At 38.7% G+C, this 61,613-nt stretch overlaps 2 protein-coding genes, 1 long non-coding RNA gene and 3 other non-coding genes across 9 annotated transcripts in view; 4 read left to right on the plus strand and 2 right to left on the minus strand.

Moving 5' to 3' along the window:
- The window catches only part of LOC109722818 (isopentenyl-diphosphate Delta-isomerase I), a 26,946-nt gene extending 26,136 nt beyond the window's left edge, over positions 1-810 (plus strand). Inside the window, exons 5-6 of the mRNA XM_020250967.1 lie at positions 1-28; positions 322-810. The exon at positions 1-28 is cut by the window's left edge and continues 110 nt beyond it. Coding sequence (XP_020106556.1) covers positions 1-28; positions 322-575 — 282 coding nt within the window. The 3' untranslated portion in view covers positions 576-810. The remainder of the gene's footprint in view (positions 29-321) is intronic.
- LOC109723101 (serine carboxypeptidase 1-like) lies at positions 16,148-60,685 on the minus strand. 2 transcript variants are annotated; one of them, XM_020251317.1, is made up of 14 exons: positions 60,387-60,684; positions 60,122-60,267; positions 59,217-59,293; positions 58,976-59,098; positions 58,780-58,882; positions 58,660-58,697; positions 57,547-57,648; positions 57,289-57,369; positions 56,943-57,182; positions 49,472-49,537; positions 49,245-49,366; positions 16,981-17,094; positions 16,633-16,678; positions 16,148-16,460 (listed from the first exon to the last, which is right to left on the minus strand). In XM_020251317.1, the coding sequence occupies exons 1-14, from the start codon at positions 60,527-60,529 to the stop codon at positions 16,377-16,379; spliced, it is 1,485 nt and encodes a 494-aa protein (XP_020106906.1). In that variant the 5' UTR covers positions 60,530-60,684; the 3' UTR covers positions 16,148-16,376. The 2 variants fall into 2 exon arrangements, with proteins under 2 accessions (XP_020106906.1, XP_020106907.1); XM_020251318.1 differs by lacking the exon at positions 16,981-17,094 and having other exon boundaries at positions 60,387-60,685.
- On the plus strand, positions 30,735-33,876 carry LOC109723102. 3 transcript variants are annotated; one of them, XR_002219617.1, is made up of 4 exons: positions 30,735-30,979; positions 31,767-32,115; positions 32,640-32,793; positions 33,566-33,876. It is a non-coding gene; the product is annotated as an uncharacterized LOC109723102 (long non-coding RNA). The 3 variants fall into 3 exon arrangements; XR_002219616.1 differs by having other exon boundaries at positions 33,573-33,876; XR_002219615.1 differs by having other exon boundaries at positions 30,736-30,979; positions 33,582-33,876.
- On the plus strand, positions 45,131-45,201 carry TRNAC-GCA. The gene has a single exon. It is a non-coding gene; the product is annotated as a tRNA-Cys (tRNA).
- TRNAS-GGA lies at positions 45,853-45,939 on the plus strand. Its single transcript has one exon. It is a non-coding gene; the product is annotated as a tRNA-Ser (tRNA).
- On the minus strand, positions 47,144-47,216 carry TRNAT-UGU. Its single transcript has one exon. It is a non-coding gene; the product is annotated as a tRNA-Thr (tRNA).

Here is a 61,613-nt window from a genome sequence, read left to right on the forward strand (position 1 = left end):
TCAGATGGAAAATGGGGGGAGCATGAGCGTATGTACTCAATTCTTTTGATCTGCTATTTTTAGGCCTATTTGGCTCGCTTGGAGGCCTATTGTTTGAGTAGAATTGTTTAAAGGAATGCCATTTTTTTTTTTTGTTGAAATCTCCTTGTAGAAGCTTCAGATTGGCAATTCTACTCTGGGGCTTAAAAAGCTAATTAGCTTTTCTGGCGTAGCGAAAAGTTCAACATATCAATAGGCCATTTTTCTTCCTTTTGAGTAGGGAATCCGTCAATCAAAGATTTCTGCTTGTAATTTTACTTCTGCCACTCTTTCTTGATTCAGTTGACTATCTGCTCTTCACCATCCGGGATGTGAAGCTGCTCCCAAATCCTGATGAAGTAGCTGACGTCAAGTATGTTAATCGGGATCAGCTGAAGGAGCTTCTGCGAAAGGCAGATGCTGGGGAAGATGGGGTGAAGTTATCCCCGTGGTTCAGGCTGGTTGTTGACAACTTCCTAATGAATTGGTGGGACCACGTTGAGAAAGGGACTCTCCGTGAGGCAGCAGACATGAAGACCATCTATAAGCTGAAATAGAACCTGTCGCCAGTCCTTATTATCTGGTTTTGCATGGAACAGAGTTTTGATTAATGTTTTCTCCAAATAAAGTACCTCTACCCGCTGGCAGGATATTTGAGCTTAAACTGTGATGCAAAGCTTTTCAATTGGCAATTTTGTTCTTGAATGAAACTTATATTGATTTGAACATGATCTTTTCTTTTTTCCCCTTGTGAAAGGCTTGTTTAGGAGAGAGAACTAGAAGCTTAATCAATCAGAGCATCTAGCAGAATAAATACAAGCTACTAATAAGACTTTTAGGCTCTGTTTGGCAATGGAATTATGTCACACAGGATAAATTTTTTTATTCTTGGTATATCTCAATATTCTAGAATAGAGAGGTATACCAATAATTTTTTGTTTGGATTTAATTTATACTAGGGTATAAGCAATATGATGTATGATTAATTTCTTGAAAGAAGAGAAGAATAGTGAAAAAAGTTAAATGAATATTTTTTTTAAATGCCAATTTTACCTTTATGAATGTCTCATATTCATAGTATATGTTATAGAATATATAGCACATGAAAAAATATAAATATATTTTCAATAATTGTACAAAGTAATTTATTAATTAATCAACATGATTAAGAAATAATCTTTATTATATATACACTATCAAGTATTATTACAGTAATTAAATTTATACTAATAATATATATATTAGTAAACAAAACTACTTGTTTATTGCCCCACCCTTGAATTCAAGTAGGGATCATAATAAATATATATACTACTTGTTTATTGCCCCACCCTTGAATTCATGCACCCTCTATTATTAGTATATATATTATATATATACTAATAATATATATAAAAATTAGGAAAAAAAACTACTTGTTTATTGCCCCACCCTTGAAATCATGAGGGATAAATTTTATTCTACGGATGGGGGAGAATATAATTAACGGGTTATTCCAAGATCAACTGGAATAACCCGCTTTGACTAGCATAAATTATCCATGGCAAATTTTATTTTGTTTGGAAGAATAATAAGGATAAAAAGTGTTATTCTGCAGATATTCCGTTACCAAACGAAGCCTTAGCACTCTCGATTGTTATGTTTTTTTTTTTTTTTTTTTTTTTTTTTTTTTTTTTTTTTTTTTTCAGAGAGAGAAAAAGGTAGTATGTTATCCGTTTTGTTTATTTCTTTTAGAAATAAACTTAGCTGGAAATGTAAATCAACTAGGATTCGAACTTGGGATCTCGGGTATCAACCACAAGTCCTTTGTCACTTGCGCTAGGGACAATCGGTTCTTGATTGTTATGTTCCTTGTGTAATTTTGTGGCAAGCAGTTGTTAACGCTGATAAAATGGTTTAAAACACACCAGTTTAAAACGACCTAATGTGTAGTTTGATTTGAGTAAGAGTTGCGATGCTTTTAAAAGCAAGGAGGTTTTCGTGCTTTCAAGTTCGTTAGATTTGATTTAGAATATTTAAAGTGTCTCGAAAATAAATTTGAAGATCGATATTATTTTTCTATTGATCGAAAAAACTCAAAATCAAGAGCTAAATATAAATTTTAGATCAAACATATTTTGTTTTAGATAGTATAATTTTTTTTATGAAAATTTATTTGATTTTGAGATTTTTACACGGATTTTTGATATTTTTACACTAGTGGGCCTAACAAATCTTAGGACGGAATTGAACTATAAATGAACTATAAAGACTAAAATCGTGAGTGATGGGGTCTTATATGACTAATGGCAAAATTAATATAATTGGGTCATGTCTAGGAGCTAGATCAAAGTGGTTGCTTCTTTAATTTCCTTAGAAGGTCAGGTTGGCGGCCGACAACGCGACATCAGAAAATGGTCGAACCACGCTTCACCTACTTTTGCATGATTGGGTTTTACTTTATGTTGATCAGAGATGTGCTTGAATTAGGTTGTAATATCCTAATGTTGTTGTTGCAAATTGTGATGTCAGCAACGCGCTGCATGATGCCGAGACGGCCCAGTCGGCGACATCTGCGTCCTTCAGATCCAACGAGGTCTGAGAGCTGAGGTTATAGTTGGCCTTGTTGGCCGGTGTGGTGGAGAGGTAGTTGTTAGCGACTTAGTTGTAGGCTGAGGCTTCGCGCCGATAGGATGAGAGAATGAAGGTGCTAAAGGAATTATTAATCAAGCAGGCTACAACATGGGTGAGTCAAGATCCTTCTTTCTACCATTGCAATAGCAAGTGCATGTGGCAAGAGCGACAATGGCACACCGGGCATCATTGCCTGAGTTTTCAACCATACTTTGAGCGTCGAGCACAGGGAGGAGATTAGAGGAACACTGTCGGTTCGTGCGCAAGTCTTATCCCCTTGATGCAAATTGCACAAGTCTCGTTCCATTTGTCGTTTGATACTTTGGGGAAAAGTAGGTTAACGACAAAAGCTCCTTAAACTTTATCCAAGACATTGCCGCCATATCGGTGTCGGGATCATCCCGAATGTTGATCCACCATTGGTAAGCCTCACATTCTAAATGGTGTGTTGCTAACCACACCTTATCTCGCTCCTCTACGAACATGTCGTGGAATAACTTTTCCATATGGAGGATCCACTTCTCTACTATCCAATGATTCGCCATCACACCAGCAAACATCCAAGGATTACACCTCCGGAATTTGTTCAGACAGTTCATTAGTCGCTCCCGTTCAGCTCCCATCACCATCGTCGACAAAACCGTCCTTATCGATGGTGCTTGAACCGGCGGTGGTGACACCACCTCCTCTCTACACTCAGTGCTCGGGGTCACACGAGAAGTGCCCGGCGCCTGGAGTTGAGCCTTCGTAGCTGCTTCTCCTGCTGGTACTGATGGTGAAGGGTTCTGACTCACCCTCGCGGAAGCCTGCTAGAGTAGTAAGTCCTTAAACTGCTTCATCCTCACATCCTGTCGGCATGCAGCATCTTTTTACTGTTGGGCCGCAGCTGACTATCGCTCAACCAAATCCGTTAAGAGAGTTAACTGCTCTCTCAACTCACGGACCTCATTGGATTTGGAAGTAGCGGAGGTCTCCACCTCTTCTGCATTAGCTGCTGCAGCCGCCTCGACTGTCTTGGAGCGAGTCGTCGGCATCACAAAACAACTGCAATAAAGATAAGATGGGTAGGTTAAGACACCCACGCCAACGTAACCCCGCTCATAAAACACAAACCCCCAATCATGCGAAAGTGTATGATGTGACCCCCAACTATTCTTCGATGTTACATTGTCGGCCGCCAACGTGACCTACAAGGAGATAGAAGTTGCACACTTGATCAAACTCCAACTTTCTGAAGCTAAAGACATGACCCAATTATGTTGCTTTTGCCAGAAGTCATAAAATACCCCGTCTTTGACGCTCCTAATCCTTATTGTCCCACCAACCTAAGGTTTATTAGGTCCAGTAAGACTCAACCCTAGGCTCTTATACCAATATAATCTGTCACGCTCGAGCCCTAGCGGAAGCCTACCCGGCATGTGCACAGACCCGTCATGTACACAAAGCACCCCAGGTAGACACAAGGTGTCTAGAACAGCATAGCGGAAAAGGAAAAAATACACTTTTTACACAAGGTATTCAGAGTACAATAGCTTAACAATAAAAATTAAGCTAACCACTACTATTAATACATCACAAGATACACTATATGTTATATACAAAAGGTACATCTCATGAATATAAGGTAGTCTCTATAAAAAAAATACACCTTTCACTACTAAAACCAAAAGAAAGGTGTCATGGTCCACCTATAGCAACACCAAGTGGCTCTAGCTAATTGCTAAACCTTTGCCGTGATCCCTAGTCTCACCCACTGTGGAAGGTTCTAAAATAAAAATAATTAACCAATGAGAATGAGAACTATTAAACAATAATTTTCAGTGGGTAAGCTGTCGAGAATAGCTTAAAATGATTCAATACACCACTAAGTCAACAGAAGCAAGTATAGTAAATAATTGAAAGAGAAACTACTATAATTGCTGAAATTAAAATGATTCAATACTATCATGTCTCTATGCAACAATACCATAATGACAACTAACATGAAGGTAGTTCTACTATTACTATCATATATATAAGTATGCAAGAGTTCACATATATGTCCATCTTCATGAATGCATCGAATTGTGATGTACAATGTCATGTTCAGTTAACTTATAACCCAATCATTGGGGACTTACATGAGGTAACGTCCTGTCTTGTACCATTCCTAATGGCCCCGTGGTAGTCAACATCCCTCTTCTAGGGATGAGCCTTTCCTACGGCAATCCACCTCGGCGCCCAATCCCGCACAGGCGAGCATGGTGTCACAAAGGCTAAACTCCGGAGTGCCGGCTTGTAGGGAGCGACCCTCACAAGAATGTGCAAATGAGCACAAGGGCAAAGAAGCATGGTAAAAAGCATATAGTACCGCATTCATTATGTCTAAAATATGAAATTCCAACTAACAACCCAGTCGAATACATTGCCATAAAGTCAAACCTTATCATTATACTAGGTTAAGCACAATATACTTAATTATTCCAACATGTCTCTAACATGCAAAGTTCCACTTTTCATCATAACTATAATAGTATGCATGATTTGCCATTCAAGTTTTTAACGAATAACTTGCTTCACTAGTCACGTATGGTTACTAATGAGTAACATCTCAATAATAATATGCACAAGGCTTAATTCAAACATGTTATTGACTACATCATATGTCTTTTATCAAGAATACCTCTACTACATAGAGAATAAAATTCTTCATATAAGATGTATCCAAACTATATGTCACACCTTGCAACCGCCAATTTGGTCGGTTCGGATACGTCGACAGATGCCGAATGGACAGAGTTTCCCCTGTCCGCCCAAGGCTCAACAAACATCAATCATGTAAATTTAGTTGCCCAGGTAAACATAGTCAACATACATGAATCATGCGAGTACGATACAAGCAAGAGCAAGAGAGAAAACTAGCTATTACATTCAACCATTTTATCATTTACATTCATCCACCAAGTACAAACATTTGGTTTACATGTTTGGTTTCATAATACATATACATCCATAAGTAACCTCCCCAAAATACATCAAGTCTCTCAAAAGGGTACATGATACTCTAATGCATAGGAGGCTACTATCTAGGGCGCTATGCCCTTACCGTGATCCTCGGCTGGTCCGCTCGGGCTAGGCCCTGCAACAAAGTGGGATGAGAACTAATAATAGTTCTCAGTGGGTTCGGCTCCGATCCCGCCGATTTTTCCACTAGGTCTAAGCAGGCATAAGTAGAAAGGGTTAGCAATATAATAAACATCTAACATGCTACTATGCCTTGGCAATACGAAACAATAAACAAGTACGATAAACAAGTACTAGCAACTACTATGCTCATGATGCATGCCATTCATCTTTCATAACCCAATCATTCCGGCTAACTCGAAGGTTAAGCCTCGACTCACAGCCGAATCCCGCAATGTGAGGAGACGTCCGCTACACTCACCCGGGACCGTCTGTAGGGTAGCTACGTTAACCTCTATCGTGAAGTACTTCGGAGACCACTGCTTGGGTAGAGCGACCACCGCCAAGCGAAACAGACGTATGTGAGCATGATCCAATCCTCTATCCCGAGGATACCTTACCAAATAGTGATAACAAAGTCAGGGAAGATACCAATCCTTATCCTCATATCATGAGTGTTCTCAATTTACTATCCAAATGCCACCTTTGATGCCACAATGTTTCTAAGTTCTCATTGTCATGTCCGAATGCCACTCTCGATGCCACAATGTTTTCTAAGTTCTCAATGTCTTAGCACTATAGAGTTCTCTGTTCACAACCCAATCCTCATGCACATAACCACTATGTCCCATCTCATATTTCTACAAGTACCATGAGAGCATGCAAGGAATGGAATAACCAACACAACTACTCTATAATGCATGATATCTATACATGTACATATATGGCCAATGAAGCAACATAGACATAAAGGAAATCCGATTGTTCCGGATAGCACCCTCCACCTCTAAATGATGTCGAGGTGTGAGAATCTTAGACTCGCGATTTAAGGACGTCGATTAGTCTCGACCCAACGCAAATGAACCAAAAACTATGTTTTTCTTCAACGATTCGCCGCACGCCCATAGGAACTTCAACTTGAGTTGCCCACCATGTCTATTTACCTTCAATTAGGTTTTCATAGGGTCAATTTACATCTAAACCCAAATCATGACAAAACCCTCTCTAGAAACCCTAAAATTCCATTATTGCAAGAATACACCAAATAACTCCTGATTCATGCAATAATCTAGTGTAACATCACCTAGGGTTTCATCTAGTTGAATTCTAAGGGATTTAAACTAAACCCTAACCATACACCACCAAAACTCATGAAGCTTTCCTCAACTCAAGCTTCCTTTCAAGCCAAGGAAGAAGAAGAAGGAAAAGCTTCACGTCCAAGCAATTTCTCCCCAACAACTCCTCCTTTTGGAGCAAACCCTATGAGAGAGAGAGAGAGAGAGAGAGAGAGAGAGAGAGATTTTTCTCTTATATTGGTTCAAGTGAGGGGAATGGGGGAATGAGCTTGAACCCTTCCTTTAAGCACTTCCTCTGCACATTTGCAAGTTGGCCCCTCACACAATTGGACAATTAGCTCAACCCTGAGCTTTTCGTGTATTGGGTTCGGACCCTATACAGGGTCCGGACCCCGAGAGCGTTTCAACTGCGAAAATTTTTGAAAATTTTCCAAAATGCTCTCCAAGGCCCTTTACACCCTTATAAGCCATTCCGAACTTTCGGAACGCTCAACAAACCTTTCCGAAGCATCCAACACCACACTTTGGTCAATTTCGACCGAAGTTCAGTTTACGCGTCGAGGATTCACTACCTTACATCCTCCCTTCCTTAAAAGGAGTTTCGTCCTCGAAACTTAATTCACTTAAACCAAAACCCATACCTCAATCATGGACCTACACATGTGTAGTCCGGCTTGCGCCGTGCCTAATGGCTCCGTAGTAGTCAACATTCCCATTTTAGGAATGAGCCTCCTCTACGGCATCCCATTTCGGCGCTCAATCCCACACGGGCGAGCTTGTGTCGCGTAGGCTATCTCCGGAGTGCCGGCTTGTGGGGAGCGACCTTCACAAGCATGTGCGAATGAGCACAATGGCAAGCAAGCATGATCAATAGTATCCAGCTCTCGGTCATCATGTCTAAAACATGGAATAAGTACCAATGACCCAAAGGTCAATATAGTATCCCACTGTCAAGGTGTAGTCATTTGCTAACTTAATTGCCACTACATGATGTTCATGTTTACTATGTCAGGTAGAAGTCACTAGTTTATAAGCACATAACTCTTGTCATTATCCTATCTAGGATAGTTCGCTACTGTTCAAGTCTCAAATGAGAGTTTACATTTATACTATTCGACTATAACTAAGGGAATCACTTTCTCATGCCTTATGCATAGGTATTACAAGATGTTTATAATGTTCATGATGCATATCATGCATATACTTTTCTACCAAGTCCCAACTATATGGAATAGAATTATTATCATACAAGTGAGTTCCACCAATTAATTTTACATGCACTTTTCCTTCTTATCATTCACCTATGGACATTAAAACCTCATTTCACATGTCCAACACATGGAATACAACTATCGATCCCTAGGTCGAATGCAATATCACAATGTCATATACTAGTTGTTCAACTAGATTAGAAGTACCAAACTTAGCTTCATGTTGACCCTAACATGCACTATGTCTCAATGTCACATTTACCTTGTCTACACAAGTATATTTGTTCATCATGTAAGATAACCACTTTTCTAACCCATCTGTTACTCTGTTAGATACCTTCCAAGGAATGTATCATCATTCATTCTCTAACATGCTTCCTAAGGTTACATAAAAAGGGAATTCATCATGAAGTGCTATTTAATGCACAAGTCCACATATATGACTCTACTACATAGAGCAAAAATTTTTCTACACATAATATATATGTATTATGTTTTCATAAATTCTAGCATGTCATATTAAGCATGAATATGCATTTAATTATATCTTAAAACCATAAGGAAGACATAGGGGGAGTTCACTCATTTCGGTGAGGTCAAGCCCAACGGATGCTCCTCGAACCCTTTCGTTCCTTCGAACGAAGTTGTCCACCAAACTTCTAGCACCCTAATAGAATTTCTAAGAGGGTTACAAGTTTCGAACGAACATCATAGAAAATGTCATGCCCCAATCCCCGCCAATTTGGTCGGGTTCGGGTCACGTCAATAGACGCTGAACGGACATCATTTTCCCTGTCCGCCTAAAGGCTCCAACATCAAGTATAATTAAACAATCAACAAAGAGATATGCAATTATACAAGGCTTGCACGAGGGCAAGCAACAACGGAAGCGAAAGCTCTAAGCTAAACATACAACTATACATGATATTTGATTAGATTTAAACCAAATACAAGTGAATTAAAACTATTACATCTTTGTAATATACCGAAAATTCGGAAAATAAATATCGAACTTTAGTCAAATAGACCAAAGTGCGAGGATGGTACACTTCGGAAAGCCCGAAGGTGTTAAAATGACTAAAAGTGAGTTTCGGAAGGTTTTCGAGAGCTAAAATTGTGAAATCTGCATTCTGCAGGTTTTCAGCTCTCGGGGACCGGTCCCTGGTGGGAGAGACCGGTTCCCGAACGCGTATGAAATGAGACAGCCGAAAAATCGGCTAAGTCCCGAAAAGTAGCTCTCGGGAACCGGTCCCTGTCCGAGAGACCGGTCCCCGAGAGACCGGTCCCCCTAAGAGAGACCGGTTGCCCTAAGCGCAGCAGCCCTGGCTGCGCGGGGAGACCCTTCGGGAGCCGGTCCCTGAAGGAGAGACCGGTCCCTGCCTGCGCGATCAGCCTAGTCCAGGCTGTGTGAAAGAGTAAAAGTTGAGGGGCCTAGCTGCATTTTGGCAACCCATTGAGTATAGTATTGGGGTAAATGAGATATTTCTCTCATTCTCACCCTTCCACACTCTCTTCTCTCCCTCTCTCTCTCTAGAAGGCAAAGAAGAAGAAGAAGAAAGGAAGAAAATAGGGAAAAGAAGGAAAAAAAGGTGGAGGAGAAGATCAAGGAGCAAAGAGGCTTCATCTTCTTCCTCTCTAGTGCAAGAAAAGGAAGCTTACAAGGTAAGCTTTGAACCCTAATGTAGTAAAACTCTAGATATGAGTTTGAATGAACCTAGAAATGGTTTTAATGGATTGTTTGGAGATCTCTTTGCTTCTTTAGAGATCAAAACCTTGGTTTGCTATAGAGGTGAGCTTGGACCACCTCTCATGGTGAAATCCAAACTAGGGTTTTGGAAAGGCTAAGAATGGTTCTAATGAACTATTTAGAGTATANAAAATGAATCATGTTACTTGTGTAGATGTTCAGTTTTCCTTTCTTTCACTGATGGCTATTGCTTACCCTCGTGTAAGCCGTTTATGTATGTTTCCGCTAGTGCTTTTCTCTATTGATGAAAATGTACATGTGATGAGCCTTGGGCGGATAGGGGAAACTCTGTCCGTTCGGCGTCTGTTTGACGTGCTCGGGTCGGGCCAAATTGGTATCGGTCCCGGGGCATGACAATCTTTTTCCATTCAACCATAATTCTTTACATTTTAATCATTCCACCAAAACACATGATTGTTTACAACTTTACATTTCTCTAAATCAACAAAGAAAAGTTGATACATGTACAAAAGGAATGACTAAAAATGCATAAGTCCCGGTGGCCACTAGCTATGGTGCAATACCCTTGCCTCGGTCCTCCGCCGCCCTGCTCGCGCTCGGACCTATAGGGTTAGAGGTGTGAGAACTATAACGAAGTTCCCAGTGGGTTCGGCAACCGACCTCGCCGACTTACCCACTAGATCGATTCAGGCATAAGTATTTCAAAGAAATGAAAAAGTAACCAATACTAATGCTAGTACTATGCCTGCAAGAAAACTGGTCATTAACAGATAATCATATGTAGGATGATATGCATGCATGCTTTTCCATGTTTACCTTGGCTCATACTCAATTGAACTGATTAACATTTGTTAACCCCAAAACTCACCATCATAATTCCCCGTCTACCGGAGGAGGCTTTAGGCTCAACCACCCAAGGGTTCGTCAACGGGGTACTTTCCCCATAGTGTCTACACTCCGGAGTACACCGTTTGAGAGGGGGCTACCTCCCTCAAGCTTAGTTAATGTGAGTATCGATCCAATCCTCAACTTGAGGATATATAGCCACTAGTCACAATGCCATTGTCATAATAGGTTTCTACCTATTTGTTCATGCTACTTTCCAAGTCATACCTGTCACAATGTCACTTTGGTTAAACTATGTTTAACAACCAATTTCTCAATGCCAATCATGTCTCTATCGTCAATGTCACATTTGTTTATTATTGTTCAAGTCCAAGTCTCACATTCATACACTTTAGGGTTCTACCATACATGTCCATTATGTTTCTATCATTCTCTATGTTCAACTACGTTAGAAGCATGTAAATGAAATCAAACCAAAGTTCACATGTAATTTAACCCTACTATGCATAAATGACTATACATCAATATGCTCAATAAAAGGTGAAATAGACATAAAGGGGAATCCGATGATTCCGGCGTGCACTTCCCACCTTGAATATTGTAGAAGGGTTATAGTTCGACTCTCGTGATTTTAAGACGCCTCTCCCGTGACCTATACCCAAAATAATGCCGAATTAGGCCCTATATGCAAGATCTCATATCTAGACTTTTCGTAACGTTAAATGTAGTTGTCCCACGCGTCGGGAATACCCCCAATTAGGTTTTCAAGAGGTCAATTTGCCTCGAAAACGACCGGAGGTAAAAGCCCCAATTTTCAAGCCCTAACAATGCCATGATGAAATTTCTCCTAGATTGATCTCAATCTTAAGCAAAAGCTAGCTTAGATTCAATTAGGAAGCATTCTAATACTATTACCAAGCCTTTCCAAACATTCCTAGGGCATCTAACATGATCTCTAGGAGTTCACCATGAGAGCTCTTGAGAAACACATGGATTTCATGTGTTCAAGGCCTCTACAATGACCCTAGCCTTGCTAGAGGATCAAAACTTAAAGTTCTAAGGTAAAAACCCAAAACCCTAGACCTACTTTGCATAACAACTCACCTTGGCCACGAGCTCACCCAAGTCCACCTTGTTGGAGAGCCCCTAGACCCACCAAAGCCTCCAAAACCCACCTTCTCCAAGCTCCTCTCCTTCTACACCTTGCTCTAGGGTTGAGCTCTAGAGAGAGAAAGAGAAAAATGAGAGAGAAGGGTGATGGGTGCTGTGTAAATCAGTGGGAAGGGTGTTGGGGACATGTATAGTGTGCTACATTTGCAACTAGGCCCCCCCAAACATCCCTATTTGCAACAGGTCTTAATGTTGCTGCCAGACCAAAGTGTACCGGTACACGTGATGTTGTCACCGGTAACACGATTACGCAGAGGCCAAACCTGAGAGCAATTCTCGTAGGTTTTTTCAAAGTGTACCAGTACACACCAGGGGTGTCACTGGTAACACAGGCAAAATTTCTCAAACCTGAGAGCTTTTCCCTCTCGGCTTGCAATGCTGTGCCGGTGACAACTCGATGGTTGTACCGGTACACTTTGCTCCAGAATACAATTTTGCGCCGTTTTCGATTCTGTTTTGCGCTGTTCGATGCTAAAACCTTTCTAACACCTCTTAACTCATTCTCAACCCTTCCAACATAGTTGGAATGCTAATTGGAACTTGTCCAACTAATTCTTTCGCGCACTTTAGTCAATTTGGCTAAAGTCCGATAATTTCCTTCGAGGTTTCAATATGTTACAGAAAAATACCCAAAAATCAAGTCTAAAATAGGTGAAAATTACCTTTGATCATGTAGAACTTATCCAAAGTCCAAATCAAAGCTAGAAAGCTTCAAATCCAGCCTATAAGAATGTTCTACACTCATTAATTCCATCCCAAAAGCTCACAATTGAAAAGCCCCAAAATAAATCCTAATTTTCTAAAAACTAGATTTTCTCCCAAATCTCTTGCAAATCTCTTAAATAAAGTGTAAGAGAAGTGTTCTAGCCTCAAAACAAGCTTCAACTTGAGCCATGATGTGCTAGGGTTGAAGTTTAATCCATCCACAAGCTCTTCTCATCCACTCCATGCTCCAAGATGCAAGCAACCATGGTGGAGAAGAAGGAAAAGAGATCAATCCTCCAAAAATCCAAGAGTTTAGAGGAGAAAATCAAGAGAGAAGAAGAGTAAAACCCACCTCCATTCTCTCTCTCTCAAGCCTCAGCTAGCTGAGGAACAAATAGGGTGAAGGGGTATTTAAATACAATATGACAATATCCACTCAAGCCCCTCAACTCACAAAATTTACAAACTGCACGAGCTGCAGTTTTCCATACTGCGTACCAGTACTCGGGAAAGAGTATCGGTACCTTGCACCAAAATCTGCTCAACCCGAGCCTCGGCCAAGCATTTAGTCTACGGCGTACCGGTACCCACTCGATGCCGTACCGGTACTCAAGCTCTAAAATCTGTAGTTTGCATATTTCAATGCCGAAAACCTGTTCTCGCGTCTACAAAGCTCCAGAAACAGGAAGGTACCATATAGGCAACCCTCAAAACATCCAGAATAAATTAAAATATTATTCTTACACTAGAACCCTGCAATTTGCTAAAGTTCAGTGTGTTACAATATATCAACTAAAGTAAAGCAAATACAATAAAGAGTCAAGTAGTGCAAAAGTTATACTCAAGCAAAGTGGGGAATAAGTGATAAAAAAAAAGTATCCGAGTAGGCACAACTTTATCGACTTTAATTGAAGCACTCATCTCAAAACCAATACTAAGTCCGCAACTCAACAGATGCTCCTAAATGTTGCCCCAAACTAAGAAAGATCTCACGGAGTCACAAGCAGCCCACAACCAAAAACCAACACCAAAGTGACTCAAAGTCACCACAACTACTAAATGAAATGTTCGGACGATCGGTACCATTTATCGATTCCCAAAACCCATCGAAATTTACGAAAATTAATTGGAAACAATTTCGCAACTCACGAAGTCCCCTGAAGGATGCCATTAATCTTTGTAGCTCATCCACTGCCCCGAAACACACCAATTTGTGTGTTGGCAGCCACACCCGAAGTAGACACTACATAAAGATTGTTGTCGAGAGCATACCACAATGGGTCTATAGAAGTACCAATTTCGGCCACCGAAGCTATCATTACCTCCTACTATCTCCCGACACTCAAGATAGCGAGAGTAGATCAGGCGAGGAGGCTCCGGAACAACAAAAGGCAGACACGATAATTTGTTCATGAACTTCAAACCTAAATCTCAATCAATTTTGGCAATAACCGCACTGAAAGCCCGATTCGAGCTACAAAACAATTTTCGGACCTAGCTTAATCAGTCCAAGGGTTGAACACAAGTAACTAATGCTGCCCAAATCAGTCAGTGATGTATATTTGCATAAAAGACCCTAACATTTTAAATAACTATGTTATTATTATGGAAATTAAAGTTTAGGCTCACCGATGATTCCACGAGTCGAAAGCCGACCAATAGCACCATTAGATGGGCAACAATGTTCTTGACACTGTTCTCATGATCCAAAGTGCCAACGACTACTGATAACAAAATTGGAGCAACCTTGCCTTCAAACCTCAAAAGTCCCTGGGAGCATTACGGTCCAACCGGTGATTGGGGGTCGATCATATTGCAATGAAGAAGAGCAAGGTGCTATAGAAGCACCCAAGAGGGTCATGCTTCACAACGGAGGGGTCGCTGGCAACAGAGATGGTTGGAACAGGTATTGTTGGCTTAAATGGGCTAGCATCCTGCCCTGTGGCGGGAGGCCATGTGGGCCGAGTCATGTTCAAAATAGCGTGAGGCTGGGTTGGGCCGAGTCATGCTCGAAGTGGCGTGAGGCCAGATGGGCCGAGTCACAATCGAGACCCTTGGGCGCTGTTTCTGTACGCTTTAAGTGAATTGGTTGTGTATTTCTAACAGCTCGAGCTTTTGGGATTAATGGTTGGTGCCAACGATCCGACAAGTAGTATCAGAGCCAGAGGTCACGGGTTCAATTCCTGCATGCTGCAAATGTGTGCAGGTGCTGGAGGGGGGATTGTTGGCTTAAATGGGCCAGCATCCTGCCCTGTGACGAGAGGCCATGTGGGCCGAGTCATGTTCGAAATGGCGTAAGGCTGGGTTGGGCCGAGTCATGTTCGAAGTGGCGTGAGGCCAGGTGAGCCGAGTTACAATCGAGACCCGTGGGCGCTGTTTCTGTACGCTTTAAGTGAATTGGTTGTGTATTTCTAACAGCTCGAGCTTTTGGGATTAATGGTTAGCGCCAACGATCCAACAGGTATCTCGGCCTTGAGAAGCCTTAGCCAGCAACAGTAAGGTGCAATAGAGGTTCTTCTCTACTTCGAGCGGCTTAGGGCGATTGATGTCGACCAGGGTAGGTCAAACCTGATGGGATAAGGGCCAGGGAGGTAGTGCCTTGCGACCGCGGATGTAAAGATCTGGCCATGATCCTTCCCTAATGAGCTCTGACTAGAATCGAGGCTCAAGTAAGGGCTAGGGGCGGTGGGGCAGAGCCGGAGGAGGTTGCTAAAAGTCCAGGAGGCTGGCGACAACGATTCAGGGCGACCCAACCAAGTTGGAAGGCATGGAAATAAGATAGGTTGAGAAAGGTTGAGAGAGAGATGGAGAGCTTTGTATGGTTGAGGTTCGCCGGCCAGAGCAAAGTCGCCATGGGTTGGAGAAGCGCTAGCGACGGTGACGGGGTGGTGAGTTGTGGCTGGGGTGAAGAGAGGAGAGAGGAGAGAAGAAAGGTTAAAAATCCTAAATTATTATATACTTTTCATAAAATTACATTTTAGTCCCTCCAATTTTTAATTTCTTATTCAACCCCTTGGTGCGTATATTTTGAATAGTGACACCTCCCAATAAATTTTCTTACAATTTGGCACATAAATATCACACTTCTTTCAGAAAAAACCACAGCTTACCATTTGCCCTTGCCATTTCTCGCTCCAAACCATGCTTTAATCGTACGAAATCGTAATATGATCCCTCTCACGACTTACAACAAATCGTAGTATGGTCCCTCCCATGACTTACAACGCTACCAGACCTTAAAGGGGACGATCTAATTTCATTGAAAACTATAAAATTTCATGGAAATCCCCCAACCTTTTGAATTTTATTTAATAAAAAATCGGTCTCTACAATGTTATATGGTTTTGATAAATGTAGATCGAAACTAATAGTGGACTAGGTGGTAAAACAAAGACTTCGTACCATTGAGCCTTTCACAAACATGGTCTTTCTTGATTCGGAAATTGGAATGGGTATGCTTCACAAGGACTCTGGTTATCTTAGAAAATAGACTATCTGGAAAGATGATCTCATAATCTAGTGCGACTAGATTTAGCCCCCCCAAGTTACACCTACCCCGGCGGGGAAATGTGCCTCTCGGAAGCTAGCAAACAGCTGCCAAAATTGGAAAGCAAAGACCAAATGGGGAAGAGAAGCACTAATCCCGCGAAAGTAAAATGTCAGTGGTTGCACGCCTCGATATTATTTGGTCGCAGTTGACAGTTACAGAAGCCATTCACACAACAAAAGGTGAATCCATCAGCTTCCGTCTTAATGGTTCTCCGATTTTGGAAATTGATCATGCTATAGAGGTTGAGCAGAAAATGCTTCCAAAATTAACTACAGAAGAATATGTTCGTTATTAATTAATGATTCTGCCCTCATTTTTTAGAGCTTTGTGCCTGCAAGCCAACGGGTATAGAAAGCTAGTGCTTCGCTCGGTTTGTACTCGGGAACTGTATGCCCTGCCCCCTGCAGCAATGAACGCAGAACCACCATAAACAATCTTGAATGAAAACGTCAAAAAAATATAATAATACAAATTAAATGGTACATGAAAATATATGAAAGGGGAAATATCACAATAATGAATCCTAACTGTATAAAACGCCTACGGAGAAAAGGGAAAAGAAACTTCACGTACCTTAATAGTGAGAAAGGTGAGGTTATGGTCATAACCTTGGGTATATCTGCAAATGAAGGTTCAAGAATCAATCGGACACTGCAAAACTATTTTTCTTATCAAATGAGTGGTAGCGGCTTTAATTGCGAGTGACATTTTGGAGGTTATCTTGAGCACTACTTACAACATGGAAAGTATGAAAAGATAGTTGTACTTATCTCTTGTTAATATAAGAAAATGTCAGTTCCATAAGGAACTTAAGATTTTCTGTAAGGGATGGATGCAAGACGTTGCAGGATGTTGAAAATCACCTAACTAAAAATCGTTTTGATTTATGCCAGAGAGATTGAGGAAAGATTCAAAATATACCCTACGACTTGGTCATTTAAGTACCACGGTCTCCATGCGTCAATAATTGCATAGCCCAATGATCTAGTCCATGCTTCACTCCCGGTGAAAGGTACACACAAGTCATGGTCGCCACTGCGAATCGTCAAATATATTACTAAATAAAAGAAAAGCTCCATCTGGACGCAGTAATAAAATAAGAAGAGTGACACTATGTAGGTGACAGCTGTGAATAAAATTAAGGGTAAACATCAAATTGCCGGCCACCTCCCNCCCCCCCCCACCCCCCAATGTGGTTTAGCTCATTTTTACTTTGTCACCCCATGGTTCAAAAAGTTTAAACTTTTTACTTTGCCGCCCAATATCATATAGAACTTTTTGGCAAAATAAAAGTTAAACCACAAGGGGTAAAGTGAACCTTTTTGGACCACAGGGTTGCAATGTGAAAATGAGCTAAACCACAGGGGACAATTTGAAGTCTACACTAAAATTAAGAGTAGTTAATTGTAAGAAATTTGAATAATAATATGCTGAATGATTATAAACAGGAATATGTGAGAGATCTGGTAACTCCACGGAGCAACAGTTGTCAACTTATTATGGTATTAACAATCTTATAGCTAATAATCAATCAAGGTGAGACCATTCAAAACACCAAAAGCATTTGATATAGTGATTCCGAAGGTTTTAGGATATGATACAAGGAAGAGTAGGGGCCCTCCAAACAGTTATAAACATTGCAGAGCTCAATTATGAGGGAGGAACGGTCATGAAACAGAGAACTAGCTACAGCTGAATAGTCACAGAATGACACTTTTTAAGCCAGTAGGAACCACCGGTTGCATCAGAATTTCTAATTCCTAAAGACAATCTTGGCCAGTCAGTTACCTACAAGAAGTTGATCGCCCATCAGAGACAACAATTTCCTGATTTATAAGATTTTTCAATTTTGAATCGAGTTAGAATAGTACTCCACATCATAAGGCCTTAATTTCACTATGTTTCTATTTGGGTAAATTGCACCATTTTCACTTATGGTGAACTTTTATTCTGGCTGCTAAACTTCAATTTGTTTTAATCAAGCCATTAAACTTTAATACTTGTTCAATCAAGCCACTCTTCAAGTTACAATTAATTTTTTTAAAGAAATAATGGTGTGATAAATGATTCAACTGTCAAGACATAACATGGTAATAGAGGTTGATTGATTCAATTACCATATTATCTCAAGACTATTATTTTTAAAGGCCTTTTGCTTATTTTCCCTTGGTAGTATTGAAAATTTTCAAATTTACCCTTAATACCCAAAATACCCTTCCAAAAACTACAGTAAATCTTAGAGGGAAAGAGGATATTTGAAGGAATTTTTTGAAACCAACAAGGCTATTTTGGTCATTCAGGGATAAATAAAATATTTTTGAAGTTTTGAAGGGCATATAAGATATTATTCCTATTTTTTTAACTACTGCATCATTCCAAAGAGATGATTTGATAATTTAATCGATAGCAAATCGTCTTTTCAATATAAATCAGTAGTCATCATATCGTAGAATGGTATGGTAACTGAATTAGCTACCAATTTGTTGTGTTGCTTAGAATATTATACGAGTTTAACAAAGTGGATACGAGTTTAACAAAGTGGCCCAATTAAAATAAAAATGAAGCATGGAAACTCAAATTAAAGAAAACTGAAGCTTGGTGACCTAAATGAAATTTCAATTTAAATTTTAATGAGCAATGGTGAAATTTCCCCTTTCTTTTTCTATCTATACCCTTTTTTTATAAGGTTATAATTGATTCCCCATTTTCATTCACTCTGCCACCCAATTCCTCGCTTCATCTACAGTTCGTCGACCTCCCCTCCAGCCATTCTCCGGCCGGCCTCCGGTCAGCAGGGAAGAATAAATTGCACAAAAATCTTCTCTATATGTATGTATAATTTCATGTGTTTGAACTATTCCTTCACCTTTTTCCTAATAACCACACAGCCAAAACCCTAACTCTAGTTTCTTATTCCCACCCACTTGCATCTTTTACTCTCGACTTCTGTCTCTACTTGAGTTCCTTGGCCTAAAGGAGCTTCAAGGCAGGCATTGCTCAATGCGCGAGGTATGTGTTTGAGTATGAAGCTTGTAGTTGTAGGTACTCGATTGTTTGTGTGGATATGGAACTTGTAGTTGTCATAATAATACTTTTTTCTTTCTTTTATTTTTTTGTTAGGGATTTATGCCATGGAGCTTCATATGTAAGTTGTTTTGATGATAAAGTTGAGAGGCCCTGATCCACATCGTCCCTTTGTTGATTAAGTTTGTTGAGGTTTGGATGTCATAATTTAAAATTTTAGTCAATTTTATGTGTTTATCTTCTATTTAGTTTAAGCGGACTGCTACTTTCATCTTCCCGTTGCGGTGTACGACGTTGTAATCAAGTTCATACCTTTGTAATCAGTTTTGCCTTAATGTATGATTTGCCTACAGGCATTTCATTTAAAAAACAAAAACAAAAACGAAAACAAAAAGATTGTGAGTGTAATACCTGGCCCATTTATTTCATAATAGTTTAATTATTGTTCTTTTGCTATTGTTTGAGTTTCATTTGATTATGCACTTTAGAACTGGGATGGCATTTTACGTGTGAAATTACTACTCCCAAATGTTCTGAGAATTAGTATAAGTTGATCGGGCAAAGATAGGTGTTATGTTTGAAATTTGGGACGGAACCAATTTATAGACAAGTATAAATAAGATCAAATGTTAGTTTAGCTTGCCATATTAATTCGACACTTCGGGTGACATTTTACACGAAAAATTGATTCTAATCAGAAAAGTGATGATATGGTTTAGATCAGGGAATTGAAAACGAAACCAATATTATTTGTTAGGTCATGTTTGGGCTCTTAGATGAACACAAATAAAGCTTAATACTTCTAGGGATTATATGAAAAATAGTATTTTTACAAGAGCTCTTATGTAAAAATAGAAGGAATGAGGGACTTCTATGCAAAAAAGGGATAAATCTAGTAGATGAACAGTACTTTACGAAATAGGGATTAGGATGGAAATTTGATTAATATTTAGGGTAAACTTCAAATTACCCACCCCCTTTTGGTTTGGCTCATTTTCACTTTTGTTGTCCCGTGGTTCAAAAAGTTTCACTTTGACCCCCGGTGGTTTAGCTCATTTTCACTTTGCCATCCGTCAGTTCAAATTGTACTTTGTCCCTCAGTGTTTAGTGCATTTTTCACTTTTTCACTTTAAACATTTTTACTTTGCCACCACATTTCATATAGAATTTTTTTGAAAAAAAAAAAAAAAACCACAGAGGGGTAAAATAAACTTTTTTTAACCACAAAACGGCAAAGTGAAAATGAGCGAAACCAAAATTTACCTTAATATTTATCTCTTTGAAAACTCAAGTATTTAAATGCGATAGAAAATGACAATATTAGGAGATAAAGGTTATGAGGGTTTAAACCAAGGATTTAAGTGACGTGGCACTGGAGCATGCCAAATAGTTGCCGCCACGATACGACACGATGCGTGTCGGACCGTGCCGATGCATGCCGGTCACAAAAAATACGTGTATGCTAACACATAATTGCATGAGAAATTTATTTTCTTTAGCAACAAAATATTATAATTGCTTATTATGTATCTTTATCAAGTATTTTGAACTTTACTGAGAAAATTACTTACTGATTTAAAAAAAAGCGAGTTTTGAGTTGTGCTATCGACACAGGGCCTATATCGTGCCGATCTCTTGTTGGCACAATACAGGCACGGTAGACCTGTGCCGATGGGTACTTAAACCCTTGGTTTAAACCCTAACTTTGAAGCTATAAATAGATAAATATAGTTTTACCGGCCAATGTAATGAGCGTTATTGGGCTCTTTCTCTAGTGCGGTTGATGGATCGGAGACTGGATACGAGATTTGGGTGATCTCGACGACTAGAAAGGTGAGTTCGAATTTATTTCCTCTTATTTTCTTCCTCTTCCTTTCTTCTTCTCCCACTGTATGATGGCAGGGCCAAACAAAGAGTGGTGTGGGTTAGTTGGGCCACCAAGGACAGGCATGGTTGGCTGGGAGGGAAAGAGAAGGAAGAGAAAAAGAAAAGAAGAGGGAAAAGAAAGAGAAAGGGAAAGACAAAACGGGAAAAAAGAGACTCGGGCTAGTCCTACAATGGGCCTCAAACCTAGTTGAGAATGGTTTTGTATAGGCTTGAAGTTGGCTTATTTGAGAGAGATCTATTGGGCCTTATTCAGCCAAATAGAGAGGCTAGAAGGCCACATATGGGTGCTGGGACTAGGGGTGGCAATCCAGCTCGCTGGCTTTGTGTTCAGCTCGAAATGAGTCCAAGATCAGCTCGCGTCGTTTTAGTAACGAGCACACACGAGCTGGATTTTTCAACTCGTTTAATAAACGAGCTGAACACGAGCTAGGGTCAGCTCGCTCGTGTTCGGCTCGATAACAGCTCGATTATATTTATTTTATATTAATATAATTGTATATATTATATATATATATAATTATATTTGTATTATATTATATATATATAATACAGATTATTAATTTTAAATTTTTAGCCCAACTTTAAAAAAAATTTTGGCTTATTTATAAAAGGGGCCCATAGACCCATTTATATTTAGAATTTTTTATTTTCACTCATGGCCCATAGGCCTATGAAATAAGTTCCACTCTTTCTATTCCTAAGTCCTAACCCTAATTAGCATTTTCCCTATCTTTTTCACACTGCCGCACACACAGCCACACACACATGACACACCCAACTCTCTCTCTCTCTCTCTCAGGCTCGCACAAGCACCGCACACAGCCGCCTCCCTCTTTCTGTATCTCTATGTCCTTCACAACCCTAACCCTAACCCTAAGCCCTCGTGTCCGGGGAGGGAGGGAAATTGTAGTGAGCGCGGCGACCATGTCAATGTCGAAGGGTTCGAAGATGCTGCAATTTATCAACTGCCGCATGCGCGTGATGATCCAAGACAGGCAGCAGCTGGTGAGCAAGTTCATGGCCTTCGACCGGCACATAAACCTCGTGCTCGGCGACTGCGAGGAGTTCCGGAGGCTGCCCCCCGTGAAGGGCTCGAAGAAGGCCGGCGAGGAGCGCGAGGAGCGATTCTCAACATTAATTGAACCTTTGCCATTCGCACACCCTCGGCAGCGATTCTTCGCTGTTCGCAAACCCCCGGCAGGGAACTTCGGCGGCGACACTTCGGCGGCAGCGAAGCAGCGAACTTCGGCGGCAATGAACTTCGGTGGCATTATATAATCAAGCTAACGAGCCGAACACGAGCCGGCTCAATTTCGAGCCAATCACGAGCCAGAGTTTTCAAGCTCGTCACAAGCTCGAGCCGAACACGAGCCGACCTTGAAGACGACGAGCCGAGCTCAAGCTGGCTCCAGCTCGCTCGAGTTCGGCTCATTTATAGCCCTAGCTGGGACTACTCTGCAGATATGCAGTATTTTGCGAGGGACTAAATGTAAATTGACTGTAACTGTTTTGTTATAGCTCGGATCATGGTGATTAAGTGTTCATAGGATTCATTTTGAAAATCTGGATGAGACTGTGTTGGTTTCCTTGCATTAGAATTATATTAATCACAAGATTTCTAAAACAAAAATCCTGAAAAGGAAATATCTTAAAGCTTGAAATGATAGAAAATTAATTTTGAATTGGGTGCTGGAGAAGGCGAGGACAGGTAAACAAGAATTTTTATTACGATTTTTTCAACTTCTAAGAGGCAAGTAGACCCTTCATGACTTGGGACCTACAGGACATTTTGCATGAATTATGAAGATCATGATTGTATGTTATTTGTTTTTATTACTTTCTCTTGTATATGATGTGCTAATTTATTAGTTTTGCATGATATCTAGGAATATTACAAATAAATCAATTTTATGGAAATGTTATTATTGAATATATGATATCAAACTAGATTAGGAATCGTGATTTTCAAACTTGAGGACAATTATATATGAATTACGAATTATGAAAATAAAAAATTGAAAAATTAATAATGATGCTTCAAGGTCCGGATGCTGGCATATGTTGGGCCCTTTGGACCACTGTAGAGAGCATGTGCTATGAGAATTATTTCTCCATTGAGAGTTGAGACCTTTGCAAAGCAATGTTGAAAAAGATGCGCCTGAAGCGAGCACCACGGCAAAAGGCGTGGGGCCTCAGCACCTCGAGAAACTTGAGATATAATGCCCTCTCTAAGGTGCACATCTAGGCTCTGAGGCGTGCACCTCAGACAAGGCACAAGGTGCAGCTAAGGCATGCGCCTCACAATGTGTAACTTAAGCAGGTCTCCAGTTTGGTTTCTCGAGCCTTGAGTTTTGTAAATATATTCTAACCCATTAGGGATTTAGAAAATCCTAATTACAACCCTTTTCTCCCTTTCTACCTTTCCTATTCTTTTTTTCTTTTGTTTTCTCCAACTCCCATCTCTCCCTAATCACAAGGAGTAGCAGTAACAAGCAGAAACCAACAACAACAGCAGCAAGCAGCTATGGTAGGTGACAATGGCAGCAGCAGCAAAAGCAGTGTCAGCAAGTAGTAGTAGAAGCAGTTGCAACAGCTTTGTTGTGGCCTCTATACTCCAATTCTCTGAAAAATTCTATTCAATCCTTTTATTTAGATCTTTTGATAAAACATAAGGTTTTAGCATTTTTTTTTTTTACTTTTTCTTAATATTTCTTTGATATAATCAGTGGACAATAGTTCTTCGATTCTTTTTTGCATTCTTTGTTCGACTCCCCTCTTCAATATCCTTTTTGAACTTTTTGGGAGTTTAATTTTGGCTAAAGTACATAAAACCCGCTTATGAATACCCGTCCTTTTACTTTTCCCCTCAGACTTTCATAAACCTACATTTTACCACTTCAAAATTTTAAGTTGATGAATTTAGTCCCCCCCCCCGGGTCAAAGTTCCATCACCATTCCATCCATTTCTTATAACTTTTACCAAAAATGCCCTTAAAAATAACATAAATATATTAAAAAGTTTTTTTTTTCCTTATAGAACAAGTAAAGGCAATTTGCTCATGTCATCCTCTCCATTAACGCCGCAAATCCCTGAAAACATTTCTGAAATTTTAGAAAGCAAAAAAAAAGGTTTTTGGTAGCCAAGAGGGAAAAGTAAAAAAAGTGGGTATTTACAAGGAAATTTTCTATATTTAATCTTTAATTTTTCAATCTTAAAAATTTTATTCTTGATTTATTATTCTCTAATTTTTGTTATTGATTTCTTGTTCTCTAACTTTGTTCTCTAAATTTTTATTTGAGAACATTAATGCTGGTGATTTCTTTGCTTTTTTATGGTTATTTTGCTTTTATATGGTTATTTTGTTTTTGTATGGTCATTTTGGAAGTTCCATGAAGTAGAACATCAAATTACACTAGGATTGTGGGAACTTTTATTTTTATCAAATACGCGCCTCACCTTCCTAAGGCCTGCCACGCCAACCGTACCTAGGCTTCACAAGGCCTTTTGAAATATACTGAACATCAGTATATCATACTGAACTTTGGCGAAATTGGGCAAAGTACAGGTCAAGAAACGATTGTGAGAGTAGTCAAGAAAAGTTAGAAGGGTTTCGGAACAATTAGAAATGAGTTGGAGCTAAACTACACGACAATAAAATTTTTGGAGCGAAGTGAATCAAGGTCATCAGACCTTCGGGATCTGGACCTTGGCAAGGGGATTCAGACTCTAAAGTTACTCTACATGCTCCAAACTTCATTGTCCGGACCTTCAGCTCACAAACTTAGTCCAAACGTTCAGGTTCTAGACCCCAGACATGAAATCCAGACATTAGTTGCGTGAACAGCAAAATCAGTCGTTCGAGATCCGGATCCCAACTGGTTGGAATGTATTATACAGGTTTTGTGTACGCTTCGTGCGGGCAAGAGAAACTCTGCTCGTTTGGCGAATTTGCGCATATGCCCTGAGGGTTTCCGCTGTGGTTAGAGGCGTGACAGATTAAAGTGGTATCAAAGCATACAAACTATCTAGATGAACCTAGAAAACCTTAAGTAGTATAACCGTAAGGACCTAAGTGGGTGAGAGATGGTGATCTATGACTTGTGGCGGAAATTGAAACATTGGATCAAGTTAGTCTAGTATGTCTCTCATGGCCTACTGGTGACGAATTCAAGGTATTATTTTTTCTCAACTTAGGGAGGTCATGTTGGCTACCAACAATATGATGCCTAGAGATGAGAGTAAATACCCTTGCGTAACTTTCAGCTAATTGAGTTAATTTGGTTGTGCGCTAAATTGTGTGGACCTTATCGATCAAGGATTTAACCGGGGTCGTTGTATTTCAAAAAGTGATAGCACGACGTGGACGACCTCTGACAAGGTCTACTCTGGTACCACCGACCGAGGTGCCCGCACAATCCAGAGCGAGCTGAAACCAAGAACTTTGCGACCAAGTGGCCGCTACTTGGGGTGGTCGAACAGCAAGCCGAAGCGTCACGACAACACGAGGAACAGATTAAAGAGCTCCATGTATGGTGTCGTACCAAGTGGCAACGGCATAGGCGAGCCGGGAATCGCCAATGCCTCCAATTAATCTCCAGAATATTGCCGAGGAAGTGGATGTAGCAACCATACAAGTCACGGCGCGTCTTGCGCGGTCTGAAGCTGCGACAAGTACCCCTTCTGACTGCCTTGGGCACTTCGGCCCCCGATTATGCAGCGATGCAGGTGGAGTGAGCGCTATCATGCCTCAAGATTTTTAAGAAATTCAATCCGCCTACTTTTGATGGAGAGACAATAGACTCGTGGATCGTGAAGATATAGGTCAACGCTATGAAGAAATTATTTGAGGATTTATATATCTTGGATCGAGACAAGGTGTGCCTAGTTGCACACTGCTTTAAGAAGTCTGCCAGGGTGTGGTGGAGAGAGGTCAAACAAAATCAACCCGCTAGTTTGCCTTCTTTCTTGGCAGGAGTTTCGAGAATTGTGGCACGGAAGTCGGTCGGTGCAGAAGTATGAGTGAGAGTTCTCCCACATCGTCAATTGTATCTTGTATGTGATCAAAGATGACAAGCACATAGCAAATTGCTTCCAGGGAGGGTTTTGACTGGAGATTTCCAAAATAGTATATTCCTTCAAGCTCCAAACCTTCGTCAACGTGGTTAGATAGGGCACTATGGGTGGAGCAGAGCAATGTGATAGCGCAAGAAGAGCACAAAGCCTATGACAATGGGAAAAGGAAGAAGCGACAGTTGGGTAGCTCGAGCGCTCAGTCTAGCTCCAAACGACCACCGAAGTATCCGCATTCACAATCCCGAACCCTTGGAATGTACTTCACCCGGTCCACGGCGAGATGTGTTACCTGTGGACCACAAATATGTGATCAATGCGAGAGAAAATGTTTTAAATGCAGGCAAGTGGGTCATATGCAGTTTGAGTGCCCGTAGGGTGAAAATCGAACTACGTGTGCTCGTAGGGTGAAAATCGAATTACGTCTATTGCCTCTGCACCGTCAACACCAAGACAATTCGTGGGGGTTCTGCCCGCCACACGTCTACTGGACACGCTTTGATGCCGCATCAGGCCGAGAGTTAGCAACAAGCACTGATTACCGCCGATAACATCATGACAAGTATTGTTTTACTTAATGATGTCAGATGTAAAGCTTTATTTGATACGAGCGTGTCCTATTCATTCATTAGTCGGTCCTTTACTAATAGTCATGGGATAGACATAGCGAAAGCCATGAATACTAGATGGGTCCAAATTCCTGATCATGCTTTTTTATGTCACGGATATTTGTCCCACCTGCCCAGTGCCGATAGGCAATTGGATATTTGGATTATACCGGCAAATTTGCTAATGTTGAAGCCAATGGAAGGGTTTGACCTAGTGTTGGACATGGACTGCTCATGAGGTATTATAAACATCAATGTGAGAGCAAAATTGTGACTTTTCGTGAACTCGGACAAAAGGAGCTCGTCTACCAAAGGTGTAGGAGTTCGCTCTTTGCTATCATAGTGTCCACATCGCGTGCGAAGAAATTGATTTATAGTGGCCATGTAGCCTACTCAACGACATTGGTGGAATATCAAAAGAAAATTTCGATGCTCAAAGACATCTCTACAATTCAAGAGTTTCTGGATGTGTTTCTAGCAGAGTTGCCAAGAATGCCACCAGACCGGAAGATCGGTTTCGTGATAAACTTGGCTCCCAGGACCACGCCAATTTCAAAGGCTCCATATCGAATGGCACCGGCTGAGTTAGAGTTGAAAGCTCGGCTGCAGGATGATCTGTTAGATAAGGCCTTTCTTAAACTGAGCATATCACCTTGGAGAGCCCTTGTGCTATTTGTGAAAAAAAATGACGGTTCACTCTGGCTTTTTATTGATTACCGCGAATTGAACAAAGTTACAATCAGGAATAAGTACCCATTGCCCCGTATCGACAATTTGTTTGATCAACTTCAGGAATTTTGGGTGTATTCTAAGAAAGATCTTCAGTCCGAGCATCACCAATTAAAGATCAAGCCGGAGGATGTACAACGTTCATTTTTTAATGCGGCATGGCCATTATTAATTAACAATTATGCTGTTGGCTTACTAATGCCCCGGCATCATTTATGGATTTAATGAACTGTATTTTCAAGTCCTTTTTGGACCGATTTGTAGTTTTTATTTACGACATCTTGGTCTACTCCTAAAGTGATGACGAACATGAAAAGCATTTAAGGTTAGTGCTACAAGTTCTTAGGGAGAAGAAACTTTATGCCAAGAAGAAGTGCAACTTTTAGATTCGTGAGGTCGCCTTCTTAGGTCACGTGATTTCTGAGGGTGGAATATTTGTAGACCCAAGGAAGATGAAAGCGATTAAAGATTGGCCCCAATCAACAAACATAACCGGGGTTCGTGGTGGACAGTGATGCATCACAAAATGGCCTCGAATGTGTGTTAATGCAAAGTGGACAAGTCATTGAGTATGTCTCCCTCCAGCTAAAGAATTACGAGAAGAACTATCTCACCCACGACTTGGACCTCGCAACAGTAGTCTTCATACTTAAATTATGGAGACACTACTTGTATGATGAATACTGAAATTTATACGAATCACAAGAGCCTCAAGCACCTATTTACTTGGAAGGAGTTGAATTTGAGACAGCGCAGAGGGTTAGAATTGCTGAAAGATTATAATGTAACCATCTTGTACCACCCTAGAAAAATCAACGTGGTTGCAGATGCGCTTAGCAGAATGTCAGTGGACAACCTCGCAATTATGATCACTAACCAGCCGTCATTGCTTCCGAAAATGCGACAATTTGATCTCGAGGTCATCACACCACGCGCCCCCACAACACACATGACCTTACTAATTCGATCGACCTTGTTGGAGAGGATTAAAGGAAAAAAGTCCTCGGACCCAGATCTCCAACAAGTGCTTGGCGACATTAAAAGTGGGCATGCCGATGAGTTTAGTATGGACTCCGATGGCGCACTTCGATTTCGAGACGAATTGTGTGCGCCAAGGGACGAGGAGATTCGAGGGGAGATATTGAAAGAAGTTGATCAATCTCTTACACTATCAATCCAGGCGGTACCAAAAGGTACAAAGATATGAAGATGCACAATTTGTGACCCGGGATGAAGAAGGATATTGGGCATTTCGTGGTGCGGTGCCTAGTATGTCAACAAGTCAAGGCGGAACACCAACTTCTAGCAAGGAAGCTTCACGGTTACCAATTCCCGTTTGAAGTAGGAGAACAGCGCAATAGATTTCGTCATTAGATTACCTCGATCACAAGGCGGCCATGTTGCAATTTGGGTAGTGGCGGACCGTTTAACGAAGTCCGATCATTTTCTGCCGATCCACACCACGTGGTCAAGAGACAAGTGAGCATAAATTTATCTCAACGAAATTGTACGCCTACATGGAGTTCCGACATCTATTGCATCGGATCGAGATCCCTGATTCACGTCTCAATTTTGGAGGAGTTTGCATGATGCTCTAGGCACGGTTCGACTTTAGCACCGCTTTTTATCCTCATATCAATGGTCAATCAGAATAAACAATTTAAATTCTTGAGGACATGCTTCGAGCGTGTGTTCTTGACTTCAAGAGCGGATGGCATACTTATTTACCCATGGCGAATTTTGCCTGTAATAACAGCTTTCAAGCAAGCATAGGAATGGCATTGTTTGAGGCTTTATATAGGAGGAAATATCAATCTCCAATTCATCGGAGTGAGGTCTGCGAAAGGATAGTGTTAGGCCCTGATGTGTTACGAGAGGCCGAAGAAAAGATCCGCCTTGCAAGTCAATGATTATTGACGGTGCAAACTCGACAAAAAAGCTATGCAAACAAATGTTGACGAGGTCTTGACGTGGTAGGAGATCGCATCCTCTTAAAAGCTTCACTCGTGAGAGTGAAGTGATTCGGAATTCGGGAAAAGTTAAGTCTTTGATATATTGGACCGTATAAGATTTTGGAGCATGTGGGAGCAATGGTGTATCGACTCATGCTGCCACCAAAGCTTGCACAAGTTCACAATGTGTTTCATGTGTCTACACTCCGCAAGTATATGTATGCTCGTGTCCTTCATTACGAACCGTTGGAACTAAAGAGAGGATATGGCGTATGACGAGTTCCCGGTGTGCATCCTCTCTTCCCAGGAAAACGAACTACAGAATCGCATGATCCTCTATGTTAAAGTCTAGTAGAGTAATCACGATGAACATAAAGCCACATGAGAGCTCGAAGCTTAGTGAGAGAAGAGTGCCTCCACCTCTTCGACAATCCAAGATATGAGTTTAAGTTTTACGGATGAAATTATTTCTAAGGGGAGGAGAGTGTAATACTGAACTTCAGTATACCGTACTAAACAAAGTACGGTCAAAAACGATTATGAGAGTATTCAAGAAAAGTTAGAAAGGTTTCAAAACAATTAGAACTGAGTTGGATCAAAACAACACAAAAATGAAATTTTTGGAGCAAAGTGAATCAGACTCGTCAAACCTTTGGGATCCGAACCTTGGCAAGGGGATCCGGACTCCGAAGTTACTGTACGGGCTCCAAACTTCAATGTCCGGACCTTCAGCTCGCAAACTTAGTCCAAACATTCCAAATCCAGACCTCAGACACAGTTCGAACCTGTAATATATGGAAAATTTGTGTTGCGATGCTAACTTTCATCTGGAAGATCAAAGTGAAGTTTGAATTGGATATGCATCATTCCCGAGTGATTTTAGAGGTGTGGGAATGAGTTCTGGAGGTAATTGAGTATTTCGGCGCAAATTGGGCGCGAAACGAACACGATTGAGAATTTTTGGATTGCGACGCTAACTTTGAATAAATAAGTCAAAGTGAGGCAAGAGGATGATTTGTAGTATCCTCGAATCAATTTGGATGCGTGGGAGTGAACTAGATGAGCAAAAAAAAGGCCTCCAACTACTGCTGCTGCGATGTAGTATGTTGGATGTGGAGTATGTTGTTAATCTTGATCAAAATGGTCAAGATAATGCTAAAATGGAAATTAAATGCTTCCAAATTAAATTGGTAGCATGTGGAGGTGTATTAGCATGTTTTGGAAGTGTTTGGATGAATTCGGAGTGAGCTGGATGTGAGAAACGGGCTACCAAGGCTGCTGCTGCCAGCAGGGACTGAATTGCGAACCTGCAGGGACTGAAATGTAAATCTGCAGACTGCAATGCACTTTTGCAATTCTAAGGTGCTAAGCTGCATTTTTCAGTCTTATCCCATTTACCCCAGTTAATCTGAAGATGTACACGTATTGGGACACCCCTCCATCAGCTTCTTCTTATCCGTTTTCTCCATTCCTTCTCCCTCAGCTCTAAGAACAAGTTAAAGAAGAAAAAGGCTTGGAGAAGTGATGTTGGCAGGTTTTGACCTTTGGGCTTGATAGAGCTGCCGAGTTAGGGCTGTAGCTGAGGAAGCGTTGGAACTGAAGTTCAGGTTGTTGGAGCTGAGAGTAACCAGAGGGATCATCAAATTAAGGTGAGCTGAGTTTTGATGTTTGAAGGGTTAAAGTGCAATTTATCATCCTTATCACTTAACCCCAGCTACTTAGGATGTGTCCACGTAGTAGGGTGGAGGATGTTCCTCCAGTAGCTTTGTAAGGTACCGGACTTCTAAAAACAATGAAGTTACGGTGTACATTTAAGTAATTCCGGTGAGGTTGCGGTGGAATGTAATATACCGGATTTTAAATGTAAAAGTGTAAATAAATAAAAATAGTGTGGGATACTATTTTTATTGGACTTATAGACATAAATTATAAGTCTAGAGTGACCCGTGTTGAAATGGAAGCGAAAACAGAAGATTTAGAATTTTCTGTGANAGCCTAGTTAGTAGCTTTTCCTTATGCATTAGAGTACCCTCGTGTACTAGTTGATATTTTGGATAGATATCAGAGAGCTACTTGTATTTTGAAGAAAACATGTACTTACATTTTGGAAGATGAAAATATAATATATTCAAATAATGTAAATGTTGAATGATTGTGATAGTTAGACTCTCTCTTTATACACTTGTATATCACTTGTGATTCTTGCTCTTAGATGTATTGTACTTGTGTGCATCGTATTTGATCATGTATGTTATTTAAGCAAATTCCTGGGTGCTTAATTGTACATGATCTGGTTGCTTGGCCTTGGGCGGACAGCAGAGGTACTGTCCGTTCGACGGTCCGTCTGATGTGCCCGAACCGTGCCAAATTGGTAGTGGATTCGGGGCGGGGCGTGACAAGCTTCTTCTCATCTCTTTTCCTTTCTTTCTCTCTCAGCCCTAAGGGCAAGCTTAGGGAGAAAAGCTTGATAGAGTTGGATTCTTCCTTGTGTTGAAGCTGAGGGAAGTGGCCGAGAAGCAAGCTTGCGCTATTTGTATGCAGGAAAGCTAAGAGGAAAGTGTGAAGAGAGGGGATGTTGCAGGGCTGCTGCCTTTTTGAACTTGTGGGCCCGAATTGAAGAGGGAGACTGAAGGGTGCTTTGAATTAGGAGCTGTGAAGGAGAAATTAAAGTGTAGAATTGGTGTTGAGCTGAGAAGAAAAAGTTGCTGCCTTGAGTGAATTTCTTTGGTGCTCCGAGCTGAAAAGAAGACTACAGAAACTGACAGTAACTAAGTTGAGCATTGAGGTAAAGTAATTGCTCAAGTTCTGATTAAGGTTCAATTGCTTACTTTATAAAGAGCTAATTTAATGGATTATGAGCTATGTATTAGTGAAAGTGCAATCAGAGATAAGTTGATTTTTCCCTGTTTAAGATTAGAATGATTACTCTATTAAGAGTTGGATCAATGGAATTATTGAATGGCATTGGTACTAGTAGTTGCATAATAAAATTAAGCCATGACTAATTCAGTTTATAGAATCAGCATGACTAGGTATAGCAACCTATAGCAAAATTTGCAATGTTAAGAGTCAGAATTGATGCTTATCACCTAAAGAGAGCTAATTATGAGTGATTTTAACTGCTGTACCCCTGTACTATCATAAGAAATTTAATAGAAAGTTACATATATACATGTACGCTGACACTATATATATATATATATATATATATATATATACACACGCAAGCAAATTGGAGTAGAAATGCAAACTTGTAAAATATGTGAATGTGACCCTAGTTTAATCTCTTTTATTTTTGTGTGAATGAAGATTGAGCGTGCTCGGAAGTTCGAAGTCACATTCCGGCAGACTTGTGGCGCACTAATTACGGTAGAAGCCATTTTAGCTTTAGTTGCAACGAGTCGCGAGAGATCATTGTTGACATAGTTTGAGACGTTGATTCTAGCTATTGGCATCCCTACAGGTGGGTGGTGCTATCCGAAGTCATCGAATCTCTCTTTATGTCTATGTTGCCTTTTTAAGCATATTTGTATATGAATCATATAATATTCATGCATTATAGGGTAATTGGCATTGTGTAGTTATGAAATGAACAATTGGACAAATCTCATTGTTAAGAACACGTGAACCATAGAGTGTGGATCTAGAACCCTATAAATGTGTGAATTTTACTGTGGACTATGACATAGTAAACTTGGTGACATTATGACTAGTAATATTGGTTAGCATCAACATTGGAACTGTAAAACTAGCATAAAGAGCTAGTTAGAAATGAAATTGTGGCATCGTCAGTTATTAAATCCTCTAAGTGAGGATTGGATCATACTCACCTATTCTGTTTTGCCTTGGTGGTGGTCGCTCCCCCCAAGCAGTGCACTCCGGAGTGTGTCATTAATTGGGTTGATCGTATAAGCCTTCCCAGTAAACGATCCCGTCGGGAGGCAGCTTAGGGCCCGATACTTAGGGATTGCGTTGGTGAGTTATAGTTAACCAAATGGTTAACCAGATGGATTGGGTACTGATTATTAGTAGCATGCATGCATCAATCTCAGATATTATCTACTGTTACTTTCAGTTTTGTACAGGCATTGTAGTAGTTACATGCCATACCTGGTTACTATCTATTCACTTTTATTGCCTACATATGCCTGAATAGACCTAGTGGGTGAGTCGGCGAGGTCGGCAGCCGAACCCACTGGGAACTTTCAGTAGTTCTCACCCCACTAATCATACAGGTTTCAGCTCATGCAGGGTGATCGAGGATCGTGGTATGGACAGCGTTCCATAGATAGTGGACATCCACTGGGTATAGTTGTACCTTATCTATTTCATCTGTTTATAATTGATCTAAACAAATGTAAAATTATTTATTGAGAAATGGCAATGTATATATTGGAAGAATGAATGTAATAATTATGTAAGCTATGTAAAATTATTTATTGAGAAATGGCAATGTATATATTGGAAGAATGAATGTAATAATTATGTAAGCTTTGTATTTGATTTAAAGTAATCAAGATACAATATATGAATGCTTTAGTTAGTTCACTTACACTTACTTGTGTTGCTTGCCCTCGTACAAGCCATGTATATTGAAATTTTTCCTGGGCATTTCTTTATACATGTTTGTTGTTGTTGTTGAGCCTTGGGCGAACAGAGGAGGTTCTGTTCGTTCGGCGTCTGTGTACGAGCCCGAACCGACCAAATTGGCGGCCTCGGGGCGTGACAGAACCTTAGCTGTGTGAGTGGCAAAATCAGCTGTTTGGGATACGAATCCCAACTGGAGATTCGAATCTTGTCTGTGCAACTCGGGTAGAACCTTCGGGATCCGAACTACTAATAGGAGATCCGAACTCACGCAATCTGGGAGAGCTCTGTGTTAAAATGTAATTTCTCACACTTAGAGGGCTTAGTTGAAATTATTCTAGGCTATAAATAAACCCCATTTCTCTCTCTTTCTCTCATTATCTCCACACAAAAAATCCCCTTTCTTACTTTCTCTCACTTTCTAATCCTAACCTCTCCTTCTCTCTAGCAAATCCCTCCAACAAATTGAAGATTGGGAGGCATCAAACTCGAAAAAAGCTTCTTGAGAGGAGGAGCAAGCTTCTTGGACAAGAAAAAGCTTGGGGGGCAAGGAGCTAGCTAAGATGAGATTTTGAAGTTTTGATCCAAGGTTTTGGAATAACCTTATGAAATGAGATTTTAGGAACCCTAGAGAGATCCTAACCACTAAATTCCCAAGTTTTGCAAATTGGTTGAGGATTTCTCTTGAAAATTAGAAAACCTAGATCAAGGTTGTAACTTTTGTACCTAGAGAATTTAAAATTCATCTAAATCTTGAATACTCTACTTGATGGGTAGAATGACTTAGGGGAACAACAAAGATTTAGATTACGACGAGATTACATCATCCAATTGAAGGATTCGAGCCAAAAATTTTTGGCGGATTAGCTTGGAAGCCGGGCGATTCTTCAACTCATTTTAAACTGCTTCATTTTCCTAACAATTAGCGGCAAACCGAGGTGGTTTGTGCTCTACCAAAGTATATTGAGCACTTTCCATGTCTAGGGAAGCACTTTCCATGTCTAGGGAACAATTTCATGTTGAACTTAGGGCACGTTTGGTTCAAATTATGTAATATTAAAGAGAATTTCGATATATCCAGGTATCTTGGATTTCAAAATGAGATTACTACTTATGCTGCATTAACGCGTTTGGTTTAATACAGTAATGTAATGTTGGATTGCAGTGTTTATAGCATTACTATGTTTGGTTCCGTCTATAAAATTCAGTAATCTAGACAATAAAGTATAGTTTATTCCAAAATTGCCCTTAGCCATATTTTGTAATTTTTTTTTACAGTTTACAAATAATATTTTTTTACTAAATTTTATTTTAAATAAAAAATTAAATTTTAAATTTTAAATTTGAACAAAAAATATAAATTTACTATTTTAATTTAAAATATAAATATGAAATTTATAAATTTAAAATCTAAAATATAAATATAAATATAAATATAAATATAAAATTAAAAATTAAAAATCTAAATTCAAAATTCAAGAATTAAAATACAAATTTGAATTTTAAAATTTAAAATTTAAAATTTAAAATTTGAAATTTAGAATTTAAAATTTGAAAATTGAAAATTGAAATTTAAAATTTGAAAATTTTAAAAATTGAAAATTGAAAATTGAAAATTGAAATTTCAAATTTGAAATTTCCAATTTCAAATTTGAAATTTAAAATTTAAATTTGAAGTTCAAAATTTTAAAATTTAAAATTCAAAATTAAAATTCAAAATTTAAAATTTAAAAGTTGACAATTCAAAATTTTAAATTAAATTTTTTAAGATGATGTATTGAAAATGTTTCAGGAGTTAGAAGGGGTAAAATTGTCATTTTACATAATATGCAGTATTACTAGCTTTTAGTAATCTAAGATACACACCCCCCCTCTCTCGTTAATATTTTTGGTGTAATCCTGCACCATTTGTAATGCTACATTACCAACTCGATTACATATCGGTTGAATCAAACACAGTAATCCTGACAGGATTGCCTGTAATCTTGCAAGGATAACCCAAACCAAACGCACCTTTATAAGTATAAAGTGGTAGCATGTGTAGTCAAAATGCATGCATGAGCATCCTTGTGTAAAACACCCCTTTCTTAAAATAAGTAGCTACCATTGTACGAGAGATTTTTACATTTTGTTAATAGCATTGGTTATAGTCTATTAACCTATATTATGAAATATGGAATTAGAATGAGATTCTCTGAAACAGCTTAGACAACTTGACATGTGTATGTAACTATTGAACATAGTGCCATCTAATATAGGTTGAGAAAAAAAATTGATTGTGTCACTACTTGGACAATAATGTCAAGAATCTAGGATGGTTGATAACATAGATTGGTTAAGTCAATCTTTAAACAACGGTGAGGTTGTCAAACTGTGACCTTTGAACATGTGCATGTGATTGATAATGGCAGAAGCCATTAGCTAGTTGAGCATTGTTCGTTGGGGATTGCTTCCCCACGAGTCAAGTCCTTCCAAAGGTGTAGACCATACCAGGTGAGTGCGACGATTTCACCACCTATTGATTGGCCTTGGGTACGTGCGACAATTTCGCGGTATGCCAAGATGTGTGCGACTATTTCACCGCTGATGGCTAAGTTGAGTACAACATGGGACAAACCATGAGTTTGGTCCCTGTAGATTGGGTAAAGAGAGTAGTAACTAGTAAGTATACTCATAAGTTGAATTACAAAGATTTAGTTATCTTTCTTATTGAGGCATAATCAAGGTTTAAAGTGCCATGGCACAGGGGCGTGCCGCTGTTTTCCTGGCATGGTACGGCACCATCGACACATGGTACACTTGCGTCCGATGGATACGTATGACCTTCTAATAGCACGCTTTGGTACGAACTTATTTCAGTTTTTTGGATTCCAATAAACTTTTATAATATTATTTTGAAAGATTTAATCAAATAATTATAAATATTTACTATGTATAACTTACTATACTCATCAATTAACATACTTGTAAACTTTTTTTGTATGTAAAGTACAACTACAACTGATGCAGAATAAAAAATTTTACAGATTAGAATTTTAAAAATTCAAAGACATCTTTCTTTCTTTCTTTTGACCATATTACAGTTTTTCTTTCATAAAATACAAAAAAATAATTTTAAAAATTATTTGAAAATATTATTTTAAAATGTAGTTGAAAAAATATTTTTTAATTAATTTTTCAAAAAAATAAGCAATAAATTATATGACAAATAAATTAAATAAATTTAAGTATCAATTGATTTAATTTAGCTTTTAATTTTATCAGTATTTTTAATCTTCTAATGCAAAAATAAATTTTTATGTTTGATGTGCCTCAAAATTTGTTTATTGAGTATGATTTTGTTCCCTTAATTCGCCAAAAATTTCAAGATGCGACAAATTTTGATGAAATAATTTATGAAAAAAAATAAATGTCTGTGGTGGAAGCGGAGGGCTCGGGCTGGTAAGGGGGGTGCGAGAGACTTCGCCTCCTACGGTATGGATCGGATATGTAAATTAAAATTTTGCCCGTATATTGATAAACAAAAAATTAAATTATTAATTTTTTTGACTTATCTAACAAGTAAATCTTCGATTTGCAATATTCTTAGGGGTTGTGGGATGATTCGTGGTATCCCAAAGGACAAGACAGAAAAAAAAAGAAAAAAAAAAGTATGCTGGCACGGCATAGTGCCGTGGCACGGACCTATCTCGAGCGATACGCAGATCCGTCCGACGGCACAGAGGGGGATCTGAAACCCCCCCATACCGTGCCACCTTCTTGGTGGCAAGGTACGTGCCGCCCCGTGCCGTACAGCACAAGCCGGTACTTTAAACCTTAGGCATAATAATAGTGGTTCTATTTCCGCATATAGTAGATGAACATATGCTTATTGATTGGCTATATATTTACTTTCATATATTATGCCTCCTTCAGACCTGGTGGTTCAAGCCTTCCCTTTGGGCAGCCATACCCTCTACGAACTATATTTATAGTTCGCATCTTATTTTACAGATCCATCCACGATCGGCACGCCGAATCAAGGCAAAGACTTGGTGCAATAGATAGAAAGTCCACCTAGTTTTTTGGGGTAGCCAAGTTATTCATCGACTTAAAAGCTGTACCATTTATAGAAACGATGAACGATGCAAAATTCAAATTGTATTTTGGAAACCATGTAAACTTCTTAGGGAGAAAACAGGTGACGTACATGATGTTGGGAATGATGTAATAGCCAATTTTACATTCATGCTTATATGATGCCTATCATATTCATCGACTTAAAAGCTGTACCATTTATAGAAACGATGAACGATGCAAAATTCAAATTGTATTTTGGAAACCATGTAAACTTCTTAGGGAGAAAACAGGTGACGTACATGATGTTGGGAATGATGTAATAGCCAATTTTACATTCATGCTTATATGATGCCTATCATATTCATCGACTTAAAAGCTGTACCATTTATAGAAACGATGAACGATGCAAAATTCAAATTGTATTTTGGAAACCATGTAAACTTCTTAGGGAGAAAACAGGTGACGTACATGATGTTGGGAATGATGTAATAGCCAATTTTACATTCATGCTTATATGATGCCTATCATATTCATCGACTTAAAAGCTGTACCATTTATAGAAACGATGAACGATGCAAAATTCAAATTGTATTTTGGAAACCATGTAAACTTCTTAGGGAGAAAACAGGTGACGTACATGATGTTGGGAATGATGTAATAGCCAATTTTACGTTCATGCTTATATGATGCCTATCATATGCAACTAATGTATGTGCCATTCCTGGGAGGAATGTATTATACGGGTTTTGTGTACTGTGGTGTACCGAATTTCGGTATACTGTACTGAATTTTGGCCAAATTGGGCAAAGTACAGTTGAGAAACGATTCTAGACATGCTTAGAAATGAGTTCCGACGGTTTCAAAATGATTAAAAGTGAATTACAGCTCCAAGGAGCGAAAATGAAAATCTTTAGAAAAAGTGTTTCTGGGCCATTGGACTTTCGGGTCCCGACTTTACTAGAGGATCCAGACCTTGATCTTTCTGTACGGGCCCAATGCATCAAAGTCCGAACCTTGCGAGAGGGTCTGGATCCTAGCTGCGAAAATTCTGAAATTTAGATTCGGGGCCCGAACCTTGCTAGAGGACCCGAACCCTTTGCAGACTGAAGCTGCAATTCGAGTGGGTTATGTGCAATAATTGCAACACCCTTTAAAAGGATTCAGGCCCTTTCTCCTCACCCGTACACACTAAAGGAGAGCCCTTTCTCTTCTTCCCACACTCTCTTCTCCTCTCTCAAGAAATCTCCCAACCACTTGGAGATTTGGAGGAATTGATCTAAAAAAAAACCATTGGAGGAGGAAAACAAGCTTCTTGAGCAAAGAGAAGCTTGGAGAGCTTGAGGTAGAGGTGAGTTCTTAGAGTTTTGAGTTAGAGTTTTGGATTTGACCCTTTCATTTGGGATTTTATTAAACCCTAGGCAAATATAGATTACAAATGGTAGAAATTCGTCATAAGAATTGAATTTTTCTCTAGTTTTGAGGAAGCCCTAGGTTAAATTAGGATTTTTGAATTTTGAGGGTTTAAAATTATTTGACTTTTTGGAACTCTAATTGGAGGTTAGAAAATCATATGGGAGGTTAGAAAATCATATGGGACAACTTGATTTCAATAAACAAAAATAGATTGGGGTTTGATTTGAGGTAACGAATTGTTTTTGTTGTTTTTAGGGCAAGGAAACGCCAACAGAAGCCTAATTGCAAGTATCTAGGAGCAATTAAGAGCATTCTAAGGTGCGTAGTGCTTCACCAAAGTAATTTGGTCACTTTCATGTCTAGAGTGTATAGTTGCACTGAGCTTGTACATATGGATGAAGTAGCATAATTGATAAAACTGACATGTATTTAATGTATTTTTTAGGGAAAACTTCAAAAACCCCCCCTGTGGTTTCACACTTTTTCATTTTAGTACCCTGTGGTTTAAAGTGTATCAAGTTAGTACCCTATGGTTTCTCACTTTATCACTTTAGTACCCTCTGATTTAAAAAACCACAGGGTACTAACTTGATACAAAATTAAAACCATAGGGTACTAAAGTGATAAAGTGCAAAACCACAGGCTACTACCTTGATACACTTTAAACCACAGGGTACTAAAGTGATAAAGTGAGAAACCACAGGGTACTAACTTGATACATTTTAAACCACAGGGTACTAAAGTAAAAAATATTGAAACCACAAGGGGGGTTTTTGAAGTTTTCCCTATTTTTTACTTTAGATACAATGCTACTATGAAATAAGAACTAGACATTTAACGAACCATGTATTCCTATGTGTGGACAACTAGGATGATGACTATGGTGCCCTCTAGAGACATTAGAGAATGAACTTGTATATGAGGTTAAACATAGTGTCATTGAACATAGGATTGGAAAATATAGTGGATAGGATACTACTCGGACAAGATGACTTGAAACTAAAAATGTTGACAGTGTAGTATGAAAACAATGGACCTTTGAGACCATAAAAGAAGAAATTCTAGAAATCCCAACAACCTGCAGCCGAGGGTGTGCAAAATGCCTCCTAATACCATGGGGGTGACCTATGAGTCAGGTAAAGGAATGACTACAGGAGCTATGGACTTGTGGCCAAGGGTGGACGACACTCTTACCACCTAATGCCAAAATAAAACTAGCGATTCCGCATATGATTGACCCAAGATAAGAGTCGGATGACATGATTAGGATAATGGAACTAGTGCGTAAAAAGTAGTTTACATCACAATAGTAGGTTTCATTATCATGAGTAGAGACATAAACATATTTTCAGTTGCAAATAGTAGGGATTTATATGCTTACTTGATTATATATGTTGTACTAATTCAGGCTTATATTGCCTTCTTTGGACCTGGTGGGTCGAGCTTTTTCCTTCGATGGCTGTCCCACTAGGAACTATGTTTATAGTTTTTACCTCCATGTTTTTTTTAGGTCCATCTGAGATTGACACAGTGGAAAGAGGAAGGGGTGTAGCTCAGTTGATAGCGTCCTTTCATTTTGTTTTGGTACTTCCATAGTTGTATGTCTTTTGGAACAATGTAATGAAAAGGGGATAGAAAAGAAAACTGTACACACTATTTTGGGATGTATTTTGAAAAGGAAACTTGCGTCTGTAAATGAATGAAACATGTAATAAAAGTAGTACTTTCTTTATGTCTTATACTTTCCTTATGCAATCAATGTATTCTATTCCTGTTTGGAATGTGAAATGTATACTGGTTGTGACGCCTTAGGCGAATAGAAAAAAACTCTTTCCGTTTGGCGGGTCTTGTGCATGTGCCCGCTGAGTGCTTCCGTTGCGGGCTTGGGGTGTGACATGTACGCTTCGTGCGGGCACGAAAAACTCTATCCATTCGGCGGATCTATACATGCGCCTAGAAGGCTTCCGTTGTCGGCCTGGGGCGTGACACCTTTGCACTTTTTTTGTACTTCGTGCCTTTTTAAACACTACTGCATAATATATGTGCATTTGGGGACTAACGTCGGGATAGAAGTTTTCTCTTGGACAGCAACCTCAAGATTGGGAATTAATTTGCTCTGAGAATGGACCTTGGGAACGAGAACTAATGGGCAAAGATAATAAACAAGAACAAGAATATGGCATTTATGAATATGTTATGGTAATATATGCTTATACTTCTACTAATTCCTTTTGTTATTATTGTTCGTTGTAAATTTTGCTGAGCATTTGATCACAAAGGGATTTTTACAATTTCAGCAACTTCGGGAACAGTCATGGAGAAGATGCAGCATTAATAAGAGGATGCAGAAGACATTTGGTAAATTTGATGTTTAACTTTTTGGATAATTTATTTTATTTTAGGGACTTGTATTGCCTTAGTTTTAGAGAATACTCGTCGGCCTGTTATCAACTAAAGGTAATTAGATTTTTGTTTAAAATTTATCTTTTATGTCCTGAAAATTGATAAGAGAATTTTGTATTTAGCTTTTCATACTTAGGATTAGGAAAGAATATTCTCTAAGTAACAACCAAAGGCTCTGAATTTGAGAAATCAGGTCCGAGGCATAACAACCAAAGGTTATTTCTCCCCTATAAGGAACATAAGCACTCTCTACGAGGGGATTATCATAGCATTCTCCTATTATGACCATGTCAATGGCAAATTTAGTAGTATTCATCAATCACATATTAATTATATGATACGACAAACTTTTGACGAAGTTAGCTTTTGCCTCAAAACAATATCCACTAACTGATCGCAACTTCCATTTCCTATCTAGGTAAAACTCCTTTTCTACTTTGCCCCAAATTAAGTTAGATAATAATTGCTCATATATCCCTACAAATTATCCTAGCTAACTCATATATACCTCTAAACAAGGTTTAAAGCATTATCCCGTGTTGGTCGGCAGACTCGGCACAGGGCGATACGCACCGCGCCACCAATTAGGCACGGTACAAAGGGGTCTCTCTTGGACCCCCCATGCTGCAATACCCAAAGGGTATAGCGCGAAGACAGCGATACCCTTTGTATCGCGGAACAGTGCCGTTGTGTGCCTACAAGAGCATGCGATATTTTAAGTTTTAACCCCTTTTTTTTTCTTTTTTTTGTTTGGGCCTACTTTCAGATTTTTTTTTTTTTGCCCCACATATCTCCCTCTCTCTCGTTCTCTTCTAGCTTTTCTTCTTCGAAACTCGCTCTTTCAGTCTTTCCTTTTCTTCTTGCTAGCTCTTCCTCCTTTTTTTTCTTTCTATTTTTGTCCTTCCTTTTCTTATTATAATTTTTTCTCTCATTTTTTATTTCAATTCCTTCTATTTCTACCTTATTTCTATTTTAATCACTTCAATCTAGAGAGAAAAGTCAAAGAAATAGCAAATTGAAGATGTGCTTATTAGGTAAGTAAAAGAATTTACAATTTTATATTGTTTTTCATACATTTTGAAATATTTCTAACTTGTAAAGTTCCTATTTTCAAGAAATTTGAAATTATGCAAATTTTTTACTTATAGCTTACAAAATTTAAAAATAGATATACTTGATTAAGTCATTATGTAGTACGATTTTTAATTATTTTGGATAAATCTAGCATTGGGTATAAGATTCACGACAAAAATTTTTAACTTTGCCAATTCTATTTTTGAATTTAGAAGATGGAAAATACTAATAAAAAAAAAAACTAAATTGAAGCAATTGATATTTAAATTTGCTTAATTATTCGTCACATGATTTATTGTTAAATTCCTATAAATAGATCTCAATTTTTCTTAAAAATTTAAATAAAATTTATTTTTTCTTCAAATTTTTAATAAATATTTTTAAAAGATTCAAAATTAAAAGAAATTATTGGAGCAATTGTGGTGCTATTCTAGTTAATCTAGTCATCATGCAGCCTCTTGTCAAATCAATATGAATGAATCTTACAAATTCTATAAAACTTTTAAGAAAAAATAATTTTCTATAATTTTATAATTTATAATTTTTTAAGTTCTGAAAAAAGGTATCTATTTTTCATTTTTATTCTCCATGAACTATAATCATATTTTACTTTACATATATAAACAACCTACCACTATATTAATTGTTGAGTGTAGTAAGCTATATGTAGACAACATTTATAGTTACCTTTTCTAAATCTTTCAAAAATAGCATTATTAGAGTTTATTGGAAACAAAAAAAAACTAAAAAAATCGTACCAAAACGTCACTAGGTAATGCGAATCCAATAGGCACGCAAGCGTGTCACGTATCGGCACAGATGAGTGCCTGTGCTTAGGGGGGCAATCCAGCTAGTGTTCGGCCTCAAAATGAGCTCGAGATCGAATCGCTCGTTAGTAAACGAGCCGAACACGAGATGAATTTTTTCAACTCGTTTAATAAACGAGCCGAACACGAGCTGGGGTCAGCTCGCTCTGTTCAGCTAGCTCGTGTTGGCTCGATAACAGCTCGAATACATATATTTTATATTTATGTAATTTATTTAATTTATATTTTATATATAATAAATTAATATAATATATATTTTTATTATTTAATTTTAGCAAAATAAAAAATATAAATGCGAGCTTAATTATAAAAAGACTCATTTATATGTAAAGTTTCAACTTTTAGATCAAAGTCACTGGATAAGATTTTATAAATTTATTTTTTATATATAATTTAATCTATCTTTTTAATTTATTGTTCGTTGGCCAGCTCGTGACTAGCTCGTGTTCGGCTCGTTAATAAACGAGCCGAACACGAGCTGAAATTTTCGCTCGTACTTTTAACGAGCCAGCTCATGTTCGGCTCGTTTAATTAAACGAGCCGAAAAACACCGAGCCGACCCCAGCTCGCTCGTGTTCGGCTTGTTTACACCCCTACCTGTGCTGTTCTGTGCCAGGTGACAACCGACAAGTCCCTATGCCACAGCACTTTAATCCTTGTCTCTACACTTTAGAAAAACTGATATACCCTTGTGAACTTTAAAAAACTTGCAAATATGATCATGAATCGGTTAAAAGTCCTAGTATTTTGGTTAAATGGTTATGTAGCCCTTGATGTAGTTTATGATGACAGGCACCTATTGCGTTGTACTCCACAATAGTGATAGCTAGTGGCATGCTGGTGCATGGTGTGGTTCAACAACAATGGGAACAAAGATGATGGTAAAGCAGTGTAGGCTAGAGAAGGGAGGAACAGAGGAGTTCACAACAACAACAGTGATGATGGGAGTGTAGTGAAATGGAAATAGTAGCAGCAAAGCATCAGTTGTGGCTATGGCAGCTGCAACAGAGGTGGCAATAGCGTTGATGCAGTACCATCTAAGGGAGAATGGCAAGGAGAGAGAAAAGAGGTGTACAATGATCATTCGACAAAATTGACTGGGTAATGAATATATCCGCCATAAAAGGCCCAAGCCATAACAAATGAGAAGCTATACGGCTCAATTCCAGCATAATTACTCTGATATAGCTAGCTCTTTGAGGTACTTGAACATTTTCCAATTGTTCTGGTGCATTTACGGTTATTGCCTCTGTGAACCCATAAGAAACAAGAATTCATTTTTGGAAAGAGATTGAAAAGGGATAAGCACAATGAGATTCAAGATCAAAAAACAAATAAAAAAGAAAAAAAGGGTTCAGCAATCCCCCCTCTGAAAAAACAAACAATTAGTAATAAAATGTGGATGAATAATATTTTCATCGATTTTGGATCGGATTTGGCGGCATGGCCAAGCGGTAAGGCAGGGGACTGCAAATCCTTTATCCCCAGTTCAAATCTGGGTGTCGCCTGATCAACAAAATACTTAGAATTTCTTATTCTACTGATAGAATAGAACTCGACAAATTCTTGCTTTGCTTCTACAAGTCAAAATAAAGTAATTGGATTGGTATAATCCATGGTTTAATCTTATATGCATCAAAAAGTAAGACAAATTCTAGGATTAGAAGAACTATTTCTATTGGACGAAATGATAAAGGAGTACCCGGAGACACATATACAAAAACTTCGTATAGGAATACACAAGGAAACGATACAATTGGTCAAACTAAATGGAGGGTTTATATAGATCAATTTACAATATGTATGTATATGATATATTAGATGTACATCTAATATAAATAGTAGACTAGTACATCGAAATAGCAGTCTAATTCTATTTCCTTTTTTCGCTACATCCACTCGATTTCGAGTAACCATACCTTCTGTTTGCATAACGTGTATACACCACGCCATACAATCGAAATATCAAAATCCATGGGACGATTCATAAATTTGGAATAGATCCGTGGGGTAGCTGATGAATGAGAGAAGTTTTTGTTGAGAAATATTAAATGGGAACGGAATTCTTTCTATGGAACTAGTGATCGGTCGTACCTGTACTGCAGTAATATGAATAACTCGCTATTCACTCAGTTTCTGGCCAATAATAAGATTATGTAGGAGAGATGGCCGAGTGGTTCAAGGCGTAGCATTGGAACTGCTATGTAGGCTTTTGTTTACCGAGGGTTCGAATCCCTCTCTTTCCGTTTCTGTTAATTCACCAACGTTATCGACCACGATGTATCAAATCAAATAACAATTGAAACCATTATTCCAGCAATAAGACCTTTATTTGATAGAAATTCTCTATTCCTAATTACTGTGGTTATAAAATAGGAAAGAGCAAAAAAGAAAAAAAAAAAATCCTACTGTTGATCCATTTGTGATAGGTGAAAAATGCGGATGGATTAAGGCCCTTAGATCTATTTAGTTCGGCGAAAAGGGGACAAAATTCTATGAACCTTTCTTTCTTAATTTTGTTAGGTTCAAGTCTGACGAGAATAATATTCTACGACTAACAACTCATTTATTTTCAAACCGATCCATTTACTATCTATTATTTGATTTACTAATCCTTTATATTGGAATGAGTCAATAGTCAAATGTTTTGGCAATTCCTCATGGGCGGATGAAGCAATAGAATTTTGAATCAGACCTTTTGATCCTTGGTTATCCTTCGCAGTAATAATATCTCGGGGTTTGCAACGATAACTTGGTATATCCACTATACGACCATTAACTAAAATATGTCTATGGTTAACTAATTGCCTGGCTCCGGGGATGGTCGAAGCCATACCCAATCGAAAAAGGATGTTATCCAAACGCATTTCAAGTAGTTGTAGTAAAACCTGACCCGTTGACCCTTTGGCTTTTCCAGCGATATGTACATATCTAAGTAATTGTCGCTCTGTCAGACCATAATGAAAACGCAATTTCTGTTTTTCTTCTAGACGAATACGATATTGCGATTTTTTCCCAGAACGCAATTGGTTTTTAAGATCACTTCCGGATCTAGGTCTTTTACTAGTTAGTCCTGGTAAAGCTCCCAGACGGCGTATTTTTTTAAAACGAGGTCCTCGGTAACGAGACATAAAGACTCCTTTTTTTTTTATTTTATTGAAATTTCATTTTACACAATAAATCTAAATTCAAACTGAACTAAAGGATAAACAAAGCAAAATCGACTGATGAAGTACTACAAAAAAAATGAATTGTATCAACATCTGGATTTTTTGTATATATATATAGGAAGTTGAGGCTCCGTTTGATGATTTGTTCTGTAGAGATCTAATTGCTCTAATCCATTTTTATTAATAGTTGCAAGTTACCACGACATAATAGATCGCTGATCCAGCATTTCATTTGAAGAAAAGGAGAGATTATCAATCTCGGAAAAATAGATAGAGAAAAAGCCGGCTATCGGAGTCGAACCGATGACCATCGCATTACAAATGCGATGCTCTAACCTCTGAGCTAAGCGGGCTCGCATAAGAGAAAAATAGCGTAAGAAATATTGTATAGGAATTCCGGAAAATGTCGGATCTTAGCTATTAATTTCATATGAACTAAACTAATTAATAGAGTTCTATAGCTAGAAGTTAGANAAATAAATAAAATAAAGTAGGGAAGGGTAACTAGTATCTATCCTTGTGTAATTATTTATATTTACACACCATTTGCCTTTTTCTTGCTTTATTCATATTTTGGTGGGGGAATTGAATTTAACAACAAACAAGGGGTTAAGCTTGCTTATCGTACTTTTATTGATTGAATAAACCGGGGTATTGATTGAATAAACCGGGGATTTTTTCTTTACCTTTTCCTTAATTTTTCCATTTCAATTTCTTAAATGTGTTGAACTACTTCAACAAGTCTACGTGTAAGATATCCAGCATCTGATGTTCGTACAGCAGTATCTACAACTCCTTTGCAGGCTCCGTAGATCTTATGTGTCGGGAGTACATTTCAGCATCACAAACCATTTTTCTTCCACACCGGAAGTCTCTTTCTGATACTTATGCTATGAAAGAAAGAGTACGAAAATGAAAAAAAAAAAGTATCATTTTTTACTTATTTGATCGTATCAAAAAGAAACTTTGGGATTGCTAAATCACAGACGAGATAAATATATATTCACTCGTGGGATCCGGGCGGTCCGGGGGGGACCACCACGGCTCCTCTTCTCTCTCGATACGTTCCTCAAAAAATCCAATTTGTGCTGATTCTTCCCCCAACTAACGAAGAGAATTCTTGTGGACCGAATAAAAAATGTGATATACAATTGGTCATATAATCAATCGAACACATGATGTTCCCTTCGATCTATTTCTTGATTTCCCCATGAATTCTCATTTTTTTTCTCAGATGATATCAGATAGGCCTGCTATGCCAAAAGCGAGAAAACCCCCATCCCTCTCTTTCCTTTTTACGTCCCCATGTCCCTCCCGTGTGGTGTGGCGACATAGGGACATAAAAAAGGAAATACCGTAATGAAAGGAACATAGGAGTTTGTCGCTAGGTATTTGACCAAATAGGATCGTCCAGTTCCTATAGAACCTATCACTAAAATACCCCTAGAAGGGGATAGGGCTAAGCGGAGCGAAAAGGGTTTTCCATGAGATGGGAAATGAAAACTATTAGCCCCACACGAGGTTTGTGAATAAGTGATTGTCTGATAATGAGCAAGGAATATCCGTCTTTCTGCTAAACAGGATCTATTGAACTCATAATTCATTAGATACTTTTTATGNAGGGGAGGAGGCTAGGTTAGCCGAAAGATGGTTATCGGTTCAAGGACGCAAGGTGACCTTGCTTTTTCAGGGTAAGAAGGGTTGATTTTTCAATAAGATCAATTATGTTCATTGCATAATAAGCTCCCTTGAAAAGCATTGGCGCACGTGTAAACGAGGTGCTCTACCTAACAGAGCTATAGCCCTTGTCATCTTTTCCAATGCGATCAAATAAAGTTGAGCTATAGCCCTTGTCATCTTTTCCAATGCGATAAAATAAAGTGACAGTGTCTATTTTTCTTTGATAAAGAGGTATTTCCATGGGTTTGCCTTGGTATCGTGTTCATACTGTCGTATTGAATGATCAAAAATTTCACCTAATTGGGCACGTCTAGCATATTTTTTCACAGTAGCAGGATCAGAATAACTTACTCTCATTTTTCAAATCCAAAAGTTTTTGAAGTTTGTAGGGGTTTGTAAGTTTTTTAAGATTTGTAGGGATATATGCTATTTAGGATAGTTTGTAGGGATATATAAGCTATTATCAATTAAAAGTATATACACTTACCAAGCTGCTATATGGTTTCTTCGGACCACCGTTACTACCTCAATTGAAAGTAATTGGGGTTTGAAAATTTTAGATAAATTTTCAAATTCAACAGGTTAGTACTGTTTCTTCACATTACAAACTAATCAAGTGTTAAACAAACAAATAAGTCATCAAATTTGTTCCACCATTAGTGTTTAGAGTTGGTAGTTAAACATTAATAAGTATAGCATACCTGTATATAAGTGCACGATAATCTTGAGCAGTGAGGTTCTTGTGATACTTGATCATGCTCCCAGCATCATGATCAAAGTCTATTTTATTTGTGCACAACTCCCAAGCCCCTATCAAGCTTCTCTAATATAAGCAAGTGAAAAAGTGAACAAGCAGATGAAATTAGTTTCTGAAGAATTGAAGCTTCGAAGTAGGAAAAACTCTAAACCTAAAACACCGTAATTATACCGGTTGCGCATGAATTGCTGATCTTACAGCTTCATTGTTCAGCCACGAAGTAGCAACTTCATCATCCTATGGTTAAACGGACATTGTGTTCATCAGTGTTATATATCCAATGGAAATAATAACACTAGCTAGGAAAAAGAATCATCCCAAGGCAAATTAAGCAGCACATACATAAAACTATTTTTGAATTTAAATGTATCTAAAATATAGCAGAGAAACAGTCTGGAAGACTTTTGTCATCTATAAATCTTCTCATAGTAACAAACAAATGAACATTGCAAACACTTCCAAGGCACAGATTATATAGCATCTGACTTTTGTCTTCCATTTCACCAGTGAATTACAACTTTCAGAGAGGACATAATTCTAAAACAAACTTCCTTTAAGCTAGTTTTTTCTCACAAACAAAAGAGCCAGAAAACAGAATTACAACATTGGTGGACAAAATTGGGTTAGCGGTAATGCTCACCATGGCAATTTAACGTATTGGAATAAAATGGTGCATCAAATTAAAAGAAGTTTGGGTGGCCTAAAGCTATTCAAAAGCCTTTAAACACTAGGACCACAGGGGATACTAGTCCAGTTAAACAGGATTTACTTTTCTTGAAGTAGTGTTTATATGGCACAAACAAATATGCATAGTGATCACCCATATTATCTACGACCCAATGGAGAAAAAAAAGGAGAATTAGAGGGAGTGGACTAGCAGGTCAAAACTGCATGGACATATTCATAGCCTTTCCTCTGTACCTTTTTGCTCTCATTTCTAAGCAGGCCAGTGTATCATCTTTAGCATGGCAGTCAGTTGTTAGGCCTCTCTATTTAATAAGAGCTTGACTTCTGTATAGATTTTGTAAACCGAAAAATTAATTTAGATATGAAAAGGTTGTATTGGCAACAATAGGCTTTCAAACATTAGTCCTTTTGTATTCGCTCTCAAGTATAGTTCTGCTATGAAATGGTTATAACTAAGGTTCCTCCATCATTTAAAGTGCATCAAGCAAGCTTGCAAGTAACAGCAATTTTGCCAGCCCTAGCCATATTTCTTGTAAAAGACTTGATATTAAGTAATCCGTATAAATATGGTGACAATCACAAGCCTATTTTGCGTCAATTTGAAGAATTTTTAGTTCCGAGGATAAAAGTTTCACGTGTTGCCTTACCTGGTAAATATATCTAAGGATCTGAAGGAGTAACCAACTAAAAGGAATTTAGCTACACAGCAAGAAATTTTATAAAAGGAACTTTGGAAACTTTATGTTAGGAACTTTGAAAATTCTTCAAATGTGCCCTATGAGATGCGAAGTCCGAGTTTGCCATCTCCTCATGTTTTATTTTGCAGGACGTGACAATTAATTGATATAATGTACATCAACATATAAAGCCTTCGCACTATGTAACCATGAAAAACATGACACTATAAATCGTCTGCTTTCTCAATAAATTCAATAGACATGGTGCTTCAATTATGCTAATTATTGACCGGCAAAGATATCCATGCCCTCTTTTGAAACAAGAAAATTTTATGGGCCAAATAAAAAATTACCATTATAACTTACAAAAGAAGGCACATACTTCAACAAAATTGTCTCTATTTTAATACATGCAAAATTTTGCCTACTTAAAATCAAACAAAGAAGTCTCATAGATATTAATTTAGTAAGTCATCAACAATAAGAAAAGATTTGGTAACCGTTAAGTGATAGATGATACTAAACTCATAGCTACATAAAGAAAGAAACCTATAGCGACCTCAATTATTTGATGTATGGGTATTTTACATTATGATCCCCAATCTCATTACCAACTTTTCCTTATAAGGGAATGTGATGAAACCAAAACTCCCAAAAATCCATGAAGGGAAACTAAGGTCTATCTGGTTTTCCGGCTATAAAGGATCAGAATTTGACAACACTCCTCCAAGCTACAACTCAAAGAGTTACTTAACATTATACCACAGCCAAAAATATAAAGTTCCTCTGAAAAAGTAATGATGAAGAAACTAAGTAGAATATTGCAACCTTTAAAAGATTCAAGATCTGAATCTAAATTGGAATAACAGGACTGGAAGAGTAAAAAAATTAAAATATCCTTGGAAAAGTTGGATAAAAGCCCACACAACCCCTCTAGAGTTCATTCATATATATAATGTACATGTATGACTCAGTTACAGTCAAGCCAACTGTGCCAGCTGTATACAACTAGATCGAATAATAAAGAACCATCTAATTAATAGCACTAAATACACAAAACCCTAACTACGCTAACAATCCTATTTCATGAGAAGTTAATATTGCATTTTTTTTAAATGCCTTCAAAAGCAAATGACCAGATACTTGTGAAGTGACCTCCTCCATGATTTTAAGAATAGGTTTTAGCAAGGTTTAAAGTGCCGCTGTAATACACTGAACTTTAGCAAATTGCAAGGTTCGAATGTTTGATCTGCGTTCTGAGTTTTTCCAGATATTCTGGAGGGTCGTTGACTGTGTTCCAACCTATGATTCGCAGCTTGAGGAGTGAGGATTAAAACTTAGCACCAAACCTCTGAATTGCAGGAATTGGGGCTGCTCTCGGGTTGAGCTCTGCAAAGCAGAGTACCGGTACTGTATCGGCTGAGTACCGGTACTGGACCTGGTACCGGTACGGCATTGCGATGGTACCGGTACGCAGTGTGTTTTCTCGCCAACCCGAGGCTCTGGTTTGCGCGTGCTGCTGCCTGGTACCGGTACTCCAGCTCGTGTCACTAGTACGCAGTGCCAACCGCAGACAGCATGTTTTTGAGGGATCTTTTTGTAATTGTTGCTACACTATATATTTTCCCACACCCTTTGGCTGGGGCTTTTGTGCTGCAACAGAAAAGGAGGAGAGGTAGGGTTCCCCTCCGATTTTCCTTGATTTCCCTCTCTTTTTGCTTGGGATTTAGGAGATTGATCTCTCCCTTTGCTCTATTTTGCATCTTGTTGACCTTTCCACCATGGGAAAAGCTTTGGGGCTTGGATTGAAGCTTGTTGGAGGAGAGATCTTCAACCCTAGCTTGTCTCTAGCTTGGTTTGGGGCTTCTAAAGAGGTTAGTAACCTTAATCTCCCATTTGATTCATGTTTTAGTGGATTTCTTGAGATGAAACCTGGAATGAGAAATCTAGGGTTTTATTTGGAGGTTTTTGATTTGTGGCTTTTGGGACTTAATTGATAGATGTAGAACCTTCATTTAGGTTGGAATAGAAGTACTCTAGCTTCCATTTGGCATTTGAGAGGATTTTCTACCATTTGAGTTGAGTTTTGACCTAATGTTGGGTTGGTTAAAGATAGACTCATGGGATTTTCATTCATGTCGTCTAACCCTCATAGAATTTTCTTTAGGGAGCTAGAAGACTAGTGGGCACCTTCATTCGCGCAAACGAAAGGGTTGCAAGGAGTTCTTGATGGGTTTGACCACCGAAATGGTTGAACTCCCCCTATGTTATATTCTTTATTGTAAAATAGAAAATCATGCATATTCATGCTAGATAGAGTATATGTGAATTTTAGAATCCTTAAAAGGCATATGTTATGTATCATGAAATTTTACCTCTATGTAGTAAAGAGATAGGTACATAGTAACCATGCAAGTGAATAGCATTCTTATATGTGGCTTGGAATCATGTTTCATGTAGTGAAAATGACAAGTATAACATGCTCTTGGACATAGAACTCATGTTTCACACAGGAGAAGATATAATGTCATAAAGTGGCGTTAGACCTAGTAAACGGTTGAACCTTTACATTGTGACATAGAACTAGACCATTGGGTTGCTAGTGACTTATACCACGTTTGAGACATGATGACTGCGTACTTGAGATGATGACCATGCTTGCTTGCCATTTGTGCTCGTTCGCACATGCTTGTGAGGGTCGCTCCCCACAAGCCGGCACTCCGAAGTTGGCTTACGCGACATAAGCTCGCTCGTGTGGAATTGGGTAGCCTACTGGGCCGGGTGGGATAGACTCATTCCTAGAGTAGGAATATTGAACTACCACGGGCAATTAGGCGGCACAAGCCGGACTACACTTGTGTAGACCCCTAAGTGAGAATGGAAAATGACATTTGACAATAAGTGACAATTACTACTTGATAGTAGGTATTGGTTGGACCTCTAAGTGCACTTGTTGGACATAGTAGTATACCGTTAATCATGTTTAATGTATAATAGTATACTTGTTATTCATGTTTGGTGCATATTATATACCTGTTGGACATGTTTAGAACATACTAGTATGCTCATTGGATATACTCATTCATGATAGATTAGATGTACTTCATGTTGACATCATGCTATATTGAGGCATAGTAGCGTAGCAAGTTTAATACCTGTTGAATATACATGCTGTTTATTTTAGTTTCATATCTCTACTTATGCCTTTATAACCTAGTGGTGCATTTCGCTGAGGTCGGCGGCTTACCCATTGGGAACTATTGTCTAATAGTTCTCACACCCTCTGTTTTGTTGTTTTTGTTACAGAGCCTTCCATCCCAGGAGAGGCTAGGGACCGCGGCAAGGGTGTCGCGACTAGCTAGTTAGTGAGGAGCTTTGTTACTAGGTGGTCTTTCTCTCTATTTTTGTATTTGATGTAAAGAGTGAGAGTGTTGGATCCATGTATAGAGACCACCATTTTGTGTATCTAGCTCTTGTATTTGAGATCTTATGATGTACCTACTTTATGGTTTATATTAGTGGATTAGTTCTTTTATATATCTCCTTGTTTAGAATCTAGTTGTTGTATGCTCTAATATCTCTAGATACTCGTTTATTGTTGTTTTATTTATCGCCTTGTTGTAGAAGCCTTATATGTGTAGGCATATGGCGGGTCTGGACACGCACCGAACTGGCTTCTGCTGGGTCCCGGGGCGTGACAACCACCCTATGCCGTAGGGCACAGGGCGGCACATACCATGCCACCAAGAAAGTGGCACGGTACAAGGGGTGTCTCGCACCCCCCTCCGTGCCACGGCACGCGGTGCCAAGCTGCAAGAGACAGAGCGGCATAGCGCAGTGTGTCGCGGCAAAGTGTTGGCACGGCACTATGCTATTTTTTTTTTCTTTTCTTTTTTTTTGCTTTTTTTTTTTTCTTTTTGTTTTGTTCTTTGGGATATTCGAAGTATTCTGGGTATCCCACACCTTCCCAAAGAAATTGCAAATCAAAAATTTACGTATTAGGTAAGTCAAAAAATTATAATTTAATTTTTTTTGTTTATCAATATACGGAAAAAAAGATTTGTCCAAATTCTTCGCTTCCACCACAGACATTTATTTTTTCTTCACAAATTATTTTATCAAAATTTGTCGCACCACGAAATTTTTTGCGAATTCAGGGAACAAAATCGAACTCAATAAACAAATTTTGAGGCACGTCAAACATAAAATTTTATTTTTGCGCTAGAAAATTGAAAATACTACTAAAATTAAAAGCTAAATTAAATCAATTAAATACTTAAATATTTATTTATTTGTCATATAATTTATTGCTTAATTTTTTTGATAGATCTACTAATTTTTTGAAAATATTAATTAAAAAATAATTTTTCAAATACTTTTTAAAATAATTTTTCAAATAATTTTTAAAATTGTTTTTTTGTATTTTATAAAAAAAAGACTGTAATATGGTCAAAAGAAAAAAAAAGAAAACACGATGTCTTTGCATTTTAAAATTTCTAACTTATAAAAATTTCTTTTCTGCATCAGGTATAGTTGTACTTTACATACAAAAAAACTTACAAATATGTTAATTGATGAGTATAGCAAATATTCATAATTATTTGATTAAATCTTTCAAAATAACATTATAAGAATTTATTGGAACTAAAAAAACTGAAATAAATCCGTACCAAAGTGTGTCAGTAGGAGGTCATGCATATTCATCGGCACACAAGCGTACCATGTGTCGGCACGGAAGCATGCCGGTGCCGTACCGTGCCAAACAGGCAGCAGCACGCCCCCGTGCCACGGCACTTTAAACCTTGGGTTTTAGTTTCAATGAGGTTTTACCATAGAGAGGATTTTGTTTTCTCTCATAATATTCACTAACAGATGAAACAAAAAATTGTCTACTTACTTCGACCTCAAAAGAATAAGAAATAGAGTACGAACAGAAATAAGGATCATTCTAGTACAAACCGTGCAGGGAACTGAGCTACTTCCAAGTTCTGGCCATGTTGGAACGCGTCCATCTCTTACTGGAGCTCTGAGTGGCCAAGCACGCCCAAACATTCTTTTCCTAACAGGTAAAGGCCTATCAGTTTCACCAAGTTTTCTGAAACTTGAAGGCAACCTACTGTCCTCAGACAAAACTTCTCTGACTTCTGGACTATGGAAGCAGGGCTCGAGGATATCATAGATATTTAGATTATCGAGTTCCTGAACATGTAATGATATGTTCACATATCAAGAAGTAGAAAGGAAAAAAAAAAAAAAAGTTGTCACTTGACAACAGAAGATTATTTACATGAAAAGAAAATCTTACCCAATCAACTTTGCTTAGCAGGACCAGACAGTTGTTATTGACTGGATTCCAGTAGCTTCCATTACAGGCAGAGTAGACCTCCTATAATTGCCAATGCAGAATAACAGCATAAGTTAGGAGTTCCTGATTTTCTTCAACATCTTATAATGACTAATTTGTTTCAATAACAAATTATACTGCAATCACATCTTCAAAGAATGTTACATGACCATTTTATTTTGAAAATCAATTTACATGACATTCAATCACAAAGAATACCTGAAACAGATCATTTGATATTAAACCCATTCCATGTGCAAATGGAACAAGAGCATCACCATCAAAAACGGTGTCACTGACTCCATTCCCCACCATATAGCCCTGTGTAGAATTGTACAAATCAAACCAAGAATTTATAAGCCCCCACAAGTGGTTCCTGTACACCACCTTGCAACCTAATTTTTGGTAAAAGAAAGCACCTCATAAACATACATATAGATACATATATATACATATATATATATATATATATATATATATATACTAGTATAGTAACCCCTGCGATGCGACGGGTAGATAATTAGAGGAAAAAATAAAAAATGACGACAAAGGAAGAGAANAAATATTCATAATTATTTGATTAAATCTTTCAAAATAACATTATAAGAATTTATTGGAACTAAAAAAACTGAAATAAATCCGTACCAAAGTGTGTCAGTAGGAGGTCATGCATATTCATCGGCACACAAGCGTACCATGTGTCGGCACGGAAGCATGCCGGTGCCGTACCGTGCCAAACAGGCAGCAGCACGCCCCCGTGCCACGGCACTTTAAACCTTGGGTTTTAGTTTCAATGAGGTTTTACCATAGAGAGGATTTTGTTTTCTCTCATAATATTCACTAACAGATGAAACAAAAAATTGTCTACTTACTTCGACCTCAAAAGAATAAGAAATAGAGTACGAACAGAAATAAGGATCATTCTAGTACAAACCGTGCAGGGAACTGAGCTACTTCCAAGTTCTGGCCATGTTGGAACGCGTCCATCTCTTACTGGAGCTCTGAGTGGCCAAGCACGCCCAAACATTCTTTTCCTAACAGGTAAAGGCCTATCAGTTTCACCAAGTTTTCTGAAACTTGAAGGCAACCTACTGTCCTCAGACAAAACTTCTCTGACTTCTGGACTATGGAAGCAGGGCTCGAGGATATCATAGATATTTAGATTATCGAGTTCCTGAACATGTAATGATATGTTCACATATCAAGAAGTAGAAAGGAAAAAAAAAAAAAAAGTTGTCACTTGACAACAGAAGATTATTTACATGAAAAGAAAATCTTACCCAATCAACTTTGCTTAGCAGGACCAGACAGTTGTTATTGACTGGATTCCAGTAGCTTCCATTACAGGCAGAGTAGACCTCCTATAATTGGCAATGCAGAATAACAGCATAAGTTAGGAGTTCCTGATTTTCTTCGACATCTTATAATGACTAATTTGTTTCAATAACAAATTATACTGCAATCACATCTTCAAAGAATGTTACATGACCATTTTATTTTGAAAATCAATTTACATGACATTCAATCACAAAGAATACCTGAAACAGATCATTTGATATTAAACCCATTCCATGTGCAAATGGAACAAGAGCATCACCATCAAAAACGGTGTCACTGACTCCATTCCCCACCATATAGCCCTGTGTAGAATTGTACAAATCAAACCAAGAATTTATAAGCCCCCACAAGTGGTTCCTGTACACCACCTTGCAACCTAATTTTTGGTAAAAGAAAGCACCTCATAAACATACATATAGATACATATATATACATATATATATATATATATATATATATATATATACTAGTATAGTAACCCCTGCGATGCGACGGGTAGATAATTAGAGGAAAAAATAAAAAATGACGACAAAGGAAGAGAAAATGGCAATGAAAGAAACGACGATAAGGGTGAGATTCATCTTGCCAATGAAAGAAACTAAGGAAGAGGAAGAACAATTCGGCTCAATGGAGAGGTGTGACCCGGTTCGGTTCACGCAAAAAAAAAAGAGGTTGACCTGGCTCGATTCAAGTAAAGAGAGAGAGAAATCAGGTTTATTTCAAGCAAAGAAAGAGAAAAACATGTAGAAGACTTTAGCCGGTTCGGGAGAGCCCACACTTAACAATAATTAGTTCGGTTCAAGCAAAGAAAGAGGAAAATCCGGTCCGATTCAAGCAAAGAAAGAAGAAAACATGTGGAGGATGTAAGCCGATTCTAGTTAGAGCCCGCACTCAACAATGAAGAACATGTTGCCATATGACAAACTTAAGAGGGGTAATTTATAGGTATAGAGGTATAGATGTAGATATGAGCCCAGCTAGGGTGCTCCAGGAAGCACCACTCTTCCAACTTGTTAACCCTTGGATCAACCCCTTAGCCCATGGATCATTACTATTCCACCTAGCAGCACTAAACCCTAGGTGGACTAGTCTTGATCCAAGGGCTTTGAAAGGGCTTTACCCCTTAGCCCATGGATCATTACTATTCCACCTAGCAGCACTAACCCCTAGGTGGACTAGTCTTGATCGAAGGGCTTCGAAAGGTCAAAGCCCCTGATCCAAGGGCCAAAAAGTTGGAAGCACCAACTCCTTGGTGCTTCCGGAAGCATTACAGCTGGGTTCTATATATATATATATATATATAAACATCTGACCTTGAAATTGAGAGTGGGTTTTGCTCCTTCTTGGATCCCTATAGGAAATACAGTCAATACATGGAACCTGAATAATGCACCAAACGCCGCACTATAATCATATTATGGGGGCATTTGTACCTTTGACAACTTCATATGAAAGAGTGGGAACATAAACTCCAGCATATGACTCCCCAGAAATATAAAATGGATTTGCAAGAAACTCTGGGTACTGCTCAAACCACTGCATACCAAAAATCAACATAAATATCAAAATAATTCTTTACAGCAATGACATTTCATTTGTCTTCAAAAGCAGCTCTATTTAAGGAGATACCTTAAGGAGAAATGTATGTGAATCAGAAGCAGTCTTAAGATCTCCAGTAGCATAATCTGATGAATTATTCGAGTACGACAGTCCAACACCAGCAGGAGAGTCCAAATAGATAATATTAGAAACCTGAATTGTACACCTAAACAATCTCATCAGTTGGCAAAATATTAATGGCTTGATTACAAATTACTAGAATTTTAATCAGCAGCGAGCAGTAAACAAATTTTTCGTTGACAAAACATGCCTTAGACCAGCTATACGGATTGAGATGTAGCTTCGGGAGGCTTCCAGGTACTCCTCCAGACTCAAAATTAAAAGGGCCTGGCAGATAATTTAAGCAAACTCTTATGAAATGTATGTGATACATCAACCTAAATATCAACTTTGGCTCATATATATTTGAATATGATGCAACCTAAAAAGGCATTCCGGATCAATTCCGAATTTCTAATTTGACTATGAACAATCAACTAACAAGAATGACCTAGAAATATATCCATCGGCTAAATCAAATTCACCAGCATAAAGATAACCAACTGTAGAATATGCTTAATTTGGAAAGAAAAGGGCATAAATAAGTTCAACAGAGGCTAAGCTCAACAGAGGCCACAAGTGATCTACGTGTTGCTGACAATTAAAAAAATCTTTGTATTCGTAACTAGAAATATAACACAGAAATAACAGATATATAATCAGAAATATGAACCATGTCGCACGTACCGACAGAAAAGGTAACGGGAAAGACAATTAAGAGAAATTTATTCTATTAAATGTTGGATGGAGGAATTGAAATCTAAACCTCTCTAAACCGAGAAGAAGAAGGCGTAGGACGGAGAAAAAAAAATTATATGGAGAGCCCAACAATGCCTTCTCACAGCGAGAAAGCCTAATCCACTATTTATCAAGCGCGACGCTTGAAACATCTTCTTAAAACAAGATGGATTAGATCATCGACTGTGGAGAGGCTCTCATATATATATATATATATATATATATATATATATATATATATAAAGGTTTATCTGAAAAGAAACAGCCCAACAATTGATTAGAAAATGAAAAAAAGAAAATAAAGGCGTAAAAATTACAGAGCTTGTAAACCGAAAACTCACATTCACTTATCACAGGTAAATTAACAGAACTGGTTACCGTGCTCGTAAACGAAACCATCAAAGCTGGAGCAACCCGGGCCACCATTGAGCCACAACACAACAGGATCCTGGGCCGGGTTCCGCTCCGAGACCACAAAGTAGTAGAAGAGGTTCCTCCCATGCTCCTCGTCCACAGTAGTATACCTTAATTTTTTTTAAAAATCAAAATAAAATAAAATAAAATAAAATATCAAGTACAGTTAAACTGGAGAAGAATAGTTAAAATGCGTATGTACATGATGATGGGTTCATTTTTGATGTACCCGGAATAGTGTTTGGATGGGAATGAGCCGTCGAACCCGGGGAGGTGGGTGATCAAGGCGCTCTCCGGAGCGGCGGCAATGGAGGAGAGGATACTAAGGAGAAGTAGGACGGAGATGGTAAGAGTTGCCGTGGACGCTTCCATATTCGATCGGGATCGGAGCAGAGGAGGGATAAGGGGGAGAAGATGAGACACAACACGAGGAGTACTGTCAGATCTCCAACAAAGGAAACGGAGAGACGTAAAAGGAGAGGTAGTGGCTAGTGAGTTGGGGGCAAAAGCAACAACGAAATGACGATGACTTTTATTATTAGTGAAGAAGAAGAAAGAAGTTGGCTGCGGACTGCGGTTGGAAAAAGAAGGGCTTTTTTTGCAAATAGTCCCCTAACAAATTTTATTTGTAAAAATAGTCTTGTCCAAAATTTATTTGCAAAAATGGCCTGGTTCTGCCACGCCAGCGCCACGTCAGCGCCACGCGGGCAGGGCCTGGGTCAGGTATTCTAGTTGAACACGGTGATTCGTTCACCGTGTCTAAACACGGTGAACCAATCACCGTGTTCAATAGGAATCGGTATTTCTATTGAACACGGTGAACCAATCACCGTGTCTAGGCTCAGTAATTGGTTCACCGTGTTCGATAGAAAATGGTATTTCTATTGAACACGGTGAACCATTCACCGTGTCTAGACACGGTGAACTATTCACCGTGTTCTCTTTGAATACACACACTGTCTCGATCTCTGTCTCTAAATGCAATTCTATTGGACACGGTGAATGGTTCACCGTGTCCAGCAAACCACTCTAGACACAGTGAACCATTCACCGTGTTCTCTTTGAATACACACCCCCACCACCCCCGAACTCTGTCTCGATCTCTCTCTCTCTCGCTCTCTTCCTCTTGCTCTCTCTCTCTCTGGCTGATGCCGCCGCCGCCGCCGCCGCCGCCGCCGCCGCCGCCGCCGCCGCCGCCGCCGCCGCCGCCGCCCTTTGTTGCCCGAGGTAGCTTCATTCCTCGTTCTCCCTAGCCCTAGAAGCTTCTCTCTCTCTCTCTCTCTCGATCTCTCTCTCTCTCGCTCTCTTCCTCTTGCTCTCTCTCTCTCTGGCTGATGCCGCCGCCGCCGCCGCCGCCGCCGCCGCCGCCGCCCTTTGTTGCCCGAGGTAGCTTCATTCCTCGTTCTCCCTAGCCCTAGAAGCTTCTCTCTCTCTCTCTCTCTCTCTCTCTCTCTCT

Source organism: Ananas comosus, linkage group 17 (genome assembly GCF_001540865.1).
Source record: "Ananas comosus cultivar F153 linkage group 17, ASM154086v1, whole genome shotgun sequence".
Taxonomy (NCBI): Eukaryota; Viridiplantae; Streptophyta; class Magnoliopsida; order Poales; family Bromeliaceae; genus Ananas; species Ananas comosus.

Coding starts and splice junctions, on each gene's coding strand:
- LOC109723101 (XM_020251317.1), bottom strand. CDS start 60,529: ATGGAAGCGTCCACGGCAACTCTTACCATCTCCGTCCTACTTCTCCTT. Junction 16,679..16,980: donor TTAAATGACCAAGTCGTAGG/GTATATTTTGAA, acceptor CTTCATTTGCAG/ATATACCCAAGGTTATGACC. Junction 16,461..16,632: donor TCACCTTTCTCACTATTAAG/GTACGTGAAGTT, acceptor TCATTGCTGCAG/GGGGCAGGGCATACAGTTCC.